The sequence below is a fragment of the Nyctereutes procyonoides genome, unplaced genomic scaffold, assembly GCF_905146905.1.
Source record: "Nyctereutes procyonoides isolate TBG_1078 unplaced genomic scaffold, NYPRO_anot_genome, whole genome shotgun sequence".
NCBI classification, from domain to species: Eukaryota; Metazoa; Chordata; class Mammalia; order Carnivora; family Canidae; genus Nyctereutes; species Nyctereutes procyonoides.
Window position 1 is genome coordinate 15,469,041 of NW_026575032.1, and position 72,089 is coordinate 15,541,129.

Consider the following 72,089-nt stretch of genomic DNA (forward strand, 5'->3'; position numbering starts at 1 on the left):
TGCTGAGTGAAGTAAGTCAGTCAGAGAAGGACAAACATTAGACGGTCTCATTCATTTGGGGAATATAAATAATAGTGAAAGGGAATAAAGGGGAAAGGCGAAAAAATGAGTGGGAAATATCAGAAAGGGAGACAGAACATGAAAGACTCCTAACGAGCGAACTAGGGGAAATGAACTACGGGTGGTAGAAAGGGAGGTGGTGGGGGTGGGGGTGACTGGGTGACGGGCACTGAGGGGGGCACTTGATGGGATGAGCACTGGATGTTATTCTATATGTTGGCAAAATGAACACCAATAAAAAATAAATTTATAAAAAAATAAAATAATAAAATAAAATAATAAAATAAAATAAAATAAATAAAATAAAATAAAATAAAATAGAGAGATTATTCTGGATCACCCAGATGGGCCATTTAATCTGAGGGGTCCTTAACTGTAGAAGAGGGATGCCGAAGAGTCCCTGTCAGAATGATGCAATGTGAAAAAGACTTGAATAGTCTTTGTCAGCTTTCAAGAGGGAAGGCGGCCAGAGCCAAGCAACATGGGGCAACCTTTAGAAGCTGGAGAAGGTGAGAAAACACATTATTTCCTAGAGCCTCCAGAAAGGAATGCAGCCCTGACCTCACCTTGAATTTAGCCCAGTGAGACCTATGTCGGACCTCTGACCTCTAGAAGTCCAAACAACGAGACTAGATGGATGATAACATTTGTTGTCGGACCTCTGACCTCTAGAAGTCCAAACAACGAGACTAGATGGATGATAACATTTGTATGTGTTTGTATTGCTAGAAGCTATCGAGTATGGTAATTTGTTACAGCAGTCAGAGAAAACCCATATATATTACAGGGGACTATAAAATCACCCAGGGTTGCAAAGAAAATTAAATAAGTTAGAGTTAAGAAAAATAATTGAATTTGGAAATTAACTTCTCCACAATTTCATGCCACCCTTTCTAAAAGGAAACTAACAAATTGAGCCTCTAAAAGAACATGAAAGAAATGGTGTTGTATGCACAGAATATACAACTCATTTAATGTTATTTTACCCTAACCACATTCTCTATTCTTCAGAGCGATTATTCTTTTTAAACTTCTGCATTGTCTATTATAAATTTAAACATAAAGTTAATCTGTACCATTTTAGTTAAGTAGTCTAATCAATCACTCAATATTTGTTGAGTTCTATCTGCCCAGCTGTTCTCAGAGAATTTACAGTTTATGTTAAGAGACTAGTTTTTATTTTTTAACATAAAAAGAGTGGTACTATAAAAAGTAAGAATTGTACAATAAATCTGATGCAATGATTTCAGAATATTCTAATAAATATTCATGGAAATAAATGTTAACAAAAAAAGATATTTTTATTCAAGACTTTAAGGAATACTATTAAGATTAATCTGATATATTTGTAAACTTTCAAAAGCCAGAAATACAACAGTAGCTCCTTTAGACATGTGATACAAATATAAGTGCTTCATTTTTAGAAAAAAATTAAGTAAGATACCATTATCTGCATTAAGTAAGATACCAATATCAATAGCCTGGCATATGTTCCTCCCAACTTTTTTTTGTGTTAACATAAAATAATAAAAATGGATTCCTAAGTATTAGAATGTGTTACTGTTGTTTTTACAAAACTATGAACTTTTGCTCTACAAGTTAGTCTTTTTCTTACATCTATTTTCTTCTTACTCCTCTCACATAGATGTCAGTATTGTCACTAGCTGCATAATATTTCACAGTTTGGACAGCAACTACAGCATGATTTTTACAGCATCATTTTTTAAGTTACATGCATCTAAGGAATTTCAATTTAGAGAATAGATTTTTATTTGATTGATCATTGATATCTGCTAATATAATAGAAGTGTCACTAGCTAAATTGCTCCCTACAATATTTGGAATATTCTGTTATTATGAATAAGAAATGTTGCACCTGGAAAGTAAAAGGAAATAAATAAATATGTCAGCAAAAAAGACACAACTGAAGAAAGAATTAGTAAACTATAAGGCAAGTTGAAAGAAAATAAGCATCAGAAAGCATGGAAAGACAAATGAATAGAACATAGAGAAGAGATTATAGAAGACATAAGAGACATAGTAAAAAAAGCCATATGGTCTATTATATGTGTAACTGGAAAAGAGAGTGGCACTGGGTAAGAGGTAATATTTGAAGATGATAGCTAAGAATTGCTATAGTCAAACATTTCTATAATATCGAATTGTTGCAATTAATGCACTGGGATACTATAAAGCAATAAAAATGAATGCCTTCCAGTTACACCAAAACAATATAAATTAGCTTTATACATATACTATTAAGGTGAGGAAGCCAAAGGTAGATAAGATTTATACATATAAGGTTCAAAAACAGAAAAAATTATATAACGACATCAGAAGTCAGAATAGCAGTTATTTTTTAGACAAAAGGTGAGCATATTGATTAAAAGATCATAAGGCAGGCTTCTGAGTGCTAACAGTGTTCTATTTCTTGACCTTGGTGCTGATTAACCATGCATCTTCACTGCGTATATTATGTATACACATATATATTTATTTATATATGTATAAAATATACATATTTGTAACTATTCATAAATAATATATTTTATATAGTTTACTTTGTATATATTGGCTGTGCTTCATATAAAAGCTTAAAAATAAAGTAAAATAATAATTATAATGTGTTTACGGAAGAGAAAAATATTAATTCCAAAACCAAAAAAATTATTATTCTAAAATGGCACTTAAATTAAGAATTACATTTTAAGATTTACATTTTAAATATGTAGCTATTAGTAATACTATAGATTGTTCCACAGTTTCCATAATTTAGGACTCCTATGATGAAAATAAAAAAGGTTTAGTACATCTCACTCCAGGAAAAAAGAACCTTTGAAATGGTACTTATATAATTTCTCCTAACTTTTTCATTTTTTGAATTCCAAAATTATCAGATAGAAATATCAATACTGAGAGCTGCATGTAAATGTCTTTCCTTCTTCAAAAATCATGACTTACCATATACTAAGTAAGATATGCACAAGGAACTTGCTAGCCATAATACCTATTCTGCTTTGGATCTGAAGCAGCGAGTAATAAGAGGTGTCCATGTTAAATTATCTGATTGAGTTGACTGAGCAAATCTTGATTGCTAACTAGATAGAGAATCACTGTGGTACAAAAATTTTTGTGATGAAATCTGTGACCTTAAATCATATTTTAATGAGACTTGAAGAAAGTACATATATTCGTTAACAGCTGAAACTCTTTAGTGATTTTAACAAGAAAACATCAATCAATATGCCAAACATAAAGCAAATGTGTGAAATCTTCTCATTATTAGGTGTGAATGCTAAAGTAGAGGGGTCATTTCATTGTTTCACAAATTCTTAGGAACAGGAAACCTAATCACTTACAATGATTACTGTTGATAATGTAAAACATGAGTTACTCTGAGACTTGCCAAGAAAGATGTGAAAAGACATTTCTTCAGTTGAGTGTAAGAGAAGCAATAGCTATCAACTTCAAAAATAAACAAATGTTGAAATGTCAAGAGAAATGTTATAAGAACTGATCTATTTAACTCTGCATCCTTTTTTAAACTTTGTGTAGTTTTATCCTTTTAAAGAGGGCAACTTTCAAAAGAATAACAAAATTTAAATCTACATTACTGAAAATTATTTTATATACATCAATCCATGAATCAACAGGCATAGAGATACAATTACATCTCTATCATCCTAATACTGTGTATTTATTTATTCCCCCAGTGCACTGTAGGCACCTGATAGGCAGGAGACAATAGCTTGTTTACCTCCCCAGAATCTTACACAATATGATGTTCAATAAACACTCGTTGTCCCCAGCTGGGCCTTAAAAAGCACACTTATTTCTACAGTCTCTCCAAAATAAATTATAATAAGATAAATTAATACTAGTGTCCCATTGTGTTATTTAAAATAAGGATCAGAGAAATAAGCCCTGTTGGCAGAGACTGTTATCTGCTTCTCAGAATTCATCTTCTCTTCTTTATTAACAGGACTCCAATTTTTAGTTGCGCACTTAACATCCAATAAAAAGACATTTCCCGGACTCCCTTGCAGCCTAGTTTGGTCATGTTAGCATAGTCACAGGCAATGAGTTCCTTCAAAAGGATAAAGTAAGTGAACAAATTATATATTAAAATATGAAATATAGGGCAGCCCGGGTGGCTCAGTGGTTTAGCGCCAGCCAGTCCAGGGCCTAATCCTGGAGACTCAGGATGAAGTCCCACATCAGGCTCCCTGATAGAGCCTGCTTCTCCCTCTACCTGTGTCTCTGCCTCTCTCTCTCTCTCTCTCTCTCTCATGAATAAATAAATATTTAATAAATAAATAAAATAAAATATGAAACAAAAAAATAAATTAAAAAATGAAATACAAAAAATACATGATAAAAGTATATTGTCAAATTCAGAATCCTCTAATACCACAATATCGTGGTGTGTTAACCACCTAACTACAGGATAAGAATAAAAGCTACTGTAACTATAGCTAGAAAAGCTATTATAACTATAGCTACAATAATCTGTTAATGAATACACAATATAAAAAGAGGCAAATTGTGATATCAAAAACATATGTTAAATGTTAATTGTATCTCAAAAAAAAAAAGAGACAAAGAAAAACCAAAGCAACAACTCAAGAAGGAAAGACAGAAGTAAAGGAAAGAGTTAAACTGTAGAATTTTCATATGTGATCAACTATAGGTTGATATTAGCATAAAACAGACTGTTATAGATACAATATATTAAAAATCTCCTAACAATATATAACAAAAATCTCCTGCCAGCATGGGTTAAGTCTCCAACTCTTGATTTTGTCTCAGGTCATGATCTCAGGATCATGAGATAAGTGCTGCATTGGACTCCTAGCTCCCACTCCCAGAATGGAGTCTCTCTCTCTCTCCCTCTTCTCTCTCTCTCTCTCTCTCTCTCTCTCTGTCTCTCTCTTTCTCCTTCTGCCCTTCCCTACACCCCCCAACTTATATTCTTATATGCACCCCATACTTATATTCTCTCTCTCTCTCTCTCTCTCTCTCTCAAAAAAAAAAAAAAAAAATCCTAAAAAAGAAAAGCCCAGAAACAAACACTTCCATAGGTTGGAGAGGAGGGCACATTCCCACCTCATTTTAAGAGACCAGCATTACCCTGATACTTAGACCAGATAAAATCACTACAAGAAAAGAAAAACACAGGACAATATTCTTGAAAAATATTGATTCAAAAACTACCAATAAAATATTGGCAAACCAAATTCAACAGCACTTGAAAAGGATCATACACCATGATCAAGTGGGATTTAACCCTGGGACTGAAGGACAGTTCATATAGGAAAATCAGTAAGTGTGAAATAGCACATTTAATAGAATAAAAGATAATTATCGTGATCATCTCAATATACAAAAATAGCAGAAAAAGCATTTGACAAAATACAACATCATTTCATGATAAAAAACTTTCAACAAATTGGGTATAGGAGAAATTTACCTCAACATAATAAAAGTAATACATGGCAGATGCTCAGCTAACATCATACTCGATAGTGAAAGATTGAAAGTTTTTTCTTTAGAACAAGGATTAAGACAACAGCGTTCAGTCTCACCACTCCTATTCAACGTAGTACTCGAGGTCCTAGCCAGAGCCATTAGGCAAGAAAAAGAAATAATATGCATCTGAAATTAGAAAGGAAGACGTAAAATTATCTCTGATTACAGACGATATGATTTCATATTTGGAAAATCCCACAGACTCCACTTAAACTATTAGAACTAGTCAACAAATTCAGTAAAGTTGCTGGAAACAAAATCAACATATAAAAAAGTTATATTTATATATACTAACAATGAAGTATTTGAAAAAGAAATAAACCCACTTACAATAGCATAAAAATAAAATAACTATGAATAAATTTAATCAATGAGGTGAAAATATTTTATACTGAAAACTAGAAGATTTTGATGAAAGAAATTGAAGACACAAATAAATGGGAAGATATTCCATACTCATGGATTTGAAGAATTAATATTGCTAAAATGTCCAAAGGACACATACAAATGACCAACAGATAAATGAAAAAATACTCAACCTCACTCAGAATCAGGGAAATGCAAATCAAAACCACAATGAGATAGCACCTCATACCAGTCAGAATGGCTAAAATTAACCACTCAGGAAATGACAGATGTTGGCGAGGATGTGGAGAAAGGGGAACCCTCTTACATTGTTGGTGGGACTACAAGCTGGTGCAGCCACTCTGGAAAACAGTATGGAGGTTCCTCAAAAAGTTGAAAATAGAGCTAACACATAACCCAGCAATTGCACTACTAAGGATTTACCCCAAAGATACAAATGTAGTGATGCAAAAGAGCACCTTCACCCTGATATTTATAGCAGCAATGTCCACAATTGCCAAACTATGGAAAGGGCCCAGATGTCCATCTATAGATAAATGAATAAAGAAGACATGGTAGATGATAGTTAGACAGACAGACAAATGATAGACAGATAGATTATGGAATACTACTCACCCATCAAAAAAATAAAATCTTGACATTTGTAACAAAATACTACTTGGATATAGATGGAACCAGAAGGTATTATGCTAAGTGAAATAAATCAGAGAAAGACAATTACCATATGATTTCACTCATATGTGGAACTTAAACAAAACTGATGAACATAGGTGAAGGGAATGAAAAATAAGATAAAGACAGAGAGGAAGACAAACCATAAAAGTCTCTTTTACTATAGTGAACAAACTGAGGGTTGCTGGAGGGGAGGTGGATGGAGAGATGGGGTAACTGGGTGATGGGCATTAAGGAGCACAGTGAAGTAATGAGCACTGGGTGTTATATAAGACTGACGAATCACTGAACTCTACCTTTTAAACAACTAATACACTATATGTTAATTAATTGAATTTAAATTTTAAAAACAAATATAAAAATTAAAAATTGGGATCCCTGTGTGGCTGAGTGGTTTCGGGCCTGCCTTTGGCCCAGGGCAGGATCCTGGAGTTCCAAGATCGAGCCCCCGTCGGGCTCCCTGCATGGAGCCTGCTTCTCCCTCTGCCTGTGTCTCTGTCTCTCTCTCTCTCTATGTCTATCATAAATAAATAAAAATAAATATTAAAAAAATTAAAAATCTTTAAAGTTTTCAAAATTGAAAATTACTATCCAAAGCAATCTATAGATTCAATACGATCCTTATCAAAATTCTAATCCATACATTTTGTATGGAACCACAAATAATCCAAATAGCCAAAACAATCCTGAAAAAAGAACAACGTTGGAGGCTTCATACTTTGTGATTTCAAACTGTACTTTAAACCTATAGTAACCAAAACAGTATGGTCCTGGCCTAAAAATAGACACATAGACCAACTGAACAGAACTTTGAACTCAGAAATAAACCCACATATATAGATCAACTAATACTTGACAAGAGAGCCAAGAATATTCATTGGGAAAAGATGATCTCTTCAACAAATGGTGTTAGGAAAACTGGGTAATCACATGTAGGAGAATGAAATTGACCCCCCCCACCCTATATTACACACAAAAATTATCTTGAAATTAATTAAAAACTTAAACATAAGAATTGAATCTGTAAAACTTCTAGAAGGAAACATAGGGGGGGAAACCCTTAACATTAGTTGTGGAAACAATTTTTGGGTTATTACATCAGAGAATAAGCAACAAAAGTAAAAACAAGTATATGGGACTACATCAAACTAAAAAAAAAATGCTTTTGCAAAGCAAAAGAAACAACAAAAATATAAAGGCAATCTACAGAATGGTGGAAAATATTTTCAGATCACATATCTGATAAGGGGTTAATATCCAAAATACATAAAGAATTTGTAGAACTCCATAACAAAAAAAAATCTGATTTAGAAATAGGTAGAGGGAAAAAAAGGCAGAGGAACTGAATAGACAATTTTCTAAAGACGATACCTAAATGATCAACAGGTACATGAAGAGGTATTCAGATTTACCAATTATCAGGGAAATTCAAATCAAAACCACAATGAGATAAATGAGGTATCACCTCACACCTATTAGAATGGGTAAAATAATAATAAAAAAAAAACACGAGATAAAGAGATGACAAGTGTTGGCAAAGATGTGGAGAAAAAGGAACACTCTTGGGCTGCTGATCAGCATATGAATTAGTACATGGAAAACAATACGGAAATTCTTCAAAACATTGAAAACAGAACTACCATATAATCCAGCATTTATATTTTGAGGTGTATATTCCAAACAGAATAAAATCAGGATCTCAAAGAGATATCTGAATGCCCATGTTCATCACAGGATCATTCCCAATAGCCAAGATAGAGAAACAACCTATGTATCCATTGATGGATGATGGATAAAGAAGATATGGCACATATATATACAATATATATATTATTCAACCATAACAAAAAAAGGAGATTTTGCCATTTGCAACGACGTTGATACACCCAGAGGCATTATGCTAAATGAAAGAAGCCAGACAAAGAAAGACAAATACTGCATGGTCTCACTTATATGTAGAATCTAAAAAAGCCAAACTCCTGGAAACAGGAAGTAGAAGGGTGATTACCAGGGCCTGGGGGTAGAGGAAATGGAGAGATGTTGATCACAGGATACAAACTTACAACTATAAGATGAGTAAGTTCTGGGGATCTAATGCACCTGGTGACTATAGTTAATAACACCTCATTATATATATATGAAAGTTGTTAAGAGTAGATCTTAAATATTCTCACCACAAAAATGAAATGGTAATTATATAAGGTGATAGATGCATTAACCTAATAACCAGATGCTACTCTGGTAATCGTTTGGCAATATAAGAATATTGAACCAACATGTTGTACACTTAAACTTCTACAATATTATATGCCAGTAACATCTCAATAAAGCTGATGGGGGATTAACCATTTGAAATAGACAGTAGTGCCGTTTCCTGTAATACAAGTAAGAAAACCAAGGCACAGACAGATCAAATTATTTGCCACAAGTTATTGACTTAGTAAGTGGTAGATAGACCTGGGTTTTGGACCCAGCAATATGCCTCCCAAGTCTGTGCTCCTAATCACTCTATTTCTAAAATATTTGGGCAATGAAAATGTAAAAACGAAAAAAATCTGTGAAAATTCGTCAAGTTGTAGGTTTAGGATTTGTGCATATTTCTGTATGCATGTCATAGGTCAATTAAAAAATCGACTTTATAAGTCTACTGAAAGAACTATATGAATTTTTATTGTGCTAAATACAAGAGGAATGTAAAAACAAAGTTGTTGAGACACCTGGGTGGTTCAGTTGATTAAGCCTCCAACTCTTGGTTTCAGCTCAGGTCATGATCTCAGAGTCATGGGATGGAGCCCTGTGTAAGGCTCCACACTCAGCAGGGAGTCTGCTTCTTTCCCTTGCCCTCTGCCCCTCCCTGTCCACTCACATGTGCATTCACTCTCTCTCTCCCAAATAATTGAATAATCTTAAAAAAAAAAAAAAGAAAAAAAACAAAACAAGGTTGCTGGCTTCCAGTGGATTCTAACTAATAACTGAAACAATGAGGCAAGAAGAGATGTTGGAAGAAGAGGAAAGTTTCCCATATGGAAAGAGATAGGTAAGATAATCTCTTAGTTGGAATAGCATTTTTTCAACGAGAAAAACAAAACAAAACAAAACAAATTTTCCAAGATCACAAAACCATATCTATCTAAAGACAGAAGAAAAGAACATATGTATAGAGGAAGGCAAAGTTAAAAACAAGAGGCCTCACGATTTGGCAACAGATGAACATAAATCACACAAATGGGTCTAGGGCTGGGCCTGGCCAACTTCAGCCCATGGGGCAAATTTATCCCACTGCCTACTTTTGTTAAGTACAGCAGTAGCAGAGCACAGCATTGTCCCTTATTTTCCATATCGAGCAGTTGGGACAGAAACTGTATGGCCTACAAAGACTAAGATAATTACTCTCTAGTCCTTTACAGAAAAGTTGGTGACGCTTGATCTAGAAAAATAAGTCAGAAAAAAATAGAAAAATAAGTCAGAAATTTGAATAATCCATGTTTTTTAATAAAAGTCTGTGGAATGAGATCCATATAATTTTTTTAAGTCTCTAAAAGCCAACAGGGCTGACTTTTTCTTGTCTAATTTCCCTAGTCCTTCCTGTAAACGTGTGTGTATGTTGGTGTGTATGTGTGTTCTTAGTGGCACATATACTTCAAAATTCAAGGCTAATTTAACTTACTGTTAAATTAGCACTGGGGGGTATAGATATCACATGCTTTAACTAAAATGGAGATTAATTAGGAATTCAAATGCATTAACACTACATGAATGGTCAATTAAATAACTAATTATGTTGAAAAATTAATTGCCTACTTAAGTAGATGACCACACCCCACCACATAGCCTTTCTCAGCCCACACAGGTGTTCCATGTCTCCCAGACTTCAAAAATGATTTGGTATTCCTATTCAATGGCTGGAGGAACCAGACACATTTTTTATCATTCAGTTATCTATTCATTCTACAAGCATATAACAAATGACAATTTTGTGCCAGGACTATGTTCGCATTTAGGAATATAGTGAAAAAAGATGGTCAGGGACCACCAAAAAGCTCACTTTCTTTCTATTGCTCTGCCCTTCCCTCCCTCCCTTCCCCTTTCCCTACCCTCTCTCTTTCTGTCTCTCTGTCATATGATTTAGTTATCATTCCCAAAGCTACACATCCCTATGGCATTTACTTTATATTTATATAATAAAATGGACACCGAAGGAAACTCACTAGTGTTACAAGCAAAGCTGAAGGAAAACCGCTTGGTTTGTAAAATATTTGTCTGGGCCCATTGATTGTACCCAGGTTGGCTCTCAGGAAGAGAGAGGTTAAAATTAAAGGGCAAATTTTAAATTAATTAATTAATTAATTTAAAAATAATTTAATTAATTAATTAATTAAAATAAAATTAAAAAATAAAAGGGGCAAATTTATTCTCCATAACCTAAGTACCATCAACTGACTCTACCTGGTGACATGGAAACTTTTCCTTAATGTTTAGGAAATAGAGACAGGGGTGGATTTTGATTAGTATGAGGGTGATTCCAGCAACATGTGAGAATTCAGGGATGCAAAGAAATACCTGATGAGTGAGTAATTTCCATACACCAGGAATGTGTGACCAAAGTAAATAATTTGGGGATAAGATCTGATATTCAATTTTAGATAGACTCTTATTTTGAACTATAATGAACTTCCATTGTTTTTAGATTTTCAGTTGCCCAACACAACAGCTTTATGTTCATGATTCTTTTGAGGAATAAGGGGAAAATATCCACACTTTGAGAAAAGCCCTGAGAATCAGGAAGAAACAGGGAAAAGTGATCAGATTAGAGTCATGGAAAATGCAGGAGGGCATCTGCTAAAGAGTGCAGGTGCCAGCAGGCAGGAAGCCTTAGAAACACTAGAAATGACACTGAACTCCTCCTGGTGTGTGAGCAGGGATCTTGAATTGTTTTATTTGGACATAAAAGAAAAAGCACCCAAGAAGCCCTGGGGACTTGGGAACATTCAGCTTATTACGAATCTGATTTTTGCCTCATGTCATACTTATTTAAATCCCATTGGCCTCCCCCAGTGGAATGTAAGCGCATGTATTCATCTTTATATTTCTCCCATACTATGCTTAGCATATTGTAGAGCAGGGGCTCATTAAATTAAGGAGAAAAAGAATTTCAGAAGCAGCAGGAAGACTGAATAAAAATGAAGATTTTGTTTCAACATAAGAAGCAATATAGAATTGGCTGAGGGCTAAATAAATTACTTTTGTCTAGTTGTGTTTCTCCAACTGAAAACAGTTTCCCCACAGTTGGACTGGGGAAGAGTGGGAAGTGTATCAGGGAGTGGAAATTCAGAGTATTTGTGAATGGAGTTAACAGTGGAAAGAACTTTTCTCTGTAGCAAAATATCAAGCTGGAATAAAAATAATTTAAAGGAGAGAATACATTTATTTGCCTTTTGGATAAAGGGAAGATAGATATCCCTAATGCTAATTTGACTTATTCTGTGGATCATATACAGTATGGGCTAGAGATTTCTAAACATGACTGTACAATAAAATCACTAAAAAAAAAGGGTGGGTTTATTGGAAAGATATGCTCAGGCTCACCCTCTGGAGATTCTGATATTCTTGGTCTGAGGAAAGCTCTGAAATCTATATTTTTAGTACATTTCCCACAACACATTAAGATCTTAGAGGAAAGTTTCTCCTCCTATTGATCTTTTTAACCCTGGGTCTGGCATACTTACTGAATTAATTAGTAATATGTTCACCATGTAATATTTATCCCTTGCCTTCATAAATGTGAAATTTATCAATAAAAAGAGTTTAGACTAATTTTCATCTTTTTTCCTTTAAATAAATCCTCACTATGTCAGTATTATGTATATATAAAATACACTCCTCACCTCAACAAATAAGCAGAAGATTTAGAGAATAGCCAAATAATGCTCTTGGTTAAGAAAAATATCTGGAGCAAAAAAAAAAAAAAAAAAAGGAATTCCATATAAGTAACTGTTATGTCATTAATAGACAAGATATTAGTAATAACAGCATATATAAGAGAGAAAATATTGTTTTATGCTTTGGACTTTCAATTTATAATTCTGTTCCTTCATTCACCTTAAATCCTATAATAGATCAATTGATTAATCTTTCAATCTATAGAGATAGATAAAGGTAGAGAAAAAAAGTTAGTAAAAAATCTTGGAATTTAAAACATGTCACACAAAAATCTAGTTACCATAAAAAAGAGGAAGGGAATACAGATTTTCCAGTGTAAATTCTTCATCTGTTGTTTTACCTTAAAGGTAATATAATGCCAATTCCTTGCATGTAATTGTGTGGTTCTGGTTCAGATGATAATATAATCAAGTCAGTGTTACTGCTTTCATTTGTCATCTGTTCATGAGCTTCTAAGTCAGAACATCAACTTTGTTTAGCGATTTAATCTAAAAAAAGGTACAAGACATTTTTAAAGAAAGATAAGAACAGGAAAATTGTTGCAAAACTCATTTTCTGATAGGAGATAGCAAAAAAGAAGTTTGGAGCCCACACACTATCCAAAATGTTGTGACAAAAGAGTTTCCATGAAAGTCTACCTCCCCCAGTTGAACAAATGCAGTCCTGGATAGTTCTATTCACACCACGCCAAAGCTTTCAAAGGTATCCATTATCACCCACATTTCCTTAATTTCAAGATATACACTCTTAATTCTCACACACACATCTCTTTCTAGAAAGAATGGATTTTATAAATGATAGATATGCTTAATGTGATTTATTTTCCACAAAAAAGTATTAATAAATCAAAGACACATTTTGTAAATGATGGCATATTAGGATTGAGAAAACACTGCATTTGAGTTGCAAAAATTTTTTTAAGATTTTATTTATTTATTCATGAGGTACACAGAGAGAGAAGAGAGGCAGAGACACAGGCAGAGGGAGAAGCAGGGTCCATGCTAGGAGCCTGATGTGGGACTCGATCCCAGGTCTCCAGGATCAGGCCCTGGGCCGAAGGCGCCACTCAACCGCTGAGCCACCCAGGCTGCCCTTGAGTTGCAAATTTGGGTAATGTTTATTTTTTCTGCGTAACTGAAATTGTCCTATACTGATGCTATGAGTCTAGGCCTAGTGAAAGCAGAAATTTCTTGGGTGTCAAGAGAAGAACTAGGGGAAAAAATCAAGATGATATCCCTTGTGCACTTATGCCAATGGCAATTAATTTAACAGGTCATTGGACAATCCAAAGGTCAAAACTGTTCCATTACTTCATTCAGTTCCCATACAGTCAGAAGAATATTGCCCTTCCTTGCTAAACTAACAAAAACCAATCAAGATGAGAAGAGTTATAAAAAAAGTTGAAAGAAAAAAATATGAACTGTTCTAAAATTAAGTAAGGTAGGTCCCATATTCATTTTTCCAGAGAGAAAGAGCAAATATTTTATAGGTATGCTGGAACCTACTCTTATGGAATCCCTCAAGCTGACTGCTAAATTTTCAGGACTTTTGTGAGCCAATCGTTAAATTATTGGTAGCGTGAAATGGGCCACAGTGGGAGTATCTCCAACATGGAAATCAGTAAATGCTATAAGTCAGAGCTTTTTGTTCCCCTAGAGAGCCAATTTGCCTGTAAAGCACATGCAAAGACATGTTATAGTAGAATGTTTGCACTTTAGGAAATGGTAAAATCTCCTTTATTGAAAAATATTTGCTTTAGGATAAATGTTTCTCTTTTTCAAAATTTAACTTTTTATGTTTCAATTTTTAGAAATTATCTGAAAAACATATGAGACTCTATTGATGAAGCAGAAATATCTTTAATAGCAATATTTTAGATAAAAAAAAACAAGTTGACCTAGTTCTGACCTAGCCTCAGTGATCCAATATTATCTTAAAATATTTGATTATCAATATTACCAAACACACAAGAAGTCATCTTACCCTAAAGCCAACAAAAGCTATTGAGCTAAACTAATTCAATTACACACACACACACACACACACACACACACAGACATGGGCCATCTAAACAGGATGATTATCATCCACAAAGAAGACACCCCTCTGGGTGTCTGAAATCCACAGGGAAGACAATAGGGCTCCCAGCAGGCATAACCCATCTAAACATTGTCTCCCTGTAGATTCCACAAAGTACAAAATAATATTCCCTCCCAGTCAAAATCTGACTGCCTGTCCAATGAAAACAGCCTCTGTGAACCCTGAATTAAAGATAAAGATAACATATTTGATTTTATCTAAGATGCTTATACTTTTATAAGTGAATGCTTTGAGAAAAAAAAAATAAGTTTTTTTTTTAAACCAAAACACTTAAAGCATTGAATTTATTCCAAATGGGAGTCATGACTATCAGTCTCTTCTTTATTATTTTCAAAAATATTGAAGAATATATTTCTTGGGAGCATATTTAGTATTCGTATCATTGTTTCTGATATTGAAAACTGACCTAGTCACAGTTAATCTGGGGAAGGTAAGGCAATCTGTGCACCATATTGGAAGAAGGCCATGGCCAGTGATATCACATAAGTAAAATATAGGAAAGAGAAAGCCCCTATAAAGCCCTTCATAAAGCTTAAACCTATAATCAGATCTTAGTAGCAACATTAAACAAAGTCTCATTCCTAAGCAAAGGCACTAAGAATTTGCCTTCTCACGAGGATCTCAGATATTCTAGTACATCTATTTTGTTAGAAAAGAAGGCGTCTTTACAGATTAAGTAGAGGTCTTGAAGGTTAAAGTAACTGGATGACATATATCTCTACTTCAACTTTTTTTTTAAGATTTTATTTATTTATTTATCCATGAGAGACACAGAACAAGAGAGAGGCAGAGACACAGGCAGAGGAAGATGCAGGCTCCATGCGGGGAGCCCGATGTAGGACTCGATCCCAGGACCCCAGGATCACTCCCTGAGCCAAAGGCAGACGCTCAACTGCTGAGCCACCCGGGCGGATGTCCCTCAACTTTCTTTACAACTATGACTTAGTTTTAAAGTATAAATCTTAAATTTAAGTCTTAGTTTGGTCATGAATACTAAATATCCATATCCAAAGTTCTGCTCTACTATATCTAGCTTCTTTGCTGTTCCTGAAATACTTCATTTTCCTCTTCCATCTCAGAGCCTTTGCATTTGCTGCTTCTTCTCTGTGGAAGGCTTTTCTCCCAGAGATCAGCATAGCTCACTCCCTCACTGCCTTCAAGTCTTTGCTTAAATACCACTCTGTGAGTGTGTCTTTCCAATATAAAAGAGCAAATTACATTCCCTTCCTCTACCCAGCATTCCTTGTTTCCCTTAGCCTTCCTCCATAGCATTTACCGTCACCTAATATAGCATATATGTATTATTAACATTTTTGTTATCTAATCATTGTCATGAGAACAGGATCATCATCTGTTTTATTCACTGCTATATCCTGAGCACCTAAAGCAATGCCTACATGTAGTGATAGCTTAATTAATAAATCCTCAATAAACGAAAAGAAGCACAGGATCAGAAGGAACCCAAAAGCTCTCTGATGGCTTCAACATGAATTCATTGCAAAACTCCAACTAGAATTACTGCAAACAAACAAAAAAACCTTGTGTTTAAACATAGAAAAAAATTAATAAAAAATAAATAAACAGTAAATACTATTTCTACACAGCCCTCTTATTGTATCTTTACAATCTATTTTTCTAATATAAGAAGGAAAACGTTTTTTTAACATCACCATAAGAAAGCTATTTACAATTTTACTCTTTTTAGCATTCAAACTATAGGAGAAGAAAAAAACTCTATGGGTCAAATCTGTACAAAGTGGGAAAATTAAATAAATCAACAGAAAATTATAAATAGTGAATGTATTTTTCTGCTAGAGAAAAATAGGATTTTATAAGTATTTTATAAGTATAAAATGAACATCAATCTCTAGTTTGGTTCCCAGTTTCTTAAAAGGAAGAGCATCTGATTTATACATGTAGTCCACAATGATGGTTGAGAATTTTGCTCTCATAGACAAACTTCTGAGGTGGATAATACACATTTCTAGAAGATAAGATCAACCACTATTACCAGAACACTATGTTTCAGGACCTGTACTTGCATTAACCACTACCTTACAATCCCACAGGGTAAATTTTTCTTTCCCATTTTTTTTAAAGATTTTATTTATTTATTCATGAGAGAGAGAGTCAGAGACACAGGCAGAGGGAAAAGCAGGCTCCATGCAGGGAGCCTGATGCGGGACTTGATCCAAGGACTCTAGGATCACCCCAAAGGCAGGTACTAAACCACTGAGCAAGCCAGGGATCCCCTCTTTCCCATTTTTATGGATGTAAAAAGATAAATAGAGGGACTAGGATTTTTTCATTGATTGAATGTTGAAGTTGTAAGAGAATATTTGGGTTCCTTCCAACCCCGTGTTGCTGTATTGTATGTAAGTGATGAGTCACTAAATGGTACATCTTAAACAAATATTTCACTTTCTGTTAACTAGCTGGGATTTAAATAAAAACTTGAAAAGTAGGAAAAAAAAGATTTATTAATTAAGCTGTCACTACATGCAGACATTGCTTAGGCACTCAAGAGTGATTAAAACATAATGATGCTGATAAAAATAAATTATTGAGTAAATAAATAAATAAAGAGAGGGGAAAAATGAAAAATCTTTCCAACACTTTCTCCGCGAGGTGATCAAGATGAACACCATCAATAAGTCATGCTGATAGCATGCATACTCAGTATGATGTGATGGAAATGCCACTTCCCCTCTGCAGTGTTCTTCCAAAGACATATAACCCTAGTCTAATCATAAGACAAACCTCAGACAAATATAAATAGACAGGATACAAAATACCTGAAAAAGACTCCTCAAAGATGTCTAGGTCCTCACAAGCAGAGAAAGTCAGAGGAGGGAGGCATGACAACTGAATATAAAGTACGTCCTGAAATAGAAAACAAACATTAGGGGAAAATTAGTGACATTCAAATAAAATGTGGAGTTAATAATAATAACATGTTAATATTGGCCCTATAGTTGTGACAAAGGTACCACAGTAATATAAAATGTTAACAATATAAAAAAACTGGGGAAAGGATAAATGGGAACTCTCTGAACTATTTTTATAACTTTTCTGTAATTCTAAAACTATTCTAAAATTAAAAAATTTAAATATATATACATATATATTCAAAGTCTTTAACAAAAATGCAAAAAAGGCATGCATACTCCCATTCCTGACCAAGCCATTTGCCACCCCCAACAACAACATAGTGGTATGTATGTAGCCCAAGGTGTTCAAACTGGAACCATCATGGATGGTGGCTTGCCTTGGACGAGTGGGGATGACTACTGGCAAGCATAAGTGAGAAGCTGGAAAATGTAATTACCTGGATGAAAGACATTGGTTTTTCTAATTTCAGGGATGGATAGGAGCTTTAGCATCTCTTCTGAGCTCTGGAGCAACAGGGAAGCTCTCTTTCTTATGAAGCAGAAAAGGCTCATTAAGAAGTTTTTGTTACTTGAGGTAAAAATCAATACGGGGCTACTTTGGAGTTGTGGGGAGTAGAGTCCAAAAGAGGGGAGCTCTGGGAGCAGGAAAATACTTGCTAGACAGCTCTAGGGACCTAAGGGCAGAAAAGCTTGTCTGCTTAAGGGACTGTGGCTCTGAGAATTCTGAGGGAGAGATTCCTGACTGAGAGAGACCCAGGTCTCAAAGACATTATAGTTGATGGGGTTTTGTTGTTGTTAATTAAATCTCTCTCAAAAAATAATTAATTAATTAAAAATGGAAAATAGATAGATAGATAGATAGATAGATAGATAGATAGATAGATAATCTCTCAAACCCATATTAAGAATGTACGCAAGTTAGGATATATTTTTCCCATATGGGATAAGCCAGTGAATGCTTATCCCCTCAGTTTAATTTTTCAATCTATTGTCACTAAAACCTTGAATGTAAAGAATCAAGTATAATTCTCCACTTGGAAGTAGCCTGACAAGGAAATGAAGATAATAGGAAACAGTATTGTGAAGAGCAATTTCAATTTTTGCCTTGGCTATTTGGTATCTCCCGCCGTATCTACGCTGATCAAAAACAGTTTTTCTGGTTTGAAAATGAGGTCTGTCCTTCTGAAAAAGGACCTAAAGGAGACACATGCTTCAAGCAAAATAAAAAGTATGTACCCTCCTATTGGGCTCTGGTCACTTACTGCCCTTATGTATGATTGCCTTCCCCTGGTGTAATAATTTATTGCCTATCAGTTCACTATTTTGCAGGCCCTCTTTTCTCTCTTTGGCTGCATGGGTGACTCTATTAGTGGTAATGAACTGTGTCATGGGTAATCACACCATCAAGACCCATTTACCTTAAGCCCCAAAGCTTGAAACCTTCTCAGCACTCAGTCCTACAAAGAGAAAAAGAGCAATGACCTGCAAAAATGGAGACCTGAGAACCTCTGGAGATATTAAGTTTAAGCTTAATAGTGAGTCATTAATAAATAAGATGCAGTATAATTATCAATATGAACCACATTTAATAATTAATACCTTGCAAACAAAAGGGAAATGAAATACCGAGTGGAATTAGACAGAGGTTATATTCAGTTCCCCTTGAAGATCCAGCTTTGAAGGGGAAATCGCAAACTGTTTAAAATTATGGAAGAACCATCTCCCCAAAGCTCACGTCACAGTGAGCCACTTAGCAAATAGGCTTCCTAACACTCATCCATCTGTGCTCTTACAAGCTTTACCCATGCTTAATGCTAAAAGTACAACCCCTCCCATTTAATTACCACTTTTCACCTTTCATTGAGGTATCGAAAGGTTTGGGTGGAAGTGAGTGATGTATAAAAAATGAGCGGCAAAAGTAGTTAAATCCAATCTCTTTCCTGTCATTTTTGTGTCATATTTCCTTCTTATTATAGAAGATTCTTAGGCTAGATTTTTGTTGGCAGTAACCTTCAGTTTCTGCTGACAATCCCGATTTTTGATGACCTATACTTTGTTGAGTAAGGGAAGGGAACTAATAATTACTGAGCATTCACCAAGGTAGACGGACTATCACATTGGTTCTCTGATGCAAGTCTCTAAACAAGCCTATGAGATCAGGCTTATTAACACCAATTAATAGTCCAAAAGTTTCAGGCTAAAAGAGGCCAAACCACTAACTCAAGATCAAAGTGCTGGATTGGGAATTTGACTCCTAATCTTTCCAATCCCAAAGCCTATCATTTTTTTCAATTATGGATCCTAAATACATCTACGAATAGAATATGAAGGTCTCCTTGATGCTTTGTAACTGACCATTTCTAAAGTAATGTCATAGTTATTTATGTAACATTTTGTCAATGCCCCATAATATTTAGCAGTTTGTCACAGCTGAGAGGACAAAGGATCAGAGCACTTTCCAAGTCCAAGTCACTGATTCAGAAGGAAATCCAGTCCCTGTCCAGCACTCCTGGCCAATCAGGTGGTGATGAAGGGAGGGAAACAGCTTTGTACCATCACTCATAAACCCAGCCATCTTGCCATTTTGCCCCCTTACTCCGCCCTACCTGGGGTTGGAGGGGAGGGTTACCATTTCTTTCTATAATTTTTAACCTAGCACAAGCAATTTTAACCCTGGTCATGAAACAGGTTCACTTTGCCCTGGAATGAATGAAATCAGAGGTGCTTCAGGGTATGTACATTGAACATACAATGTACATTTGAATACCCCGTATTTGATATACGTATTTGATTTAATATATTTATTTTTTTTCAGTCCTTGTGCTGGAAGACCAAACACTTCCCAGGATCTGAGATTCTCTTAGGAATGGAATGTTAGTTCATTCATGAATCAATAACTTTATCATCTATGGTTTCAGTGACCCCTATCTCACTTTCCCTCAGAGAGCATTTTCTGGGATGCTGTGAACACAATTAGGTATTCCATGCTTTTTAAGTTGAATAAAAGCATTTGTATTTCAGATTTTGTTAAAAATATTCATTCGTTTCTGTTCACACTGCCTAACTCTTACAGTCAAATTTTACTGAAAACATATTTTATTTTTAGCTGAAAGATTAGGAATTTATTTCTCACAATTATGGAGGCTGCAAAGGTTTCAGCTAATACAGTTCTGGTAAGAGCTCTCTTTCCAGGTTGGAGACAACTGCCTTCCATGTTCTCACACGGCTTGGCTTCTTTCATTCCTGTGCATGGAGAGAAAGGGATCAAACACTCTGGGTCTCTTCTCATAAGGACACAAATTCTATTGGATCAGGTCTCTACCGATGTGGCTTTATTTGACCTTAACTACTTCCTCAGAGGCCCTGGGTTGATTTAGGGTAGGGCAAGTATTGGTCTTGGTGTGTAAGCATTTGATAAGAAAGGGCATGGATGGGATTGCTTGCTTTGCACATTAAAGATGAGTTCCTAGAAAAATTATTATTACCTATAAGCACTAGATGAGAAGCAGCCTAGCTATCCTGGAGAAGACCCCAAACATTTAAGAATTGGTAATATTTCTAAAAATGAGTATGAAATTAGAGATAAAAACAGAAGAACCAATTAAATACATAAAGAGTATTTAGAGCCCCAAATCTCCTCCTTGCCTCAGTTCAGAAAACACATTTTTAAGGTTATAATGATAATAGTTATGACAATAATAATAATAATAATAATAATAGATGATAGTAAAAATAAATTATCCTGAACAAGTTTTTTTTTTCTTAAAAAGTTTTTAATACTTAAATATTAGAAAAAATGCCAAATGAGTATAGTCAATGATTTCTCTCAGGCTGAGTTCAACAATAGAAGCAAGCCTACATTTTAAAATACCTTTGTCACAAGGGTCAAAAAGGCAATTAACATCATCTATAATGATTAGAAAAAAAAGTAAAAGACAAACACAATTACCCTGGGACATACAAGAAATTGAACCTCTTAAATTCAGAAATTATTTCTATATTTCTCCACTGTAGCTAGCAATGAGCTGGGCACATACTACACTCAGTACATGGTCATGAACTGACTACTGATTTGCTGGTTTTCTGTATAATGTCCTGCTTTTCATCTTTCTTTATTTGGTTGTAGGTTCTTTCTTTCCTTTTTTAAGCTTTTATTTAAATTCCAGTTACTTAACATACAGTGTAATATTAGTTTCAGGTGTACAGCATAGTGATTCAAAACTTATATACATCATCCTGTGCTCATCATGACGAGGGCCCTCCTTAATCCCATCACCGATTTCACCCATCCCCCTGCCCACCCCCCCTCTGGTAACCATCAGTTTGTTCTCTACGGTTAAGCATGTGTTTCTTGGTTTGCCCCTCTCTCTTTCTTTTCCCCTTTGATTTATTTTCTGATCCTGACATTCAAATGTTATTTCCTCTCCTTTTCATCAATCCAAATGCTTCACATTAAAATCTATCCTTAAATCCTGCCTCTTCCAGAAGTCCAGCTGTTGCCCTTGCAAGTGAGCAAACTTCTTTCTTTCAGCAGATAGAAGCAGATAGAAGTTAAATGTTGCCATCATGTTCTTAAGCCCGTATTACCTCATGTTATTCTTCAGTGTTTTCCATTGTGCATCTCATTTTCCCATAGATAATAAATTCCCTTTGTTCAGGGGATGTGCCCTCCTTTTTTGTATCCTCCACAAAAATAAGCACATGAAATCTAAGGAAATATGGATTGATCTGGTTTCAGATTTATATGACCTGTCACATGTTGTGGTCTCTTCTATTCTCAATTAGTTGATCCATCATATACCTTTTTTTTTTCTTCCAAAGAGTGATTTTCTTTCACTTTACAATTTAGACAGGAAAGGGATTTTATTAAATAGCTCAGACTACTTAATAAGTGTCACCCATTTCTCTTGGATTTCCAACACGGTGTTTTTTAAGAAGCTCCCAATTCCTGCAGATTTTAAAGTTTTGGGTTTTTTTTTTTTTAAATTTCTCATTTCAGTTTTTCCCAGTATATGGTCATAGTTCCTTTTCTAAAATCAGGTAACCAAATGACAGACTTTTTTCCCATTATAGCCAGAATACTTAGATGCATTCAATTAGGTTATGATAATTACAATGAAGGCATTTGCCATGAATTACTGTATCATTTCTTTTCTGCCGCCTATATATATACTGACTCTATTTGTCCTGTGGGTTCTGAAAGTCTTATCCAGAGAAGTAGCCCTCTCACCAAATTGTGAAATCACAGAACACTTATTTTTTAAAAAGCAATATTTTCTCCTATTTTATAGATCCACAGATAAATTATTACAGTGAATACATTTTATCGTTAAATTAACTGTGTGTTTATACAGAAAAGCATAAAAAGTTTTCTTGAACTTCCTAAAATTATTAAAATTGGGGTAATAACCAAAAGTTTTTTTTGTCTTAAATAGAACTCTAAAAGAAATATGTTAGCCAAAAATATTTAATATTCATGTATAAACCAAAGAAAGGAAAAATAGAATATGTATAAACATTAGTGGGTATGAATTTTATTGGGATACATTTATATATTTACCATCATCTGCCATAGAAATATCACTATTTAATATTTCAAGATTTTCAATAAGGAATTGGGATAATATATACACACATGCAATTGTCAGATTTTTAATCTAGACAATTGAACTTTTGTTTTTGTTTAAGACTTGAACATAAACAAATGCCTCTTCCAATTGCTTTAGTAGCTAAAATAACACATTTTTTTTACTATCACTAAGAGTGATTTATATGGTTCTTCCCATTGTAATAGTACTTGTTTTATAAATAATACATGCTTCCCTCAAAGTAATTGTAACTCTAAAAGAAAAAAAGTGTTAAGTTATTTTTAAAAAATATAGAGTAGGGAATTTTGAAAAATAGAAGATAATGTTGAGAAGAATAAATGTTGCAGATAAAATATATTTTTCAGAATTAACCATGAAATATGAAATATGAATCAAAGGCTTCTTTGAGCACCTTCATTTATTTTTTTAAAAATGGAGTTGCATATAGGTAGAGAAAGAGACTGCATTGTAATAGGCAAACATGTCTGCCTACCTTTCAGCTGCAGCCCAATCCCCTTCTCTTCACAGTCGTCTCTTCCCTTCAGTGTCAGGTCTCTGAAGCCCCTTCCTCAACTTCTTATCTCTTTGTTTCTCAATTTACATTTAATTTGATGAGAATAATAAAATTATTTCCTGACCAGTAAAGCAATCGAAAGAGGCAAACATCGTTAGAACTTAATCTAACAAATTAGCGTTCAACTGTCCTGATGTCAAGCAATGAAAAACCTGAACATAACAACATGCTGTCTGAATTCTGAGAGTGTCTCTCTGTAACTCAGGAAAAATTGCTGCTTATTGCTCTATTTGAATCTGTCTTTTCCTGGCACCCCTCACCGTGCAGCCTAGGCCTGTGGTGTCTTATGTTTTCCACAACACTGAGGTGAGTTAGAAAAATAATATTTCCACAAAGCTCTATGCAAAATCTAAAGATGGAATCTCATTTCCATGTCTCTTGGCTCTATACACACAGGGTTTTTTTTTATTATTATTTTTTATTTAATGCCCCAAATTCCTTAGTCTTCCATTCTTTAGTCTTATTTCCTCCCTTCCTTCTACTTCTCAAGTGGGACACAACTCACCCATCTTCCCAGGAAGTCTTTGCTTATCATCCCAGGGCAAATTAAATATTCTGTCTCTCTTCCTCTGTGGTCTTGTGCATCGGTCTTTCATGATACTCTGTAATTGTCTGCTTATTTGTCCATCTTTCAAAACATCCTGCCACCCACACTGAGAGTTGCCTTTAAATGGTACTCTGTCTGGAAGTACTCTGTGCCTCCACCAGATACCCATCGTGGTGCCTGAATCATAAATTTCAGTGAGTGAATGAACAGCTATATTCATAAAGAGCTCCCTTCTTCTCATAGGATAATCTAGACTTGTTAGCCCGGTCCCATAATGACCCCCATCTGCCTTTCCCTCTTTATCTCCTGCAACTTTCCTCAAGTTGTGTGGACACCGAAATGGTCCAGTCATCTAAGACTAATCCTTTCCCATATAGGCTGAGCAATTTGACACCACAGGCCCATAATGGTCTCATGAAAATATTTTCTGTACAGGATGCAGTGAAAATCAAGATTGGACCCAAATGTTCCTACCTCAATGCTCCCTGGGGCACTTTGTTCATCATACTAATATAGCACAAATTACATTGTACTATACCTAGCAATACATCTACCTTTCTTTTCATGCTGACATCTTTAATGAGAAAGAGCTGTCTGGGGTTTTTTTGTGCGTTCAGAGAGTTTAAGTGACTCTCAAGTTCACAGAGCTGGGAAAAAGCAGAGGCAAATCCAGGTATACTGCTTGCAGGTCCAGCACTCTAAAAGGGAAGATCAGTGTTTCTTCTGATCTTCCCTTTCTCTTCCACTTGGCTCAGGGACATTAATAATTTTAATAATATTAGCATAATGCCATCCCTTCCCCATACACATACATACAGACACACACACACACACACACACACATTGCCCATTGTATCTTCTTGTAAAGAATATATCTCAAATAACTCTGGAAACCAAAATAAATGTAAGTGGCAAATGGAGAGGCCCTTGCTGGGAAGTATTCTGAATGGGAAGCCAGGCATCAGCACATATCCCTCAAGCTAGGCAAATTTCCGTTGATATCTGCCATTATTACACAACTTCCTTTGTTGCTGTTTCCTCCTCCTAAATTAGAGTTCTGATGCACAAGATTACGTCTAATGAAGGCTGACTACGTTGTTTTAATACCTCTTCATGGGGAAAAAAAAAAAAAACTTTTGAACTATCCCAATATGAAAACCATTTTTGGAGGAGAAACTGCCTGTTAAACTATAATGAAACCCAACGCCTGATATGTTTTCTAGAGCGTAGACCTCTTTCACATTTGCTGACAGAGTTCAAATACTCAACAGAGGGCTCTGGGGGCAGGAGTGAGGGAGGCAGGACTTATTTAAGTAGGCCAAGTCGGCTCGAAATAAGTGCAGTCTGAGCACAGGTCTTGGAATCCGAGGCTTTCTGAACTGTAATCCTAGCTCAGACATTGATCCCTCCTGTGACCTAGGATAAATTACTCAACCTTTTTCCCTTGGTTTCCAGATCCTCTAAATAGGGATAATAATCCTGACCTCAGAAGGCTGGTGTATGAATTAAACATCTGAGAGGCCTGATTTTAAAGACAGGCAGAATGAAGCATCTCATTCCTTACAGATACAGTAACTCTTTCACCTCAAGTCACCAAGAACTATTTCTGCTAAAGGGGTTAAAAGACAGCTGATTCTGGTATCTAGCTCCCCTGAAAGTGTTGATGCACCTCAGAAGGAAGTCAGACTCACGAATGAAAGAAACATGAGGCTGGAGGCTTAAAAGTTGAAAACAAAAATAAAAGCAAAAAAATACTGACCTCACCATAACCCCCATGCTTTTCTATCAAACATTCAAGACAGCATTCGAGTTGGAAGGGAGTTGGCCTTCCTGAGCACCGCTCCTACAAACTAAGCCTTATTCATACATTTTGTTATTTATGTCAAAGGTTTACAGGTACATTTATTTGGAGAACAACTGAAATTACAATCACTAACAGTTGAAGGATGAGACTCTTCGATACCTGGAAGTTCTATCAAAAATTCCATTTTAGATTATGCAGAACACTAAGATTCTAAGATTGGAATCTTAGCAATACAATTAAAATATATAGAATCAAGTCACCTAAAGAGGGAATGTTTTCTACAACATTACAAATAACTCCAAATTCACTCAAGATTAATTCCCCAACCTCCACCAGAAAAAGACTAACGTTTCCATAGGAATAAATGTAAAAGAGAGGAAAGATTAACTAAAGTCAGTATAACGTATTTAATTTCATGCTGCCTTTTCTTCTCAGCACCATCTCTTACAGCTCATGGAATCTGCTCCCCTGCATTCACAACAGAATACAACATGGTGGTTATTTGTTCACTGAGTTAGTTATTTATACATAACTGCATAACAAATTACCACCAGAGTTGGCGGCTTAAAATACCAACATTTATTATCTTACAGTTTCTGTTGGCTGGGAATCAGGGCATGGCTTAACAGGATCCTCTGGATTAGGGTCTCTCACAATCAAGATGCATTCAAGGTATCAAGAGGAATTACAATTATCTTGAGACACAACTGGCAAAGGATCTACTTCCATTCTCACCTAGAACACAGCCGTTGGCGGGATCCACTTTTCGAGCTATTGGACTGAGGGCCTCACTTCCTCCCTGGCCATTGGCCAAAGTCTACTCAGTTCCTTGCCACAGGGGTCTCTCCACAGAACAACTCCTAACACGACAGCTTGCTTCACCAAAACAAGCAAGCGAGAAGAGCTGGAGAAAGAGACTGAAAGAAAGGCAGGGCCAGCAAGACTGAAGTCAGTCTTCAGTAACAATTTTAATAGTGACACCTCATCTCTTTGGCCATTTTATACTAATTAAAAGTAAGCGGCTAGGTCCAGACTACATTCAGTGGCAGGAGATTACATAGGTTACAAATACTAGAAGATAGGGATCACTGGAGGTCATTCTATTTCTTTTTTTTAAAGATTTTATTTATTCATTCATGAGAGACACAAAGAGGAAGGCAGAGATATAGGCAGAGGGAGAAGCAGGCTCCCCATGGAGAGCCCAGTGCAGGATTCAATCTCAGGACCCTGGGACCATGACCTGAGCCAAAGGCAGACGCTCAACCACTGAGCCACCCAGGTGCCCACCCTGGAGGTCATTTTAGAAGGCTATCTGTCCCAGACTTCTGCACACTTTATATTACACCTAATTTCCTTTCCGACGTTATTGATGTTTAATAGTGTTTTTCAGTGTTAGCATAAGCTTCAATATTTAGTAAATACTTGTATGACATTATTATAAGATATAAAAGATCTTTTAAAGTGTCAGACTGGGGATCCCTGGGTGGCACAGTTTAATGCCTGCCTTTGGCCCAGGGCGTGATCCTAGAGACCCGGGATCGAATCCCACGTCGGGTTCCTGGTGCATGGAGCCTGCTTCTCCCTCTGCCTGTGTCTCTGCCTCTCTCTCTCTTTCTGTGTGACTATCATAAATAAATCTAAAAAATAAAATAAAATAATAAAATAAAATAACGTGTCAGACTGAATGCTAAAATAACAGTACAAATCCTCCAAATCACTCTAGGGGAGCACAGGACACTGATGTATCCCCAACAGTACGTATAGCAGAAGACCAGAAAAGACGGCAGGGGATGTGTGTAAAGAGTAAGATGACACTGCTCTGTGACAATAACATCAACTCAGTTTATGACTAATGCAAATGTGCTTTTCAATAATGGCTCTCAACACAATTCTTGAAAATTGGAAAATAAAAAGCTTAGATTTGGATTAGTCCAAATTAAGGCTTCCATAACATGCCATGTCACTGTTTTTTTTTTTCAAATTTAAATAAAATATGTCCATACTCTGTGTCTCTGGGTGTGAATGTGAATATGCTCATAAAAATAAAGCCTATATTCTATAAATATTTCTAGATGGAATGTTTCTGAAATCTGACCCTTTAGCTCATTTGGACTCATTCAAAGTCATATGCTAATATTCATGTAAGTCACCTAGGTTTATAAGAGGGGGAAAAAATGTCACTGAAAATGTTATCTCATCTCTGTATTAGTGGATAGATATGTACATATAAAATTTTGTATAACATATATTTATGGGTGTATAAATAATATAGACAAATTAGACAAAAAAAGGTTATTATTGCTCTTATGAAAAACACCCAAGGAACATTACCTATAAAGAGAAGGCCAGTATCATGATTTATGTATTCCTTCTCAAGAGTAATCATTTGCTTGGAAAGATAATACTTCCTTAAGAACACCAACTCAACTTTCACTCTGATATTGTTGAATACATATTTAATTAGAAATGCTACTTTTAATATACTTACTGAAAGAGTCCTGTATTCAGTTGTGGCATACACCATTGCTCACTAGCCAGTCCTTCTACAAAAATGTCTTTGTTTATTCTAAAATGTCTTATATCTATTATTTCCAAGCACATGGTTATTTCAATTATCCTCAGTTGAGTGGTTCAAGATACAGTACAAAAGATCTATTTCATTTCTGCATCATCAGAGAGAAAAGACAGATTTTTATAGGAATTTGTTTTTCTCTAACTTTGTATCTATGACGAATCACTCTGACTTTCTGGAAAAAGATTCCCTTTCACAAGGGTTTCAAAGCGTCACTTCTGGGTCGGAAAAGCAGAAACTCACTGTGACTCGATGATTTTAGCTGTTCAAACTCAATGTAACTTAGACTACATTAATTGAGGAACAGTAGCTAGAAAAAAAGAACATAAAATAACCATACCTTTCTTCTGTTCTTTCATCAGACCATAATCTGAGGTGACGTGTTCAGTCAAGGAATCAAATTCAAGTGGAATGTTGATATATTAGAATACCCGCAATCAAAAGCCACCAGAATAATAACTCTAGAAAAGACAGTGAAGAATCTCCAGATGTTGAGGGAGTTTGCTGGGGCTACTGTAACAAAGTGCCACCCAAACCGGGAGGTTTAAACAAGAAAAATTTGGGATTCCTGGGTGGTGCAGTGGTTTAGCGCTTGCCTTTGGCCCAGGGCGCGATCCTGGAGACCCGGGATCGAATCCCACGTCGGGCTCCCGGTGCATGGAGCCTGCTTCTCCCTCTGCCTGTGTCTCTGCCTCTCTCTCTCTCTCTCTCTCTCTCTCTGTGTGTGTGTGTGTGTGTGTGACTATCATAAATAAATAAAAAAAAATAAACAAGAAAAATTTATTGTCTCCGATCTGGAGGCTATTTATCTGAAATCAAAGTGTTGTTAGGCTTGGTTCCTTCTGAAGACTAGACAGAAAAGATCTATTCCATGCCTCTCTCCTCGGCTTGCGGATGGCATCTTCAATGTTCTTCACTTTCCCTCTATGCACATATCTCTGCTAAACTCCTTTTTTTTTTTTTTATAAGCACATCTGTTATATCCAATTAGGGTCCACATGAATGACCTTTAACACGATCACTTCCGTAAACATCCTACCACCAAATAAAGTTACTTTCTGAGGTGCTGGGGGTTAGGACTTCAACACACAAATTTTAGAGGCGCACAATTCAATCCATAACAGGTGTCTTAGTAAGGACCAAGTATCTTTAACTTTTTTCAAATTTCTGATGGCCCCAGGCTGAAAAAGAAGAAGAGTGAGACTTTTCTGGGCTGCTCTAAAACACAAAATTAAAATAAATATATAAACTTGGGAAAAAGGAAATTTCAATTAAATATAAGGAAATACATTCTTGAGAGGCTATATAATAACCTATTGGAAAGGCTTTGGATCTTACAGTCATTGATACAAGAATGTAAAATCTCATCACTAGTAACTGCTAGCTATAGACCTTGGACTGTTTTTTAATTTCTCTCTGCCATGGTTATTACCCTTTGGTAAGACAGAGATAATAACACCTACTTCATACGGTTTCTGTGAAAGCTAAATGAGATGATGTATATTCAGCACCCAGCACGGTGCGCAGCACAGATTAGAACCCCCGGTAAGGTGGTTATGAATATCGTTATTATTACTATCTGGAGTTTTCCAATGATTGTAAAGTGATGAGATCATTCTAAAGAATTAAAATTGTGGCTGGAGGGCCACTTTTCACAGATATTATGCTAGGATTTCTTACACTGTTTGGAAGTTGGATAGAGGATTTTTTTTTTAAGTTTTTATTTATTTGTTCATGAGAGACACATAGAAAGAGGCAGAGACACAGGCAGAGGGAGAAGCAGGCTCAATGCAGGGAGCCTGATGTGGGACTCGATCCCCAGACTTCAAGATCACACCCTGAGCCAAAAGCAGATGCTCAACCACTGAGCCACCTGGGTGCCCCCTGGATAGAGGATTTTTAAGGTCACTTGTAAATTAGTATTTTATAGTTCTAGAAGGTAGATATAACTTGGAAGTAGATTCATCAGTCCCAATTTTACATCCCCTCTCCCCCTACCACCGCTGGAACAAAAACCAGAGTTGCTGTTGCTTACTTTGGTTGTAGGACTCCTCAACTACCTAATTTCATAACTTACAGCAATATTTTCCCTTGTCGTGTGTTTGATTAATGTTAAAAAATATCCGTACAAACACCAACATCAATTTTAATGTAGTCTTCAATGTCAAATGTTATCACAAAAAGCAACACTGAGTATTGTACTGATATAGCTCCTTGGGACTGAATGTGTGCCTCCAAATACACACGCATTGTGGGTTTATTAGCATAAATACAAATTAACCTTGTCCTCATGCAATTATATAGAGAGAATGCATCATTCATTCTTTTGTTAATTCCTAAGTCACCAAAACACACCTCAGTACCCTGTTATGTGCCCAGAGACTGTCATGGGCAGTTGGAACACACACACACAAAAAAAAGATATTCTCACTTTCAGGAGTTTTCAGCTTAGTAGTAAAAACAGCTAAGTAGGCATTCAATTACTGAAGTAGTGTTGCTATGATACTGAATTATAGATTATACTTTGATTAAGCTTTGATAATATGGGCACCTAACCACAATTTTGATGATCAGGAAGGACATGGCAGTGAAAGCGTTTCTAAGCTTCGACCTGCCATGTTAGCAGGAGTTCACAAATGAAAAGGAGGGGGATAAAACAATTCTAGAAAAGAAAAAAAAAAGTGTGTGTGACTGTTTAGAGTCAAAAACAGGAACCACTCCAGAATTTTCCTGGCAATGAGAAGAAACATGGGTGGTAGAAAATTGCACTGAGCCAACCGTCAGAAGATGTGACATCCTCATTAAGTAGCGGCGGCCCTAACTCCTATCCATAAATGCAGATCTACTCAGTAACAAAAATGCCAGCCAGCTTTAAAGTTCTTACATTATTCGAGATCTTTTATGAAGGCAAATTTTAAAAGATCATGGTATAGACTTATGATGAGATATGGAAGGAGTTGTGGATTATTACCCGTTTACCTTCTAAAAGTCAAATCTAATAAATTAAAAAAAAAAGTCAAATCTCTCTTCATCAATGACTCATGGTGACTGCTACTGTGAAATTATAAAGGATTAAGCCAGGCGATTCCTCTGTCTCAAGAAGGAATTTCAGATGGAGTTGCACAATCAGGATGGGTTTTTCCAATGGAGAAATGACTAGGGATGGACTTGTTAATAAGAGAGGTGAAACTATCCACTGCTCTGGAGAACACGCAAGGCAGAAACCACATCACAGGGACCCAACATACCTGCAGCAGTGGTTCCCAAACTACCTAAACATAAACTTGGCTTAATTGTTTTAAATACAGAGTCCCTGATTTCAGCTCTGTATGAGCTGATCGTGTTGCTCCAGGTAGAAGCCCAGCAATCTAAATGTACACTCAAGTTGGGTTGACAGAGCCAAGTCATGCCCCTTCCATTGGCTCTTTCTTATGTTTCCAACTTTTTGTTTTGCTTTAGTCCTTTCTCTCTCCTTGCTTCCACATACAGGAATGATCCTAACATTATCAGTTTGTTTCATGCGCCATGTCTCTGATATAACACTCCCTCTGTCTTGAAATGTCTTTCCCTGAGACATGCCTGTCTGTGCCCTATTTACCACATAATGACAAATATATATTTCAGGATTCATCTCCTTTAAATTTCCACTATGCCTTCCTTGTTTAAATGTCACCCCTGGGGGGATCCCTGGATGGTTCAGCGGTTTAGCGCCTGCCTTCGGCCCAGGGCGTGATTCTGGAGACCAGGGATCGAGTCCCGTGTCGGGCTCCCTGCATGGAACCTGCTTCTCCCTCTGCCTGTGTCTGTGCCTCTTGCTCTCTCTGTGTCTCTCATGAATAAATAAATTCAATAAATAAATAAATAAATAAATAAATAAATAAATAAATAAATGTGTCACCTCTCACTCTCCAAGGGTCTTTAAATTAGCCCTTTCTTGTCATGTAATCTGTAACACATTACTCTGGTTACTTTTCAAAAAACATTTTCCCCTTCTTCTGCAATGTTTGATATAATAGGCACTAAATTAATGCTTGCTGAATGCATGACTAGATAAATGGATGAGATACAATATAGTAAGTAAGGTGCTGAAAAGCATGGATTCTGGAGTTAAACCACCTGGTTTAAACACTCATTTTTTTAAATTTTTTAAAAGATTTTATTTAAATAGCTGACCAGCTATCTTCTGATCTAATGTCCAGTTACTTGCCATTTCTTGGCTGTACTTGCATCGGTCACACAATTCCCTCTTTTGATAGGTCATTTTTTTTTTTAATGTCATGTGAGTTTATCACTAGGAGACACGGGGGCAACACTACGACATGCTTTGCTGTCTGAGTGTAACCTGAGCAACAGCTGTACGGTAACCATACTGAGGTGATTGGTCACTAGTCATGATAGGTCTGTTACTTACATACAGATTTCTGAACCAGAGAACCCTCAGCAGTTCATACTTCATGCAACTGCAGTTAATACACTGGAGCAAATGAAATTTGAATGGTGTTATTGAGGGACTGGTGTTTTTTAACTAAACCACGGTAACTGAAGTTCATATATACATGAATATGCAAAGCAAAGGATGCCAGTATTTTAAATTTTATATTCTGGGAGAAAAGCTCTTAATTTTTCTTCAACCAGTAAAACGTATGGCCATATGATCACCATTGCAATGAGAATACCCAGATTTTGGTAGTTGAGCTGCAATATGGGTAAGGGATTTGGGATTAAGCTCAATTTGTAACCCATTCTGAGTGCTCCTTCTTTTCCACATCAATCCAAATGTACAATTGTGACATATGCCTGGGCTGGGAACCACTGATCTAAAGCCCTCCACAGCAATTGTAAGTTTAGTTGCTACCTTTTTTAATTTGAAAAAAAAAAAATCATTAAGCAAGTCATTAATTTAAAATTGTTGTGGTTTTATTTTTAATTATATGTTTTTATCTTGGTTTGCTTGTTGCATTTCCAAAGGGATCATTGTAAAGGAATGGCTCTACCTGGAGAAAATTTAAATGAGCTTTGACTTTACAGGGTGTGCCCCAGGATCCCACTTCACTCAGACATCCCTCCTTTTCCCTCTTTCCATCTTGAAAAGTGAAATGAAGGATAAAATAAAAAGAGACATAGTATGAGTAGCAAAGATTACAAACCTATAAATTAAAATGCTAAAAACAAAAAGATATATACATATTTTAAGACTATCTTCCCATTAAAAGTAGGAAGGAACCAAACATTCATGCCGAAGAAATAAATCTGGGGGAAAAAAGAATTCATGAGAATGTTCATTTTAGATTTATTTTTGATAAAAAATAAATTGTGAACAACCTAAATAAATAGTGGGGTATATGGTTTAAAAAAATGTAATATACTAACTACATAGAATGTTGCACAAATTTAATCAGCATAAATGTTAATTTAAATAGACTGTAGCAACAAGGAGAAAATGTAAATGCTATCAAGTGAAAAAAATGGAAAACAAGATATTTCCAGTCCAAGAAAACAAGGCAAGAGAGTTGATATTTCTGCCCTGTACCCCAAAGCAGAAATGCTGCTGCTCAGTCTTTCCCAGTCCCAGCATGAGGCACAAGTTGATGCTCAACCAGTTGCCTACTGTAACCTCTCAGATGCACTCAAGAGACATAATACTGGGGTGGCCGGGTGACCCAGTTGGTTAAGCGTCCAACTGAGACTCTGGATCTCAGGTCATGATCTCAGGGACCTGAGATGGAGCCCCATGTCTAGCCCTGCACTCAGTGTGGAGTCTGCTTAAGATTCTCTCTCTCCTTCTCCCTCTGCCCCTCCATGCTCTCTCTCTCTCTCTCTCTCTCTCTCTCAAGTAAATAAATCTTTATAAAAGATAGAGAAATAGTACTGACATGACAGGTTCCTGTTACATCCAGTTTCCTGACTTTAATGGAATCAAAATAGTAGACAAAAACTCATCCTGTTTCCTAATATAAAGGTAATATTATGTTCCCCTCTGAATCTCCAAGCCTATCCCCACCCTCCCATATCCTAAATAGTATATCGGTGTGATCCATTACCAGAAAGGATATGATAATCTTCCTAATCATGGATTATACTTACACTAAAAGAAAGAGAGGGGCAATGTGCCTGCAATTTCTTTTCCCCTTGTCTTTCTCCTCCTGCATGCTTCTCCTCCTCCCCCATCTTTTTCTTTCCCTTTTCCCCTTTTGTATCTATCTGTTCTTTCTGCATAATCTCACTTCCAACCTGATCAGGCCAGGGAGGTTATCTTTTCTGACAACCTTCTACCCTGAAATGATCAAAGTGGACCCATGGGTCAATGATCCTAAGGTTTTCCAAGGTAATCTTCTTCCCAGTGTTTCAGTTCAGAGTAGAATCTCTACATGAAAACAAATAAACCTCCCTCTTGATAATATTAATCTTCTCTCACAACCACTAGATATGTGTCACATTTCTATAATTATCCTACCCTCCATAAGTGAGAATGGGGAAGGATAGCAGTGATGTTAAAATACACGTATTTGGGGGCAAGGCCAAATAAATATTCTATTGAAAATTGAGAATTAGGAATTTATACACATCCTTTGTTCGCCAAATGCTGTTTTTCTTACCTCACAACCACAAACTTTACAATAAACACATGACTGAAGACAAAGGGACAGACATCATCTGGGCCAGGGTCAGATTACTAAGGTGCTTCTTAAAATGCAGACACCTGGGCCCCATGGCTAACCTATCCATGTTAGAAGTGAGAGTGGGGATGAGGTAGAGGTGAAATGGCATTGAGAATCTGCATTTTTACAAGTTATCCAGGTGATCTTTATGAACTCTAAAGTTTGGACATTGCTGCTAGCCTATTTTCTTCCAGTCCTAAGAATGACCCACAGTCTCCAAAGTATCACATATTACCTCAATAAGCCTTCAAAACAGACCAGGATTGATGCAAATGGCATTATTCTTCCCAATTACCCATTTCCATTCCCCTTCCTAAAAGAGGATCACATTTGTCCCTATTTTTGCCCTGTGACTCTCAGGGCTTCTCTTTGGGGAAAAAAAAAAAAAAAAACCTCCACTACCACCTCATTTACATTGACCATGTAACTTACTATGGCAAGGAGAGCAATACATGCAACACCTGGGCGGAAGTTTCAAGTGCCCCCGCAGAGCTCTGTCCTTGCTCTTTCCACCACAAGACTAATATAAGCATTTTCCTTTGATCTGGATCCCCAAATGAAAAAGATAAGTGATGCAGAGCCACAACTCTTCCTGCAGCTACATGGACAGAGTGAGAAATAAACTGCTATCTTTGTAAACTACTGAGATTTTTTTTTCAGAGTATAATGTAGAGAATGATTTCTGATCCAAGGAGATAAAAGATATTTTTTTAAAGATTTCCCTCCCTAAGAAAAACATAATGGTATGTATGGCCCCATAAATGCAAAAGGTGACTTGCACTGCCCCTAAGATGGTGCAGTTAGTATACCTCCAATCCTCAATGAAAGGACAGACCTAATGCATACACAGTTACATACCTGTCTCACCCTGCCATAGCTCCCCAGCCTGCATTGTCTCAAGGACAACAGTGACAGCTCTAATCTGTCTTCAAAACACTGCAAGGAGGGCTTATTTGCCTTGTTCCTCTCCTACATACACACACACACACACACACACACACACACACACACACACACCCCGTTTGGGCAAGGAAGGATACCACCAGGCAAATTGCCTTCAAATACACAATCTATCTAATTTCTTCAAGGCTTTTCCTGTTTGCTTTTCCAAATTCACCTTCTCATCTTCCATGGCAACAGGGCAAGACAGAATGGTTCTGTTTTAATATTCAAGAGCTGTTGCTCCCAGACAATATAGTGCCGTTCAGCAGAAAAACCCTATTCAGCATACAAAAAACTCCTTCAACCTCCCTTCTCATCACTTGTGAATTAAAGATACCCTCTCCAATACCTTTGCCAGGCCCCCGGTTTCATCTTCCTGATGGCATGGGCTATGAACACAAATCAGGATGAAAAATAAAGTGTATGGCTAAGTCATTTGCTATCTACTCATTCCTTTCTATAAATCAACAAAATGGCAGGATTCTGAAATAGATATATAACATTAGCTTGATAAATACCATTTGGATCTGGAGTCCTACACACGGAAAAGAATTCCAAGAAGCTACCTTTCTTTAACTTCCGGTCCTCTACCGTAAATAAAAATATTATGTAGATTTCTAAAAAGAATTCTAAAAGATGCTGCAAACAAGTATAATTGATATGCTGAAAATATACATGCAGATCTACTCTGTACCTAGGTGACAAATAAGTCACATGGAATTTTACTAAAGCAATTATCACATGCCATTTGTGCTTCATGATTAGTCTGGCATCACTATATAGTATAAAAGCAAATGTCTCTGTTTGATAACAAAAAAACTAGTAATTCTTCCAAGTGTAATTAGAGTCATGTCATTTGGCACAATGGGTTTTAAAGTGGCATGTGACCACCTTCAAAGCCCAAAGACTTCTCAAATACAATTTTTTCAAGTGTGCTTGAAGGTGCTACCGTAAACCAGAGCTCTTGGTTCCCAATATGTTGCTTCAAATGTAAAGAAGAGATGTTTCCATAAAGAAAGGGCTGTTAAGGAGTCACCATCAATCACCAAGGAGAATCAAAGACCCCATTGCTCCATAATTCAAGCCAATTGAGGCAGAGGTAATAATAGTGAAAATTCTTCTTGTTACTTCACTTAGAAGCCCCTGATGCTGCTGCACTATTTATATTTAACTCTTAGCAGGATCCCAGTATGGTCCACGAGTTTCTGAGGCTGTGAGTCCAGATTAGAAAACAAAGGTGTCTGTGACTCCACAAGATGCCTCCATGGGGACAGTTCTGGGCCAAGATAACTAGTGGAAACCTGACAAATTATTTAGATTCTTTCCCCTTCCTTCCCTAACTGCAAGAATCCAAGACATTCCAAAAGGTTTAGAAGTCTCTCACTTGGTCCAACACTTCCTGGAATACCTCAGATGGCCCCAGTATTGTTTTCTAACCCCAGGGAACATCCAGATTTCTGGAACTGACAAAAAAAAAAAAGGATACACTCACATTGATTATGGGCCAGACTATGGGCCCATTGGCTCAGATTTACAGTCAAACAAATACTCAGATAAATCTCATCTCCCCAAAGTTCATGGGTACAAAATGTCAGGCTTCATTCATCAAACTGGCAGTCACTGCCACAGGCACCTTCATCCCACCAAATGTATCATTACTTTGATGGGGACAAGGATGCCCTCCATTTCCCAGAGATTCTTTTACTCCCCTTACACCTTCTTATATCATTTTCTTCCCTATCCCCCTCCAAAATATATGACCATAATAAGAATGCCATCTAGACTGGTTAGGGCATTTGTTCATTAAAAAGCCAACTCTCAGCTAAATGAAGAGCCAAAGATCATTAGAGGTGCCAGAGCATAGAATTTTTGAAATGAGTACCTCCCATAAGGCCTCAAATATCACCTTGGCCGTTTACGACTCTCTTGGTGTGTATTTTATACACCATTTATTTAAAACAGCTTTGAGAGAAGGTCATTCAGGTATTTGGATGTGGGTTAACATCTAAAATGAACCATGGTTTATTATTCCTCTTATTGTCCACTTAGTAAGGATAGTATAGTAGATGGTTTAAGACCTTGGCCTCATTTGAGAAAGTGCAAAAACAGCATTTTTTTCCATGCACATTTGAATGAATATCTTGATATTTAAGGTTCTAACCCTTTAGGAATGAATGGTAATTTTGTGCATATAGTATATCTGTACCTCATCCTCTTAACTCTCGAGCATAATACCCTAAGTCAGAGAAGAGCTGCAGCGAAAGGACATTAGTGTCTGCAGCAGTGTTCTGTTTAAATGAATTGGATCTATGAGACAATCTTATCAAGCTTGTTTTAGTGTAAGTGGCAGCTTTATGTTGAAGAACAAGAGGAAGTAGTGAAGGATACCGTGATGCTTCATAAACCTGCAAGATTTTTACAAGCCAGGATAGATGTTGAGATAATGAGAACAGATTTACTTGTCAGAGGTTCTGATGTCAAAACTAGAGTTTTCTATGATTTTTCCAAAGGAATACTTTTTGATACATTCACAACACAATAGCCCTCCCCGCAACTGATGATCTACAGAAACTATGTAAATTAATATCAGAAAGAAGCATCTACTTCTGATTGTCAGGAATGCCTGTGAGTAATAAGAAAGTTACTCTAAGCACTGCAATATTTTTGAATGTTAACTTTTGCAAGCCTGTTTCAAGTTTGCTCTTGCTATTCTGGAACTAACTGAATAGTCATACATGCAGAGAAAAAGCAATTCATTTGAGACTCTTAGCAGGATTTTTAAGAAACTTCTTCACAGGTAGGAACTAAGACAATTTAGTAACCATGTGGCAAAAGATGAAGCTCCGTCATTAAAACATCTTTGAGAAGAATTGGGAAGAATTAAATACTTAAGACTCAGGATGGAAAGAGGTTAATGGTGGGATGCCCCAAGAGTACGCTTTAAAACTATTAACATTCAATAAATTTATTAACCTGGGAAAAGAATGGATTGTGAATTTAAAAGTTTGCTAGTGTTACTAAAGTGTTAAGAGAATTCAGGAAGGAGAGGAGTTTAAGAGCTACCAGGGGCTATCTGATTCCTTTCTGTTATGCCCTCTGGGTGAAGCCTATCAACAGGCCTGCTGGGAAATGTATTAGCATTAAGAGACCATGACCGGGTGCCCTACAAGAGGACCCAAGAAAGTACTTTAGATTCTTGAAAGGGGAAGAGGTAAAGGGCACTCTTGTCAGAACTATACTAGAAAGAAAGATACATCTTAAGTATTTGTTGCATACATAAAGGTAATCATCCAGTGTTGCCAAAGAATCCATACAGTAAATACTAGGAATCAAAAAAGAATTGGGAAGATCTGTTCAGACTGGTTTAAGAAATGAAAATCGAAGGAAAAAAAAAAAAACATAATTAGTTTGTGTCAGTGTCTAAACCGGTCTTGCAGACATACAGTGAATACCATTTTTTACTTTGATAAGCAAAGTTAGTAGAATTTTACCTAAAAATGTAAAGGGATTTCAAACACCAGGCCCTATTATTTCCCTTAAGACCAGTACCCCCAGCTGCTCCAAATGGAGCAGCAAAGTGAAATTAACCAATTCCCTTGAAAGGCTGTAGAGGTTCAGCTTCAGGGGGCTTGTTAATTTCTCTTCTCCAGGGGTTCCAAGCAGGCCTGAGAGCAGAGCAGGGAGGCATAGTGGAAAAAGAGAAATTAACAAGCTTTCTAAAGTATTGCTACCCCCACTTCTTTCCAGGGAATTGCTTAATTTCACTTTGCAACTCCATTCAGATCAACTCACATTTGAGATAAGCTCCAATTAAATAGAGGGAGAGGGGAAACAAAGACTATAGGGTAGGAAAGGAAGGAAATGGAGAGAATTTAAATCAATGACCTCAACTCAAAGCATTCCCCTAAAATACTCAAAGCACTTCACCCATGAAGAGAACACATATGTCTAAAAATCTAGCCAAGGTTAAAAACAAAGTACTTTTTTTTAAAATTAATTTTAGCATCCTTTAGAATCTTAGTAGAACTTCTGATAGACAAATAGTTTCTACTTTACCTGAATCAAAGGGTTAAAGGCCATTTGTTTAAAACCGATCTGTATAATACTCATTGTCTCTTCAAATCTACATCATGACTATCGACCCATTTCCAAAAATAAAGGGATCATAGGGGGAAGAAATTTGAAGGGAAAAGAGGGTTGAAGGGGAAAAGTGCATATAAATTACCTAAAGTTAAGGTATTTTATTTTTTAAGGTGTTGTGAAGAATATAATATACGCATTCGATTTATGACGTCACTGAATAATGGACAAATTTTCACTAAGAAACCACAGAATATGTAAAATCACTAAAATATATAATGTGATAGAGCTCTTAGCTTAGTATAAATAAGTGTTCAATAAAGCACTATGTCTTAAAATTACTTAACCATAATCTATAGGTTACTTCTATCCGTGCTTCTCTTCTATAAAGTTTGTAAAACTCTTTCCTTACAGACTATTTCACCTTTGATACATTTGACTGAAACCAACCAATAATGTTAAAACAATTAAAGATATATGAATTACTTGGTGTTATCAAGTATTCTTGTAGATACCGTGATAAAAAAGAAAAAGCACAGCTTTGATGATAGATACCAAATAAAATCTAAGTTAACAATTTCCTAGTTAGAATCCACACATGTGGCACTGGGCCAATTATTAGGCCTTCCAAAGAAAGAAATTTCAACTTTCAGAAAATAAGGTAATAAGATCCATAATAAGATCTCTCTGTTCAAATAAGAGACTCTTTGATTAGAGGACATGTATGTAAGGTGGCCAAGACAATGCATACCAAGGGTCCAGAAAACAATAGCTATTACTGCCATTATTAAAGTCTAATACAGATAAGACTAAGGCTGAAGAGTAATTTCAGAGATCATCTAGACAAGTGATTCCCAAAACTAGTTTTGCATCATCCTAATCTGTATGGCGCTTTATAAAAATAGAGATTTCAGGGTTCTTCCTCAAATTTATTAGATCAGAACTTCTGTGAATGCTGTCCAGATATCTATTTCCAATTCAATATATTATTTGTATTAATGAGATAAGTCACCTGACAATATCTCACAGTGGCAACACGAAAACTAGAACCCTAGGGTTCCTGTGTCTCCACTTAAACTTGTCTGTTTTACACTATACCGCTATGGTCAACTACAGTGTAATACTCATGGTGTCCTTAGAAGTGTGATTAGCCTTTCATTTTTAACATTTAGTGGTTAGATTCTATAAGCATGATAAATCCCACTATCCTTTTATCTGAACTCCATTCTTCCAGGCAGACAACACCCAAGTACATACTTTGCCTACTTCCTGTAGATTCTTTCTGTTACTTTGTCACTGTTGTTTTTATAGAGACAGAGTTAAATCTGGAACTCAGATACACCAGCTTCAATGAAAGCACATAAAAAGAATATTTAATTTAAATGTAAACTTATACTTCTAACAAGATGGAGTAACAGGGACTATATTTCTCTTCCTGTTTGAAGCAACTGAAAATCTGGACAGAATATATACAAAACAGTTAAGACACTGGACATCAAGGGGTCTGAATTAAAGGGTCTTAGAATATGCCACCCCAAATATCCTCATTGGGCATAGACCCTATTTTGAGCTAACGGCATATGAAAAATAGCAGATACAAGAAAGGCATGCTGACCTCACAGTTTCTCCCTAGAAGCTAAAAATCCCAAGGAGATGCCTTCCCTATACCAGGAGGAAATGAAAATTCTTATCATGAGAGACAGGAAGTCAAGTCCAAGAGAAATCTGTACCGACAAACCTGTTAAAATGAACCTACTCTTCCTTTAGCCTCCTCATGTTTACTAGTTGCTTTTTCACAATTACTACTCTTTGTTCAACCTAGTACATAAACTTGGGCCTAACCACTTTTTAGGTCTCCATTTTCCTTTTGAAGACTCACAAGAACATGTAAAGTTAAAACTGCTCTAATTTTCTCCTGTTGATAGGTCTTATATCAACTTAATCCTCAGGCCTAGCTGGAGACTCTAAGAGTATAAAGGAAAAGTTTTACCTACTTTCACAACAAATGACTGTGATTCCCGCAAAATTGTAAATAAATAAGATAATGCCTACAATGCCCATCTTACTCGTCCAAAGAGAGTTTCCAGGCCACAGTGTAGGGAGAAGCCAGGACAAGCTAAAAAAGAGCTCAAGTAATACAAAATACTTCTCTGACCACAACAGAATTGAATTAGAAATCAACAATATATTTGGACAATCTCCAAATATATGGAAACTAAATAACAACCTCTTAAGTAACCCATGGGTCAAAGAAGAAACCAAAAGTGATATTGGAAATAGAAAGTTTTCTGAACTAAATGAAAACACACATATCAAAATTTATGCAATGCAGGCAAAAGAATACAGGAGTACTAAGCATATAGCACTAACATGCCTATATTAGAAAAAAAGAAAGGTCTCATTTCTACATGAAGAAAAAAGAGCAAATTAAATCTGAAGTACTCCGAAGAGAAAATAACAAAAGATCAAAGTGGAAATCAATGAAATAGAAATAAAAACAAGAGAAAAACCAAGTGCCAAAATGAAAATCTGGTTATATTAGATTAACGAAAATCTATAAGTATCTAACCATACTGATCAGGGGGGGAAGACAAATTATCAATAGCAAAATTGAGATAGATGGTATCAGTACAGATTTTACAAATATTAAAAGAATCATAAGGGAATATTATGAACAACTTGATGATAATACATTTGGCAACTTAGATAAAATGGGAAAATTCCTTGAAGACACAACCTCCCAACACTTAAGAAATAGCTGAAAATTAACAACTCAGGAAATAACAGATGTTGGTGAGGATGTGGAGAAACCTTCTCACACTCTTGGTGGGAATGCAAACTGCTGCGGCCACTCTGGAAAACAATAAGGAGGTTCCTCAAGAAGTTAAAAATAGAGCTACCCTAGGATGCAGCAATTCCATTACTAAGTATTTGTCCAAAGGATCCAAAAATAGTGATTTGAAGGGACACACATACCCCAATGTTTAGAGCCACAATGTCCACAAATACCCAAAATATGGAGAAAGCCCAGATGTCCTACAACAGATGAATAAAGATGTTGTGTGTGAATGTGTGCATGTGTGTGTATATATATATCAGAATATTAGTCATCAAAAATAATGAAATCCTGACATTTGCAACAATGTGGATGGAACTAGAGTATGTTATGCTAAGCAGAATAATTCAAAGAAAGGCAAATACCCTATGATTTGACTCATGTGGAATTTTAAGAAACAAAACTGTTAACCATAGGGGAAGAGACTGAAAAATAAAATAAAAACAGAGAGGGAGGCAAACCATAAGAGCTCTTGACTATGGGGAACAAACTGAGGGTTACTGAAGTGGGGGATGGGGTAACCGGGTGATGGGCATTAAGGAGGGCACTTGATGTAATGAGCACTGGGTGTTATATGCAACTGATGAATCACTAAATTCTACCTCTGAAACTAATAATACACTATATGTTAACTAGTTTGAATTTAAATTTAAAAAGAAATAGCCTGAATAGCCATAGTTAAATAAATAAATAAATAAATAAATAAATAAATAAATAAATAAATAAATAAATAAATAAATACACTAAAGAAATTAAATTGAAGTAAAAAAAAATCATCTCACAAAGAAAAGTGACAGGAAAGGATTACCAAGGGGCATTAGGATATTTTTGGAAATTGACATATGTTCACTATCTTTATTGTAGTTATGGTATCAAAGTGAAGAAATATGTCAAAACTTACCGGATTGTACATTTTATGTATGTGCAGTCTATTGCATGTTGGTGAAACTGATAAAAATATGATACAGAAAATTCTGATTGCATTTAGTAAAGCTGTGGTGGTTGGCAGCCTGTTCGCTCAGGAGAACACAAAAAAATTAACAATCCGAAACATGTAACTCCAATATTGATAAGTGGTCCAAAGGAGAGCCTTCAACCAGAGAGTACAAATCCTTCAAATTTAATGACATCTTAGATCTTCTAGAAGTATCCTTTGCCTCCTTTGGGTTATATATGATTATTTGAATATCTAGTACAAGAAAAAAAAATCTAGTATTTTCAAAAGTCTTGTGTTTCCTCCTGGAGACAGAAGACTATAACAACATTACGGAAATCAATGTTGAGAAAGAATATTTCTGTGTCAGGGTGTGGATAGTCTGTTCATCTCTCTCAGTTATTTGTCACCAATATTTGCCCCACTGCAGTCCCAGGCCTTTGTGATGAGTGATTGTCTTCTTCCCTGTTCCTTCTCTTTGTGCTTCAGTACCTCTTCCCTCACCTGGTTGTCGTGGACTTGTTACCTAGTTAGGATCTAAACAGAAGAGAGAGAAGAGGTAAAGGGGCAGGAGATTTCTTATATAATGGACCCTGAAATAGTTGTGTTATAGACCCTTCCCTTATGGGAGCATTCTTGGGTTCCTGGGAGACCCTCCATAGAAAAACTGTTACTAGCAGGCCTCCATGCAAATACTCCCTCGCGATAGCTCAGAACTCTTCTCTAAGCTTTTGGACTTTTGGCTGTATACGTAGAACACCTTTTTTTTTTTTTTTTTTTCAGATTTTTCCTTGCCCTTTCAAGCACACCACTTGAATAAAATCTAAAATGACCTTTACCACTCTTTGTCTCAGAGGACTCACAATCTGTCCATGGAAAACTGCCTAAACTTTGTAGTCCTTTAGGAGTGCAGTTACATTCTGTGTTACTTTTCTAGGGCTGCCATAACAAAGTACCACAAACTGCGTGGATTAATACAATAGAAATTTATTGTTTCACAATTCTGCAGACTAGAAGTATAAAATGATGGTGTTGGCTGGGCCGTGTTGACTCAGAAAACTGTAGGGAAGAATTATTCCCGGCCTCTTCTGCTTTGTGGTATTTGCCAATAACCCTTGGCTTTCCTTGGCTTTGAAATACACCCCAACCTGTACCTCTGCCGTCACATGGCCATTTTATCCCTGCGTGTCTCTGCCTCTTCTTTGTTTATAAAGACACTAGTCTTATTAAACGAGAGCCCACCCTAATTGAGTATTACCTCATGTTGACTTGATCGCATCTATAAAGACCCTATTTCTTTTTTTTAAAATAAATTTATTTTTTTATTGGTGTTCAATTTGCCAACATATAGAATAACACCCAGTGCTCATCCCATCAAGTGCCCCCCTCAGTGCCTGTCACCCAGTCACCCCCATCCCCCGCCCACCTCCCTTTCTACCACCCCTAGTTCATTTCCCAGAGTTAGGAGTCACTCATGTTCTGTTAAAGACCCTATTTCTAAGCTGAGTTACACTCACAGGTATTGAGGCTGAACTTCAACATAGCTTTTGGAGGGAAAGCAATTCAACCCATAATACACACGAACCACTCCCAAGGTAGCCCTATGCTCTACTACCACCAGGTCCCCAAGCGGATAGCATTCTCTGGCCTGAGACAAGCACCAGTCCTCACTGTACTGTAAGCCCTCCAAATGGTTGCTTTAGAGCTCCTCTCATGGCATCTGAGATGAGAGGAAAACATCTCCTTCCCACTCAATACCCACTTCCTTTAAAGTCCCGTACAGATGATTCAGTATTTCCTTCTGGAACATGGGTACAGTCAGCACTGATTGTATTAGGACTTCAGTCCAAAGTGAAGCAGAAATAGCTCAATACTTAATACACCTTTATAAGAGTAGTTCACAATACCTCTGTTAAAGCAGAGGCACACTAACCACATGTATGATCAGAAATTTCATTTTCAAACATTAAAATAAAAAGCAAACATTGCCCAAAGTAAGACTTTCTGCCTTCTCTGTTGCTTCCTCAATAGGTGAAACCAGATGATCTTTATTTAAGTCATGTGGTATTACTGACTTATAAATGCATAGTGTGATCATGAGTAATAAGCCCGAAGCACAATAACTGAAATAACTAAATCATGCAGAAGACTAAGGTTAGCCTGTAACCTAAATATCTATCCCTCCAAGTAATTTTTGTTAAACAAATAATAAAATTAGTTCATTTGACACCTTTCACCTAATTGGCTTGTAGGTAAAATTCAGATGAGAGTAAAAATGGCCAAGACCAAGCATAAAAGAGCACAAACTAAAGGTAGAAACGTAGAAGGGAGGGGTAATCTAGAAATGGAAGAACTGTTGTAAGAATTGTTGAACACATTTAAAATAATAAAAAGGTAAAAAGTGAAAGCGGTTGTATTTCACATGATTCCAAAAACACAACAGACTTTTGTAGAATCTATTGCTTATAAGAAATTTGTTAATGGCACCTACGACAGCTGAGGTTAGATGACTCTTTGCAATCATCTCGAGTTACGGAGTAAACATGGTCACACACTTATAACAAGTGCTATTGCCACTGCATCAGATCATGGCTTCCCTCATCACAATTTCCTCTTCTAAGTCCCAAGACTATGTGAACCCTACTTGAGAGAGGGTACTTTTTCCAAAGTTCCAACACATAGCATCTTTTATTTCTTCTGTAAATATATATTAAATAAATATATTATATTATATTATATATATTATATATAATATATTATCTTTTTATATTTATAATATATTATAAATATATATTATATTTATAGAAATATATATATACATATATGTTCATTTGAGTTTGAAATGTTATTGCATAGGCCCAAACTATATCACTAAGCCAGAAAAGCTACTTTATACCACTAAAAATTTTTTGCATTCATGCACAGTAATACCTCTCCTCCTCTTGCCCCCTACATTTACACACACTTGCCTTAAACTGATACTTCAGTACATTCTTTATTCAATCATCCTGCTTAGTACTTTTTGCAAGTCAGGACAGCATCAGTGACTTCTTGTGACACATACATGGTTAGAATTACAAAATCTTCTTGGGAAAGTTGAGCTGTGACATTCTCTCACTTCCTTATTTTGCCCACTCTAACCCCTGGCTCTTTGAGATTCTGGTCTCTCATAAAATATGTTACCAACAGACTCTACTTAGTTTCTACTTTATGAATGAAAGTTGTCAAATAGATCTCAGCTCCAGCTCCATTATCCCAAAGTTTCTGTGGCTTTGAATGAAATTACTTTTTTTCAAGTTTTACTTTTGTGGGACTAAAAGAACCACTTTAGGAAATTTGAGAGCTAGATACAATAGTTTTTACTCCTGTCTGTCCACATTTGCTTTTCCTGAGCATCGTTTTCTCCCTCCTGTCTGCCCTCCCCTGCCAGCAAAATGCCTTCTTTCTCCTGCTCTCCGGTACTAATGTGATGATCAATGTGAAAGTGACCCAGATTTATTTTCAAGAAGGTGTTATATATCTGATAAATAATACCTCGGGAATATTTACATTTCTAAATAATACTACACAAAAGGAAGAAACTCTTTAAAAATGGGAATCAGAACAATAACAAAAAAATAAAAAATAAATTTAAAACCCCCCCAAAAAATCAGTGATGGAATTTGGGCCAACCTCTCAGTCCCATTTAATCACACACACACAAAAAAAAAAATCTAATTTTAAACATTGTAAAAGTTCTATCCAAGAACATTAAGAATTCCTTTCCTAAAAAAAAAAAAAAAAAAAAAAAAGAATTCCTTACCTTATCCTTTTTGAAGCTTCTTCTTTCCCTCCCTCCCCCCATTTCTGGGCAGGAAATCTGCACCAGTGGCTGACCTCCTCTTTCTTCCTAACTCCCCCTCTTCTCCTCGCTCTCTGCCACTCCTTTGATGAGTCCAGGGTCAGACCCCCGTAGTGAGAGGATTCAAGGGGAAGTGGCCCAACTGTACCAGGTTGATAGAGTTATGGTCAGGGCCCTTTGGGTAATAGATTGCCTCACTGGTGATATTGACTCCTTGGAGCTCTTTCGCTAAGGATCTCCAACTGCAGGTCATTGAACCTGAGTAAGACCGCTTGCCCAGCTGGCTGTTTAGGACTCATCTGTGCTTCGGGTGGTCCTCTCTGAGGTCTTTTTGCCCCCTTAGTCAGTCCCTTTGGGTAGAATCCCTTTCAACCTGACCGACAGTCAGTTCCCTTCAGGAGAATTCAAATCTAGATGTTGGAAGGCTACCACTGGAGCAGGTGCAGCTCATTCCTAGAGATTCTCTTTCTCGACCCCCCGCCCATATAGGGGCAGCTCTAGTCACAGCCACTTATCATTAGACTCTTTAAGAATAACTTGTCTTATAAAACATGAGAGACCCCTAACTCTGGGAAATGAACAAGGGGTGGTAGAAAGGGAGGTGGGCGGGGGGTGGGGGTGACTGTGTGATGGGCACTGAGGGGGGCACTTGATGGGATGAGCACTGGGTGTTATGCTATATGTTGGCAAATTGAACTCAAATAAAAATTTTAAAAAAAAGAATAACTTGTCTTAATCAAGGGCTTGGCCAACACATGTCAGGATCTTCAACTGATCCCTCCCCGAAGCCTTCTTACTTAGAGAGGGGAGGAAAGCACTTAATTCTTCTTTCTCATCCCAGCAACATATAGAAAATGCTCTTCCCTAAAACCTTTTTTTACCTCCATCTTTTATCTATGCCTGTGGATAGATGATGGCTAATGTAGGCAGACCCGAGTTACGATCTCCCCATTTTCAAGTCTAGCTCCTTGGTTTAGAATGTTTTGTTCACCAACTTAGAAAATACCACTGAATGGCTTGTTGCTTACATAAAATGTTTTAATAATTAGAGCAGTCCGGAAAATGTGATTGTCAGCCTTGTGAATACCTAAGGAGTTCAAGCAGAGGCTAGATCTCTATCTAGACTGTCAGAGCACAGGTAAGGCTCTAGCATAGATCCGGAAGTTCTTGGGGCCTAATGATCCACAGGCTGCCTCCATATAGGATGAGCAGACGGGTTCCCCTAGTTTTCAAAGGCAAACCAAGGGAAGAACATCAACAGAAAACCAGAATATCATTCAGCTCAATAAACATCTCCACATATCCTACTTGGCTATCATTTATTTGATCTCTTCTCATTTTGTTTGAATTGGCATATCATGATAGCACCAGGCTTGTTATTTCAACCGTAACATAAAATCCCTAGAGGGATAAAAGGAGAATTCTGGGTTGTGATACATCAAGGATTCAGATAATCAAAAGGACTTTAAAAATAAAACAGTAACAACATTGGAGTAGTTATGTAATGTGGAAATATTCAACATCACTCTGTTTAAAAATAATTATGAATAATTACAATAACAACAATTAAAATAATTTTGTTCTCTCCTTCCTTTCCTTCAGGCTCCTTTGTTTTAATTGCATTTCAGTATTTTCTTTCTTAGGCCAGATATTATCAAACACAATTAGAGTCCTCCTTGCCCCCCACAAAGTTGCCTTGGTTTGATTTCTACTCAGTAACTAAAATAAATATTTAAACTCTAGGTCAGCTTTTTCCTAATCCTCTTGCTCTGGTGTTCATCAACACATGCACTTTTTCGCTTTTTCTGAGAAAACCTCGATTCAGAACTCATTACTTCTCTGAGTGTTCCTAAAGAATACACACACACACACACACACACACACACACACACACACGGTAAGTGAGTAATATAGAATCGAACAACTTAAAACCCCTCAGATAGTCTTCCCTCTAATGTCCACTTTAGCTAAATCTTCATGATTTTTTTTCTTCGTTGACCTCTCCCTTCTTTTCTGTAATACGTAGACTCTCCCAGATTTCCCTCAATCATTTTCCATTCTTCTCTCCTTTGTATGTGGAACAAATCCACTGCACCTCGATGTCTACTGTGAAACGTGCACATGTAAACATGTCCCAGTGATGATCAGCAAAAGAAACCCCTTTCTAACAGCTCCTGCTTCCCTGAAAATGCCATTTAGTCACCACCTTTGATTTCTAGAACAAGCTCACCTGGCTTACCCTTCCTCATCCCTAGAGGTTTATCCAGCTCTTCTTCTGAATGAGATGTCCTCCCTCTACTTAGATATGCAATCTGAGTGAAATAATGCAAATTTTCTTCATGATCTGTTTCTCTGTTCTGTCAACTGAAGTTTAATGAATCGTTTCAGGTAGTATTGTCTACTGTAGTCACAGCAGAGAATTCAATCAATGACACGAATACATGACAATGAGGGTCTGACTTAAGTTGTAGAAAATGAAACAGATGGTGCCACCATTGTGTCGTGCTCTGCATTTTTAAAGGCCGTGAGTCGGCAAGCTCTGAAGTCTTCACCGGCAGGATGCTCTTCCTTTCCAGGATGCACATTTCTCATGGCCCCGAGGATTACATTCCACCAGATTATTTTTATTTCCAACCATACATCTAGAAACGTGTTTCGATGGAAATAATGACAACAATGATCCAGGTAATTATACCTTGAATTTATAGGGCACTTTTCTGAAGAACTTGGAATTCTTCTCAAGGATCTAAGACTCCCCATCATTTTCCTTCCCTAAATATCATAATCCAAAAAGTAATGATTGCACCTATAAATGCAGACTTCTTTCAAGAGTTTAAAAACATTTTAAATGGTTAACCCTAAATACAGAGTACTAGAGAATTCCACCCATACCTCACTCCTGGAATTGACTTAACAGGAAGCTGGCAGTGACTTACGATGCTTAAGGTGGTTGTAAAGTAGTTTACTTTCTGCCCAAGTAAGACATTGAGACATGCGTCAGGTGTCATTAGAGGAGGTGTTCAGCAACTGTCAGCCTCCAAATAATTACAGACCACGGTCTCTTTTAAGACGCGCTCCCCACTTTCTACACCCGGTAACTGCCTTACACCACCTGTTCTGTTAGCCCTGCATGTGGAGAATTCAAGGGGCAGGCCTGCTGCTCACCTGAGGTTAATGATTACCCTGTGGCTTTTCTCTACAGCTTACACATCCTAATGTTTTCCTGCTGTGTTATCACCTGGCCACCTCCACAGGGAAAGAAAGAAGTGCACCGCAGGTCAAAGTTACCTACAGACTTCCTCACAGACATGTGTGTGTGTGGGGGGGGGGTATGTGTGTGTGCCCGTGTGTATGCGTGCTCACACAACCAATGATGTTCTTGCAGTACCCTTAAACCCAGTTGGAAAAGCAAGTAAAGAGATCTCTTGAATCAAAATCCTCTCTCCAAAAATGTGTTGTAGAAGCACTGAAGGAATGTCCTTCTAGGGGTAGAAAATGATGTTCATGTGGGCTTTCTGCACGGAACACCCACTACTGCTCTCTTGCAATGTAGGCACAGGCATAAACACACGTGAAAACACACACATCAAGAAACTTCATCTACATTCCTTCATCTACTGTCCTTAACACTGCTTCTACGAGGAAAGCACGGATCTTTCTGTGGTTAGCAGACTATAATTTCGGCCCAGCAAGGCTGCTCTTTATGTTGAGTAAATGAAAGCCCTTTGAAGATTAATAGGTCTGTGTGTCTTCATTCATTTAGCAAGGGCACAGCCATGCTGATTCCTGAACTGTAGCAATTTGAAGAGAGCAAGTATTAGCCTCACCTGAGGGGTGAGTCATGATGCAATCTTCGACAGAACTGCTCCATTTGTTCAGCCTTTGTTCAGCCTTTCTGCACCTTCCCCCAGTTCACTATGTCAACACCCATCTCCTCCAGACACTTCTGAGAAAAGTTCAAGCTGGGTTTCTCAGTAAATATAAAATATACAAAGGGGTCAGACATCTTGCCCAACAAATCAGCAAGTTTAGTTCAGTGCATCAGAACTCCCTGAAATGGTGTTTTGGAGTTTCTTGGGACATCTTTGCCCTTAGGCAAATGCAACGCGGGGGCGGATGTTTCCCCACCATGCATCCATCCCACGATGATTCAGGTTCATCCACAGGAAAAGAGCTGCCCTGCTGTGGCTTCCCCTGCCTGGGTCCCTAATGAGGATCTGCTAATTTCCAACTCCTACAAGTGGCTCATTTTTCACTACATCTTATGCTTACAGCTGTGTGGCTTTGGGGTTGGGATTCTTTTTTTAAAGCCATGTCTAAAGGCAGTCCATTTGATCAGAGAGTAATATCCTGACTTCCTCTTTTATCATTTCCCAGTTAGACTTGGGCTGCAGGTAGAACCCTGCAGTTACTTTGTTTAACATTAAAAATAATTTCATTTTCCTGCCAGAAGCTGGTCTTACTAATCATGTTGCTGCTTAGAAGCCTGGAGAATCATGGCTTTCACCTAACTTTAAGTAGTGAGAAATGGCAGAAAATCCTAATTAAGAAAGAAACATGGATGGGGAGAAAGACTGCAATACAGAACAAGAAGAATAACAGCTCTACTCTAGTAGCAATTTCCATAACCCAAAAGAGACAGGGAAATTGCCAAGGCAGCAGGAATTGCTTTCAAGAACAGTCTATTCCAAGACTAAAGCAGGGATGCAGCTAAATTTGCTCAGAACTATGACTTCTTTCTTCAGCTCAGTTGAGAATTTCCATTTAATCTAGTACCACAAAACCAATAGTTCAGTAGAAAACACCAGATTCTGAATGAAAGATTACTTATATTCAAGAAGTAAAAATGGTGCATTTTAATATTGAACTAAATCTGAATTCAAAAGACCTGAAGGTACTTTTCCATAGGTATCATTTCTTCTTTTCTTCAAATCATCAATTAAAAATCTTCAATTTGAGGGGTGCCTGAGTGGTTCAGTTGGTAAAATGTCTTGATTTTGGCTCAAGTCATGATCTCAGAGTCACAAGATCAAGCTCCGCATCTGACCCTGTACTGGGCCTGAAACCTGCTTGAGATTCTTTCCCTCCTTCTGCCCCTTCCCTCCTCACCCCCGCCACATCTCAAAAAAAAAAAAAATCTTTAATGTGAGAGACTAAGACTTGATATGGGAAATGTCGATGCCTGCACTACTATGACCTGCTGCAATTGGATAGCCAGCCTCTTATTTTATTAAGGTTTTTTTTATTAATGTTTTTATTTTAATTCCAGTAGAGGTAACATGAGGGTTGTATTAGTTTCAGGCGTACAATACAGTGATTCAATTCTATACAATCCTCAGTGCTTATAAAAAGTGCCCTCCTTAATCCCCATCACCTATTTAACCTTAACCCATCCTCCCACCTCCCCTTGGATTCCCATCAAGTTGTTCTCTATAGTCAAGAGCCCATTCTTCATTTGTCTCTCTCTTCCTTTTTCCTTTGCTTATTTGTTTTGTTTCTTAAATTCCACATATGAGTGAAATCATACGGTATGTATCTTTCTCTGACTTCTTTCACTTAGCATTATACTCTTTACCACCATTCATGTTGTTGCAAATGGCAAGATTTCATTCTTTTTAATGGTTGAGTAATGTTCCATTGTGTATATATACATTACTGGATAGTAGGGTAGTTAGTTCTATTTTTAACTCTCTGGGGAACCTGCGTTCTGTTTTCCACAGTGATAGCCAGCCTCTTGACTTAGGCATCTAATTATTACTGCCAAATGGTTTAGTGCTTATTAATCATACTTCTGGGAAATGGCAATGGACATTACCCAGGGTAATAATATGAATGCTAAATCTGCACACAGTACAGAGAAAATCTAAGAATCTCAACTAATCAGAACCTATTTGTTTATACAGCTCCCATAATAGATAATAGATTTTCTATGTACCTGTAATAAAGAACAGGAAGTAAGTTAATCTGTAGAATTTGATAGAAAGGGCATGGGCTTAGGGTCAGATAAACCTAACTATGTGTAAGTACATAAAGACTACCTCCACTTCGAGAATATTTAAGTTATTGTCTCAAATACGGACATCTCTTGGGCAAATGGACACAATAGGGATAAAGGATTGGGTTCCAGTCTGTTTTTATTTTTTTGTGGGTTTTTTTTTGTTGTTGTTGTTGTTGTTGTTTAAGAAAAGGAAACAAAATCACATATTCTTAAAAAAGCGCTTGGATTTTTTTATCCACTGCCTGCTGGATACTTAAGGGTGTTTACAATTAGTATGGTTTCTTTTTTTTAAATATTTTATTTATTTATTCATGAGAGACACAGAGAGAGAGAGAGAGAGAGAGAGAGAGAGGCAGAGACACAGGCAGAGGGAGAACCAGGCTCCATGCAGGGAGCCCGATGTGGGACTCGATCCTGGGTCTCCAGGATCAAGCTCTGGGTCCAACGCAGGTGCTAAACCACTGAGTCACTGGAGCTGCCCAATTGGTACGGTTTCTAACTGGTTCAGCCAACTCAATAATCCCAAAATGGAAGCAACTGAGGAAAAAATTTGGCTGAAGAAATATTGAACACCAAGTATTTCTCATTCAACGCTGAAAATTTACAGATTTATTCTCTAAAATTCAAAATCTAAAGGACTCTTATAGAGTCTAAAGGACTTATCCAGAATAGCAGCAAAGGTCCTACAACTGAATGGAGAGATAAATTCAAGTTCTGATTTGTCTATGAAGGGTAGGGAAATAATTTCAATTGAGTTCCTCTTGCATACCAGACATTTATGTACAGTCATTTATTTCTCAGTGCAGTATAGATATTTTTATCTCCATTTTACAGGAATAATAATTGAGACTAGGCGTAATAATATCCATGGTGATTTTTTTAAATTGCTATTACAGTTAACATTTGGAGGAACAATATATGTCAATTGTCATACTAAGAGCTTTCAGTGCACTTTCTTATATAAACCTCCCCAGTAAAGTCAGATATTTTTAATCTTCATTGTATAGATGAAGAAATTGGGGCTCACAGAGTTAGAATAACTTGCCTAAGATCACATAGCAGAACAATCAGGTCGAGATTAAAACCCCAATGACTTCCACTAGGTCACAAATACCTAGTGAGACAGATATAATATATTTCACTTACTATAAGTTCTACCATTTTAGAAGTTACTAGTTATAAGAAACATGGTGCACCTCTCTAAATTACTGCTGACAACTGCAATAATTAAATGCTTATAGTATTCACTGGGGGGGGGAGGCAATATTTTGAGCATGAATTCTAATGTCAGCCATTTGAGACCTAGTCACTAGTGTACTTGTCGTTAGTGGCAACTTAGAGAAGCCTACCTACATTAGTATAACAAACAAGAAGTCTTGTGCACACAACTGCCCTAAACATCTTACCAAGAAATTTTGTGGTGATATAAAAATTTGAGTACCAATAAATATATACTTGTACTCATTTCTCTTTGTCATTAACCTCTATTTTTGTCAAAGCACTATTATTGACTTGATTACTAAATCATTTTCAAGTGGCCTCTTGAAGATTCTGTGTCCACCACAGTCATATTCCTTTTGGATTATGCCCTAGAAAAATTATGAAATATCTTAAAATCTACAAATTGATTTTTAAAAATCTGATAAATATGTTTGGAAATACATACTGTCCTAAAGCACCTAGAGGACTTCAAAGTGATTTTGCCAAACATGTTTTCTATTCTAGGTTTTGGAGTCTCTGGAGTTCTACTCACAGACTGTGTTACACGCTCAGGAACTTTAGAGCTCATCAATACCAGTGTGCACTCTCTACTTCCCAGCATCCCTCACAGTTAGGTGCACCATATGATTGACATCACACAACGGAATGTGAATAGGAGCAATGTAAGACTAGGTTCCTAAAATATTCCAAGTCATTTTCCAAACACACTCTCCCCAGTCTGTGCATCTAGAAGTGAATGTCTCAGACATAGTTGAAGTCACACAATAGCAGGACTTAGATCCCTCAGTAACCACTTGGATTAAAGCCACCCAACTAGGAACCTTTACATCAGTACTGTGGATAAGAATTAACCTTTACTGGGCTAAGCCACAGAGAATGGTTTCAATAACAGCCAGCCTTATTTATAGTGACCTTGGATCTGGGAGACTATGACATTCACTATCTCCTTCATAAATGCCATGTGAGATGGAGTGAGATAATGAACTTAGGTGCATGGCAGCTATCTCTCTCTGTCAGCTAAAAAATATAGAAAGTTAAATATGTGTTTTATGGCATATGTTTATATAAATACACACACACACACACACACACACACACATACACACACACACTTATCTCAACCAGCCCATATATTCCTCTACTGCTAGACCACAGAAAGGGGGCAGTCTTTAGGGTGGCCATTTGGTGATTACAAGAAGGCAATAAAACATGAACTTTAGGACAATATTTTGGTGCTCATGCCAGACTCCTCACCAGCGTTATTTCCTCTTGGAGCAACAGAAGACCGTGATTCATGTAGAATCACAGAATCACAGAATTCATGTGATTCTACATAGACCAATTTTACATATGATTCATGGAGAATTACAGAATGACAAGCTACAGGGTGAACCTAATGTAGCTCCTTATAATGAAAGCCAGAGCTAACATTCAGGTCTGTGTATCAAAAAGATGGCCCAAGATAGAGAGCTATTGTAACTAATGTCTGGACTTTTAGAAATTCCACCTACACAACTGAAGAACTCTTTCTAACAGTGGTGGTTTCTGTAGCAGGCAGAGATCTAAATACTTTTTCACTAGAAGTTAGAAGAACTGAAATATACACAACATGCTTGAAATCAGTTGTATCCATATAAAAGAATATTACTGTTCAAGTCTAGTGCATGAAAAGTGTAAGCAATATAGACACTGGGTCAGACTGGTTCAAGAGAAAGATCTAAACTCAGAGTCATGATCTGTCTTAGCACTTAGTTTCTTTATGGTCCTGAAGAAACTAAACCAGGAATCCTAGGCAGGCTATTAAATCTAGGATTTAAATCTCAACTGCCATGAATTTTATACACACACACACACACACACACACACACACACAGAATATTATTCAGCTATAAAAAGAAGGAAATCCTTATATTTGTGATCACAAGGATGAATTTTGAGAGCATGATTCCAAGTTGAATAAGTCAGACAAGAAAAGAAGAACATTGTGCAGTCTTGCGTAACATAGAATCTAAAAAAATCAAAATCATAAAAACTAAGAACAGATTGGTGGCTGTCAGGAGCAGTGGATGGAAGTGGGAGAAACGGGTGAAAGTGATCAAAGGGTACAAACGATAAATTATAACTTGTAAATTGTAAGATGAATACATTCTGGGGATTTAATGTACAGCATGGTGACTATAGTTAATAATACTATTAACTAATATATTCGTTCAACTAATATATTGAAATATATTTCAATATATTTGAAAGTTGCTAAGAAAGATTTTTAAACTTCTTACCACAATATAAAAAATATATAAATATGTGAAGTGATAGATGTTTTAACTAACCTTATCATGGTAATCATTTTGCAACATACATATATACAAAATCACCACATCATATACCTTAAATCTATATGTTGTTATATATAAATGTTATCTCAATAAAGCTGGAATACATTCATTCATTCATTCATTCATTCATCATTCTAGCTGATGATGGTTTATCCCTCATATCTAAATGTCTTTCTGAAATGTTGTCCAGATCAAGTTTCTTATTCAAGACTTTATCATCATCTGTTTTATTATTCCACATATTTTGTTACTTAGCTTGTTGGCTTGGCCCTGAGGTTTTTCAAATCTAATTTCTGAGGATGGATGCAAGCTGAAAATATATCTGTGATTTTAGCCACTTGACATCCTGCCCCCTGAAACCTTTTTACTTCTTGCATCATTATAATTGGACCCATCTAGTACTACTAGGGATTAAAAGAAGTGGTGCAGTTATTCTAGATCAACACCGAATCACTCCATGAGATGATGCAAAGCTGGAGACAAGAAATATAGGAAAATAGCACAAGCTCTCATGATAGTTACAAAACTGCATCATTTAAAAAAAAATCCCAAAATCACCATCCATCAAGAGAAACAAAGTCAGAAAGCCAGGAGTATAGTCCAGTATTCCCAAGTTTGAGCATGAAGCCTCGGGGCCAGCAACACATTCAGCCAAATAGGAACTTCTTCAATTAGATTTGAATTTGGCTTCCTGCCAATATCCTAAAATCATTCTATCCTAGGGGCACCTGGATGGCTCAGTAGGTTAAGCATCCTACTCTTGATCGCAGGGTCATGAGTTCATGACCCATGTTGGGCTCCACACCGTGCATGGAGCCTATCTTTAAACAAAAAAATCATTCTATCCTAATAATACATACCAATATACACACTAATTGCATGAAAAATTACTTCAATGTATTTTATGTCTTTCTAGGTATATTAGTTTGTTAGGTCTGCTGTATAATGTCACGGACTGGGTGGCATAAGTTCATTTCCTCATAATTCTGAGGACTAGAAGTCCCAAATATCAGCAGGTTGCTTCTTTTAAGGCCTGTCTCCTTGACCTGCAGATGACCACCTTTTTACGGTGTCCTCACATGACATTTTCTCTGTGTGTGTACATCACTGATGTCTCTGCATGTTCAAATTTATCCTTATAAGAACACCAGTCATATTGGACTAGTGCCCACCCTAACAGCCCAGCCTAACTTAATTACCTCTCTAAAGGCCCTAGGTCCTTTAGACCTAGGGCCTAGAGTTGGATTATGAGGTCCTGAGAGTTAAGGCTTCAACATATGAATTTTGGGGAGACACAATGTAGCCCATTACACTCAGTTATTAAATGAATTATATAAAGGAATAATCATAGACCTTACAAGTAATTGTATTAAGGATAAATTCTAGGTTGATCCAGGTGTGGATAGATCCAGTGTGCTTAATCTAGGGAGGATCCTTGCCACTAAATCCTTTAAAAATATGATTGTCTTCTTCATGCCAGGTACTATGATAGATGCTGTACATACATATCAGCAATAGCCTCTGTATTTAAGAAATTCAGACTCCAATGGAAAGACATGAACACTATCAATTTAATGTGATAATAAATAAATGCTAGAGTAGAAGTATAGATGGAGCATTATGAGGCCAAAGGAAATATCCCACTCTTCCTAGAAATAAAGAAAATTTCACAGTATAATGGACACTTCAGTGGAATAAGAAATCAAGCAAAAAGAAGAAAGAAAAGAGAGCAATCAGGGTGAAATAAAAAATACATAGCACATTTTTCTTTATGCCTGGATGAGGGTATGAGCTAGAAAATTATGATGATCTGGCCAGAAGAAAGAAGGGCCTGACATGTTCTCTAATACACTTGTACATAATGTAGAGCAATGCTGCCCAATAGAACTTTCTGCATTGAGGGAAATATCCTATAGCTGTGCTGTGCAATGAGGTAGCCACTAGCTACTGAATATTTAAAATGTGACTAGTGCCACTGAGGAACTTTAATTTTAATTTAATTTTGTTTCAATTTTATTTTAATTTAATTTTATTATTATTATTTAAAGATTTTATTTATTCATGAGAGGCAGAGAGAGAGGCAGACATAGGCAGAGGGAGAAGCAGGCTTCATGCAGGAAGCCTGATGTGGGCCTCGATCCGGGACTCCGGGATCATGCCCTGAGCCAAACGCAGATGCTCAACCGTTGAGCCACCCGAGCATCCCTAATTATTTTAATTTTAGATTCAAGTAGCCACACATGGATAATGGCTACTGCATTGGACACCACAGTTCTAGAGGGAAGGGTTCTTCATCCTTCTTCTGCCTCTACACTGGCCATAGACACAACACACTTCAATCAGTAGCATTTCTCATTACGTGTGAGACATGTAGCAAGATGTTTAAATGGAAGTTTGGTGGAAAATATAAGGTTCCAAGTATTAAAAAGAAAAACACGTCATGAGATAGATCACCAAGTGTATTAGTCAGGGTTTTCCAGAGGAATGGAACCAGGATATATGTATATTTATGTCGGTAAGCTAAGACCCAAGACAGCTGATGCTGCAATTCCAGTTCACCGCCAAAGACCTGAAAACAAGAAGAGCTAATGGTACAGTTCCTGTCTGAAGGCCAGCAGGCTCCAGACCCAGGAAGAGCTGATGTTTCAGTTCAAGTTCAAAAGCAGTAAAAACTGATGTCTCAGTTCAAAGGCAGTCAAATAGGAGGAATTCCCCCTTTACCCAGAGAAAAATAGGACCTTTTGTTCTATTCGGCCCCTCAGAAGATCAGATGAGGTCCACCCACATTAGGGAAGGCAAGCTGCTTTTACTCAGTTTCCTAATTCAAGTGTTAATCTCATCCAAAAATATCTCCACAGAAACACCCAAAATCGTGTTTAACCAAATCTCTGGGCACCCTGTGGACCAGTCAAGTTGACACATAAAATTAACCCTCACACCAAGTAAAAATTAATACAAGTACTTATTAGAGACTCTTAAACCTCTCACTTTTGTGAAGAATGCAAAAGAAGTGAGGGAGGAGTTTTAGAGAGAATTCACGGGGACTACGGAGACAGTCACCTGTGGGTTGGTCTGCTGTGAGAACGGCTTCACTCATGCCTTACTTGGTCTTAATGATAGAGTTTCAACAGAGAGCTTGAGGGGTGTCTTTGGTCTTACAGAGATGCAGTGGATCGGCGTCTGACTCTCCCACCTGAAAGACACAAAATAGCAGAGTGGGGTTGGATAGCCATTCCAGACAGGAGGAGGGAAGGAGAGGCAGCAAATATCACTTGACTAGACTCTTACTCATGCTTAATGCAAAATAGACAGGATTCTTTTCCATGACTAGATGTAGGCCACAAGAAGCAACTCTGTTAGGTCACCCTAGGACAAATAGGCCTCAGTGTAGTGATGCTTAAATAGGATAGTATTCCCAGGATCAGAGAAGAGTGTATCACTTATATCACAGGAAATGCAGGTAAAACCTACCCAGTGTTGAGAGTTCTCAGAAGACTCACAACTTCACTATCTAAGAAGGAAGAGGCTTTTAACTTCAGTCAGGTCCTGAGACTGTGAAATCAAGTTTTAGATTTACCGGTAAGAGATTTCCAATCCACATACCTCTTCCTCCACTCTGATCAAGAGGCACAGAGAACACAGTTCACAAATTGAGGAAGTAGAACTACTAGCGCAAAAAGAAAAAGCTGACTGCATTAGCCTCCCCGACGGCAAGCTTTCTACCAGGTGGCCTTTAGCTAGGAAAAGGGGAATAAGTGTTATTTGAATGAAGCTGGGAGTTTTGTCAATAGACAAATTAGAGATGTCTAACAGGTGAAATCGACAGCTCTTGATGGATACATTTTAATAGGTAGTGAAGAAGAGAGGGTTTGAAGAGGGTCATGCTTGGGGTTCTGTTTTGGGTGATTTGAACTATGTGTGATGATCCTATGACTTTGTATTTTCTAAATCTAATTCGAAAAGTCAAATGACTGCAGGAGTTTCCATCTAGAGTAGAGGAAAAATTAGCCCCATAGAGCAAGGTTTCAAGGGATTTGGAGTAGCAAATCATTACTGTGTATCCCATAGTTGTACTTATTCTGTGTATCAGACACATACACAATTACTTCAAATGATTGTCCAGCAAGAGGGAGAGGACATGATGCCGAAAGCAGCATTTTAGAATCTTGAGGCAGGTGAGTGAAAAATTGCATAATTCAAAATACCTAAAACAAACAAATAAACAAAATGTTCTTATCCTCCCAACCCAGATGAGAATCACTGCCATGAGGGATCTGGGTCCATTAAATGATTATGAAAGGAGAATAACATAAACATATTTATATTTTAGAAACCCATGTCTGCATGGGTAAGAGAGAAGGACTAACTCTAGAGATTTAAACATGAACATTTACTGGAAGATAAATGCAATTGTTAGGGTGAAAGATGATAGTAATTTGAGCTAGGGTAAGGTAAGGATACAACAAGGGGAAGAAATTCAGGGGATATTTAAGAGGCACAAATTAATAGAGTTTTTTTTTTTTTTATAAATTAATTTTTATTGGTGTTCAATTTACCAACATACAGAATAACACCCAGTGCTCATCCCGTCAAGTGTACCCCTCAGTGCCCGTCACCCATTCACCCCCACCCCCCACCCTCCTCCCCCTCCACCACCCCTAGTTCATTTCCCAGAGTTAGAAGTCTTTATGTTCTGTCTCCCTTTCTGATATTTCTCACACATTTCTTCTCCCTTCCCTTATATTCCCTTTCGCTATTGGACCCTGAACTTTATGCTCAACTAATATGCGATAAAGGAGGAAAGACGATCCACTAGAAGAAAGACAGTCTCTTCAATAAATGGTGCTGGGAAAATTGGACATCCACATGCAGAAGAATGAAACTGGACCACTCTCTTGCACCATACACAAAGATAAACTCAAAATAGATGAAAGATCTAAATGTGAGACAAGATTCCATCAAAATCCCAGAGGAGAACTCAGGCAACACCCTTTTTGAACTTGGCCACAGTAACCGGAGAAGGACAAATTAATAGAGTTTAATGACAAAATCAGACATGGGTAATAGGAAACAGAGGCTGTTTGAGAACGATGCTCAGGTTTCTAACTTGAGCAGTTCTAACTCTGATATAATAGAGAGCCCATGAGCTGAGGCTTGCGTGAAGGTGACTCTTACAGTTAGTTATCAAGGTAAAGCCAGTCCTAGATGGGCATTCCACTATATCATATGACTATATCATGTCACCTTACTCTGGTAGGCAGAAGAAAGACCCCCCCCCAAAAAAAAATGTTTATGTTCTAATCTTAGAATGTTTTAGGTTATATGGCAGAGGGGAATTATGATTGCATGAGAAATTAAGTTGCTAACCAGCTGACCTTAAAATGGGTAGATTATTCTGGATCACGCAGATTGGCCTAATGTCATCACAAGGGTCCTTAAATGTGGAAGAGGAGGGAAGAAGAGTCAGTGCCAGAATAACGCCACGTAAGAAAGACTTAATTAACAGCCACTGCTAATTCTGAAGATGGAAGGGGGCCAGGATTCGAGAAGTGCTGATAGCTATGGAAGCCGGAAAGGGCAAGAAAACACATTTTCCTCTAGAACCTCCAGAAAGGAATGCAGCCTTGTTGATGCCTTGGTTTTTATCCCAGGGAGACCTATTTGCAACTTACGACCTCCCAAACTAGACGGTGATAAATTTGCATTGTTTAAAGCCATTATATTTGTGGTAATTAATTACAGCAGCAATAAAAAACAAATACACATCATTTATCCTTCTTTAGCAAATCACTGGTCTCAGATCTACATTCTTATGTTTTCCTCTAAGTACGCTCTATGCTGTTCTTAAATATTTGCCATTTGTGATCTGTTTTAAGAAGTATTTAGGAGCTGGTTACTATGCGCCCACAGCTGTATGATTACTTCTCCAGTAAGTCAAACTACCAGGTGTATTTCCCTATGAACAGTCAGGCCCATCGAATTATCTCAATACGAACATGAAAGAATAGAGCACTTTGTGATGCAGTCTTTTTTTACCCTGCTTATCTAGTCACCATTATACTAAAACATTTCTCGAGTAATGAATAATTTGGTTATAAAATTTAGGCAGCTGTCTGTCACAAGGTATAAAACTTATTTTGCTGTGGAATTAATTAATGTTTGGGAAATGCCATGTAAATGTTAGATATTACCCTTTTCTTATTTATAGTAAGTACATAACCTTAAATTTAATTCCATGCAATAGAAAATCCTGTGAAATACATGTGGTAATGATGGATGAACATTATTTGCCCTTATGACTTTATCTATAACCTATATATCATATTCAGAACTTGAAATGATGAGGATACTATCTCTCAGGCCTAGCTTGGCCCAACACTCATGAAACATAAATGTGAATGATTTTGGCTATAAGACTTAAAAATGAACCAACACATCTTTCATACAACCTTAAAATGGGGAGGTGGAGAGATGGGAGAGGCAAGACTGCTAAATTATGTCTTTTGGGCAATGAGAATATTATATATGTTTACATAAGGTCCAAAGTATATTTCCAAATAGAGATGAAGCAAAGACAATTCTGATTCTATTTTAAAATCATAAATAATGTAACCTTAGGTTTATATTGCAGATCACCGCCCTGGAAGATGGGCCCCTTGTGGCACTGCCAGATTCCTAGAGGTTAACAGAAAAGAGCAATGAGGCCCCCAAAGAGAGAAACTGTATCACAGTCTTCATAGGACCAGGAGCAGCAAGTACATCATGTTCTTCCACGAAGTGGCAACCAGCCAGATAGGCAACACAGCAAAGAATCTGGTCTCTATGTTACCATTTGATCATAACATTGCCACCTCAGAGGACAAAAACATAAAGTGGAAAAAAAAAAAAAAACATAAAGTGGGTCACGAGAAATGCAGGAATTTTATAAGTAAAGGAAATTGAACCTTGACTCTGAGCACAAAGCAAGCTAGAGATAGTCTACTATAAAATTCCAGAATCTTGCACCCTAGCCTATGCCACAAAGACACAAAAACCCTCTCTCTGAAAATGATACTGGAAGCTATAATTCGATTAAGGTTGAGCTACCATGGTTATAAATTGCATGCAAAATAACAAATACGTAAAACATTTGAAAATTGCTTGTTGTATTTCATAAAATTGAGCTCTATACCATAAATCTCAAAATGCAGGCTAATTACAGTCTCTGTGGCAAGTCTGTTTGTATAGCAAAACCTATATTTGAGCATCTCCAGAGAACTAAGGTGTAATCTGCCACAGCTGTGTAATTGAAGAAGCTCTGAGGCATGGAGCTATATAAGTTATTTTCAACTAGGAGAATTCAGGATATTTTTCTTTGAGAATGAAAGTGTAAAGTTCTGGGTTATAATTGTATTTCTACCACACTAAAGGAGCTTACTAATGCTAACACTGTGATAAAAGCAGGTCCTAAAACAGATCATCCAAATGCATGAAATTTCACCTCCACTTGACAGGGTAATTTTTAACCAACTTTTAAATACCATAAGCAAAACGCACCCGAGCCCATATAGACGGCGAATAGTAGGTTGGAGTGTTAATTTGAATATGTCTTTTGCAAGAAGTAAATATCCTGAATTACATCAGCTTCCTGTTCATGGTATCTGCCCCTCCCAAATCTTAAAGTCAAAGTTATTTCATGGCATAAACAATATTTTGAATATGCCATGAAATAACTTTGACTTTAAGATATATATTTGACTTTAATATATATATTGTTTTCTGCCTATGTATACATGATTGTCCCAATCATTCATATAGACTTTCCTACAAACCTCAATACTTGGAACCTTCCATAACCTATCCTTTCTTGAAGCTTGGTAGCCCCTTTTCCACTTTATTAATTTTAGAGTACATGATTTGTCCTCGAATTTTCTAGATGAATTGACTTTCTACCAAGTATCATCAAGAGGGTATGATTTCGGGATCTTGCCTTAATGAATAAGAATTGCAGTTCCAACTAACTGATTATGGCTCATACTAGGTATGCCTCTGAGTAACCTTAGCACAACATTAGATGGTAAATATGACCAATTCCTCCTCTACCACAGGATAAACTAGCTAAAGGGAATGCCACAGGCTTACCAGGGACTACTAAAGAGCTTCTAGCTTTTTGGTGGTCATTTAAAAGACACCATTTCATTTGTAGGATTTGGAATAGTGAAGACTCTCTGTTCTCCATAAATAGACCTTAGGTTTGTTAAGAAGCACTATCAGGGAATGCAGCTTTTTACAAAGTCCTCTTTCAAGGTATCTATCCAGGGGGCAGTCTCTCTAAGAACATAGTTTGGAAGGAATTCACATGAGGAAGTGAAAGGAGGAGGATGACAAGTCAACCACCCACATCAGCCAAAAGAAGAGTCAGCAAGATGGCAGACACCACAGGGAAATTGGTTAGACTTTATTCCTTTTTATTTCCTGCCACTTCAGTTTTATTTCTTATTGTTGTACAACGATATCCCTAACTTTGCTTAAGGCCTAAGTTTTGAATAACACTATTATTATGTTAGAATTAGTCTGCATAGAACCAGCCTATAAGCTTCTTTGTTAGATGGTGAACTCTATGAGGGAGAGACATAGTCATTTGTGTATGTACAGAACCTAGCATGATATTTGGCAGATGGGGATACCAGGGAGGTGCTTATTAATTTGACTTCTTAAAAAATAATAAATAAATAAATAAATAAATAAATAAATAAATAAATAAATGATTTGACTTCTTGAAAAAATGTCCCTTAAGTGTCTAGTGGCTATGTTTTTCTTAACATGGTCATTTCTTATAGTTCCTGGAAACTTTAAGTAATGAAGTATAAAACAAACATTTAACATCATATACAATGCTACACGATTGTTTATACCATATCTTAGTTCTTTTTTAGCTTTCATTTTTACTTATTAAATGATATAAGTAAATACCACAGGGAAACACATCTGTAAGAATTTTAGACACACTGGGGCACCTGGGCGGCTCAGTCAGTTAGGCATCTGTCTTTGGCTCAGGTCATGATCTCGGGATCTTGAGATGGAGCCTGGCATTAGGCTCCTTACTCAGTGAGGAGTCTGCTTCTCCTTCTTCCTCTAGCTCCTCCCCACTGCTTGTGCTCTGTCTCCATCTTTCTCTCTCAAATAAGTAGATAAAAATCTTTTTTAAAAAAAGAATTTTAGACACAGTTAGAATTTTAGGCATATTTAGAATTTTAGACACGTTTAAGAACGTGAAATTAGATCTATTTTAGACACATTTAAGAATGCAAAAATTCTCACTAGCCTGAGACAGTTTACCATACCATGGAAAACTATTAGTCCCATTCAGGGGTGTGTTCAGTGTGGGTACTCAACAGATCCTGTCACACGATTGACTACTAAAGGAATAATGGAGATTTTTGGCATTCACTGAAAATGAGAGCCAAGTTAATGATGAAATGAATTTCTGACTGACACGAGGAAAGTACTAGTACTATTAAATCCTGCATTGTTAAAACTGTGTCCACATTCTTATTCTTTAGTTCCATTGGGAAGGTTCAGAAGCAAAGAAACTGTGCAAAAGATTCAGTAATATGATTCTAAGAGCAGGGTTGTCTTAATTCCCCTCTACCCTACCTCTCTCAGCCCCAAAGAGAAGTCTCGCAAAAATGTAATATCCAATTTTGCCTGCATTAGTTACCTCTCCTTTGCTTGATTTTTCTCTCCTGGAACACAGAGGCAGTTTGTGCCTTAGATTCCTTTCCATCCAACTATGTGGAACTGAGAAAGCCTGTAGAAGGAGGTCAGTGAAGAGAAGAGGGATCACCGTGCCTCCAGCTTCACTCAGGCAATAGACTGCAACAGCTGAATAGTCCAACGTGGAATGATCATGATCCAAAGCCTGAAAATCACCATTTGCAGAACACTTAAACAGCATTAGTACAAAAAATGTGCTTTCCTTTAGGGGTGACTGGCTGCAGGGCTGCTCTCTGGTTAGGCAGGCTCTGAAAAACCACTCTCCCTGGAGATGTCACATGCAGAGAAGCTCTTCTCTGCACTGAGGATAGCACTTCATGTGTTCTCAGTCGACGTGAAATCTGGAAATGAAAAAAACTGGACTATTCTTGACTGAATCTCCATAGAGATCTGGAAGCATTCAGGTAAGATGCCTGCAGCCTTGGGCAAAGAAGCACGCCATAGCTTAAGTAAGGGATGAGTAGTAGGGCAGGTAAAGATGTAGCTATTCTTCTCTGTGAACTTGACAAGAGAACTTGGGTCATTTGGATGCTCAGTTTGTTCACAAATTTCCACATTGTTGGACAACTAAGTAGAGTTTATGAGATTACCATATTCTCTACTTTTAGGATGCATATATAGAAAGCCCAGTTGCTCAATGACCAGAAGAAGCTTTGAACAAACCCCTTCTGCAGTGGATCCCTGCAGAGATTTTCAAGTCTTGATGGTGTATGACATGAACACAGCAGGTCAATATCCATTAAATTTAGACAGCCCTCAAAACAGTGAAAGCAGGCTAGTGGTTCAGAGCATGGCTTTGCATCTACACTGCCAGACTTGAAATCTTAGATCTTTTCTACTCAATAGTTATGTGACTTTGGGAATGATTTAACCTCTCAGTGCCTCAATTTTTTAAAAAGATTTTATTTATTCATTCATGAAAGAAAGAGAAAGAGAGAGAGGCAGAGACACGGGCAGAGAGAGAAGCAGGCTCCATACAGGGAGCCCAATGTGGGACTCGATCCCAGGACTCCAGGATCACACCTTGGGCCAAAGGCAGATGCTCAACCACTGAGCCACCCAGGCATCCCAGTGCCTCATTTTTTTACCTATAAAGTCAGGATGATAATAATATACCTACTTCACAGGAATAAAGGCGATGAACTTGGAGGAGTGTATGAACTTGAAAGCACTTAGTGCTGAATAAGTTTTAGTTTTAATATTTTAATTGGCACTTAAACATGTCAAAAGGAAATATTGAAAAAAAAATAGTGTCTAGGTTCTGAGGTCTTATTGAAGGATGAGAAAGTTCATTGATAATGGCTTTTAAAAAGAAACAAAACAAAACAAGACCCCAGGAGCACGGAAGGGAATAAAGAGCCAAGGCTATTTATATGCAAGAAAAAGAAAAGTCCCCAAATTATGGCAATAAAGTTAAATGTGTTCTTCATGAACATCTAAAAAATTCTGTGATTGAAACAGTCATTCATTACATTTTAAATTAAGAAAAAGCCTTATATAGAAGATAGACAGCCATCTAGACATTATAATAGGAATTTTAAGAAACACTATTAGTTTTTACATAATTTCTTTATAAAAATAAAAATGCTCATAGACCAGTCTATGTACATCAAATCTTATAAAAAATAAACTTAGATAAGTTATTTCTCACAAATCAAGCAAGTTGTCCGTATAAAATATGCCACTGCTTTCATACACAAGCACATTTAAATAGCTCTTCCAAGAGAAAAAAGAGAAAAATTTTTACTTTTTTAAATACACCACAAGGTAGTAATAGTACTCTTTCCATTGAGATTTATTTACATATTTGTTATTTGAATGATGCAAATAGATCAATTTCCTCCCTACCATATGAGGATTGGCACAATTTAAGAATATTGTAGGAATTTGAGCCATTTCAGTTCACTGACTATGAACCCTAATTTTCTGGTTTTAAAACTGAGCCCCATAGAATAGAACCAATTTGCCTAAAATTATAAATAAAATAATACACAAGTCTGGTTATCTCACACAGAAAATTTGCCAGGCTTCTATTGGAGCTTTCTCTGTCTGCACCACAGTGCTCACTTCCAGGGTTCTAGCTGTGTTGGGTACAAGCCAGGGGATACCAGAGGGAAAAATAAGGAAAATTCATTGTTGATTTGGAGAAACATAACAATGAATTTAGAAATCATGAGGGTGACAAAATCAATAAAATCCGAAATGAAAGAGGAGACATTATAACTAATAACACAGAAATACTTAGGGTCATATGTATTATACACCAACAAATTATACTCCTACAATTATACGCCAACAAATCAGAAAACCTAGAAGAAATGGGTAAATCCCTAGAAACATCCAGTCCATAAAAACCAAATCATGAAGGAGTTGAAAATCTGAACAGACTAATTGCTAAGTAAGAAAATTGAATTAGTCATCAAAAACCTCTCAACAGATGGGATGCCTGGGTGGCTCAGTGGCAGAGTGTCCTGCCTTCTGCTCAGGTTATGATTCTGGGGTCCTGGGATGGAGTCATGCATCGGGCTCCCCATAGGGAGCCTGCTTCTCTCCCTCTGCCTATGTCTCTGCCTCTCTCTGTGTCTCTCATGAATAAATAAATAACATCTTAAAAAAAAATTCTCAAAGGAAAAAAAATCCAGGACCAGATGGCCTTATTGATGAATTCTAACACTTAAAGAAGTAAAAAAAAAAAAAAAAGAAAAAAAAAAACTTTCTTAAACTCTTCCAAAAATATGAAGGGAGGAAATACTCCCGAACTCATTTTACAAGGCCAGCAGTTCCCTAATGCCAAAGCCAGATAAGACTACTTACTACAAGAAAAGAAAATCACAGGCCAATATCCCTGTTGAACATAGATGCAAAAATCCTCAATAACATATTAGCACATTGAATTCAACAGCATTTTAAAATAATCGTATACCACCATCAACTGGGATTTATTCCTAGGATGTAAGGATGATTCAATATGTGCAAATAAGTGTGATACACATTAATCAAATGAAGAATAAGAATTGTATGATCTTCTGAATAGATGTAGGAAATGTATTTGACAAGATTCAACATAATTTTTGATAAAAACTATCACCAAATTAGATATAATGTGTCTCAATATAATGAAGTCCATATACAACAAACCCATGTTTATCATACTCAATAGTGACAAGTTGAGAGATTTCCCATGATCAAGAACAAGAAAATGTGTCCATTCTCACTACTTCTATTCAATATAGTACTGAAAATTGTAGTCAGAAATATTAGTCAAGAAAAAGAAATTAGGCTGATAAGTCATCCGAATCAGAAAGGAAAAAGTAAAATTGTCTCTGATTACAGATGATATAATTTTATGTACTGAAAAACCCTAAAGGCTACACACACACACACACACACACACACACACACACATTCTTAGAACTAATAAGTTGAGTAAAGCTGCAGGATACAAAATCAACATATAGGAATCAGTTGCATTTCTATATGCTAATGACTATTCATTTGCAATAAAAATAAAGAAAAGAATCCCATTCATAATAACAACAAAATAATAAAATACTAAAGTGGTAAGATATATTCACTGAAAATTATAAAAGAATGATGAAAGAAATAAAAGAAGACACAAAATTAGAAAGCTATCCTATATTCATGGATCAGAATTAATATTATTAAAATGTTTCTTCTACTTAAAGCCATCTATAGATTCAACGCAATCCCTATCAAAATTCCAAAGATATTTTTCACAGATATAAAAAAAAAAAACCCCTAAATTTCATACAGAATACCAAAAGACCCTGAATAATCAAAGCAATTTTGGGAAAGAAGTATAAAGCTGGAGGTGTTACACTTCCTGACTTAAAACTTTATTGCTACCAAGATAGAAAAAAAAAAAGTTATTACAAATCTATAGTAATCAAAATAGGATGGTACTGGCATAAAAACTTACATATATACAAATGAAACAGAATTGAGAGCCCAGAAATAATCCAAACATATATAGTCAACTAATATTGGACAAGAGAACCAAGAATATTCAATGGGAAGATAGTCTCCTCATTAAATGGTCTTGGAAAAACTGGATATTCACATGCAAAAGAATGGAACTGGCCCGGTATTTTAGACCATTCACAAAAATGAAATGAAAATGGAAATAAATTTACAACAGTATAGAAAACAGTATGGAGTTTCCTCAGAAAATTAAAAATAGAATTACCATATGAGCCAGTAACCACCCAGCAATTCTGGGTATATGCCCAAAAAAAGAAAAGAAATCATTATCTTGAAGAGATATCTATGCCCCATGTTCACCGCAGCATTATTTATAATATCTAAGACATGAATATAACCTAAATGTCCATAGATAGAAGAATAAAGAAAATGGGGCATGTATACACATACACACATACACACACAAATACTATTTAGACATTTAAAAAACAAACAAGGGAAGCCTGGGTCGCTCAGTGGTTAAGCATCTGCCTCCGGCTCAGGGCGTGAGACTGGAGATCTTGAGTTGACTTCTGCATGGGGCTCACTGTAGGGAGCCTGCTTATCTCTTCGCCTACATCTCTGCCTCTGTGTGTCTCTCCTGAATAAATAAAATATTTTAAAAATAAAAAACAAATAAACAAGCAAATGCTGCCTTTTGTAACAAAATGGTTACACCTGGAGGGCATTATGATAAGTGAAATAGGTCACAGAAAAAGACAAATACTGTATGTTCTCATATATATGGAATCTAAAAGAGCCAAACTTGGAGAAATAAAGAGTAAGTGGCTGTTGCCAGAGGCTGGGACTTGGGGGGAATGGGAAGATGCTAGTTGAAGGGTATAAATTTCCACTTTTAAGA